The sequence below is a fragment of the Pinus tabuliformis genome, chromosome 9, assembly GCF_031772625.1.
Source record: "Pinus tabuliformis cultivar Carrire ecotype Pingquan chromosome 9, CPIR1, whole genome shotgun sequence".
Taxonomy (NCBI): Eukaryota; Viridiplantae; Streptophyta; class Pinopsida; order Pinales; family Pinaceae; genus Pinus; species Pinus tabuliformis.
The window spans coordinates 947044496-947116584 of record NC_142307.1 but is presented as its reverse complement, the minus strand read 5'-3'; the positions used below and the strand labels follow the sequence as shown (position 1 = coordinate 947116584).

General features: G+C 38.5%; 1 protein-coding gene and 1 pseudogene across 1 annotated transcript; both read right to left on the bottom strand.

Annotated features, from left to right (window-relative positions):
- Positions 1 to 17020: 17020 nt before the first annotated feature.
- Positions 17021 to 42645, bottom strand: LOC149151873 (acid phosphatase 1-like; annotated as a pseudogene).
- A 17692-nt stretch (positions 42646 to 60337) lies between these two features.
- On the bottom strand, positions 60338 to 63016 carry LOC149151872 (acid phosphatase 1-like). Its single transcript, XM_089440148.1, has 3 exons — positions 62392 to 63016; positions 61840 to 62049; positions 60338 to 60688 (listed from the first exon to the last, which is right to left on the bottom strand). Exons 1-3 carry the CDS (start codon positions 62877 to 62879, stop codon positions 60511 to 60513), a joined length of 876 nt encoding a protein of 291 aa, XP_089296274.1. The 5' UTR covers positions 62880 to 63016; the 3' UTR covers positions 60338 to 60510.
- Between the last annotated feature and the right edge of the window lie 9073 nt (positions 63017 to 72089).

The following is a 72089-nucleotide window of genomic DNA, read 5'->3' as shown; positions in this document are numbered from 1 at the left end:
TTCTTCTTTACATCATCAACATACAAGGATACTTATGCAACTTATATCTTGTTATCTCTTCTTTCTAAATAATCTACAATTATATTCTCTATATACATGTTGTGTTTTAATTTTTAAGGGTTAAGAAACACTACAATACTTGAGACTTCTATAATGGTATTTAGCCCTCTTAAAATGAAGGGGAAAAGGGAAAGTTTCTTTTCGTAGATCCCATGATTTGGAACCTTAAATACAAATCATCATGCCTAAAATTAATAATATTTTAAAAGGGATGTGAGGTCCAATGAGCCTTATGATTTAGGTCTTGCTTAGGTGAACTTAACAACTCATTTTTTAATTATGTAAGTCATTTTAAAAATTTTAATTTTAATGAAATAACTCAAAACATAAATATACTGGGGGGCAAGAATTATTTCTCAAATTTGATTTAAGAAAAATGGAGTGGGGAGAAAATAATCCATAGAAATTTAATACCTAGATTTTATTGGGTTTTATTTTATATTATTTTTCCCTACATGTTTGCACTCATTCAAGTTCCAATACCTTGCTCATGTGAATGTGCTAATTCAAAGTCCAATATTCTCAAATGTTTCTTGTTATCGTAGGAAACTTACTTGCCCCATTAAACTTTAAGAGGATTAAATGTCCTTTGTTTAAGAAGACATAATTAGTTTTACAATTATATGCTAACTCTAATTACAATTTTGCTTTGCTAATTTCTTCATAAAAGTAATTCCAAATTGATTCTCTCAAATTTGAGATTTGCTGAATTCTATGTGAAAAGATTATTTTTTTCATCTATAATTTTAAAAACATCCTAAAGTGAATCATTGTCATCTTTTACTATTGATTTTCAGATTTTGTCCTAATTCTTAGGATATAATGATTTTCAGATTTTGTCCTAATTCTTAAGATACAATGAATGTGAGAACTTCAAAATGTCCTTAGAAATTTGATTTTTTTTTAATATTTTACTATTTTATTTATAATATTATTATTTTATTCTATTTATAACATTAAAAAAATTATTGATCGTTTTTTTTATCATTATTTTATATGATATATATATATATATATATATATATAGATATATAATTATATTAATTTATTTATTCACTAACAAAAATAAATAATTTTTTAATATAATTTTTATTTATTTTTATTTTTAAAATTAAAAATTAAATTAAATTAAATTTTAAAAAACGATATTTTTAATAAAAACTTTTGAGGTTACTATTTAAAAATATATATAAATTTACCAAAATATTAATTTTTCTTAAAAAATATAATAACATTTATAACTTTTTTATAATAATATTTAAAATATATGTATTATTTTAAAACATTTAACCCACACTATAAACATCATTTTATGTTAAAAATGATTATTTATATTTTCTTTAAATATTATATATTATTTTCTATAAAATTATTATAACTTTGTTGTATAATTTTAAATTTTTTATAATTTAACAAATTTTAAGAAAAAAAATATTTAAAATGATAACTTATACTTTCTATAGTAATATATACTTTGTCTACCAAAAATGGAATGGTGAACAAGTTGGAAATAAAATGAAAACTAGAAATAAAACAAAAAAGTTAAAAGGAAAGAAAATCGCATGATTAATGAGAAAAACATAAATATTATATGTAACATACCCACATAAAAAAATTTCTATTTACGATATCCCATTAATCAGCTAAATTTGTACTACGCTGACAAATTTCAATAGCAACATGGACATATATATATATATAATCATATGGTTTTTGGATTACCTCGAATCCCCGTGTGCGATAAATGTATTATATGGTTTGGGTGTTAATCATACATGCCATTTATCAAAGTTGCATTTTAATATTTATTCCAGGTTTATCGTCGTAGCTCCATTGTTAGCGGTTAAGTTAACTAAAGGATATGCTTTACCTAATTTACTCACAGGTTGATGTAATCTAGGTTTGTCGAACAATTTAGAATGTTTTGCATTGGCCATCTCGCTTGTCTTTATTTGGACGACATCAGGTGATCTCGAGATTCTCGTTCATTTTATTGCAAGGATGGTTTTGCCCTTCATCGACAGCTGCGGATGGTTGTGATTTAGTTGAGGGTAACAACCCTTGGCGCTAGAGCAGCTCAAACCCTCATTCTGTCATTCCGCCGACTATTGTAGCCCGCTCTACAACTCCGACGAATTTCAGGTATTTTGTTCTTGAGAAGGGGGTAATGTTCGCCATTGAATCGTCTCAGTGCTTGCAGCATGAAGACCCATGCCTCGTTTTACAACATTTCTCCAACGTCGCTAGGTATTACCCTCATTTTCAGTACTCGGTCATTGTTTTTTCTTCCCGCTTCCTGAAACCTGTTTTTACATTCTTTGTTGTTTATGCTGACTTCGAATGTATGCATGCAAGGTCGCATCAGGGAGCGAAGCTTTGTTCAGGGCCACTCATCGGGCTTCTATGGTTTCACACCCATCTCTCGAACACCGTTTCACATAGTGGCTCAAGTGCCTTCTTGCTTCATTCTCAGGCGATCGGCATAGCGTTGGTTGTCATTTGGAGTTTGTTACCACTTTATGCGATTCTGAGTATTTACTTACACTCGGCTGCAGGGAATCCTGCCTACTCGACTCTTTGCAAGAGTTGTTCCCTTGTGGCCCCGTTTGCGGTATCCGTTCCGATGTACAAGTGTGGGTTATGTTGCCATTATTCCAGGAAAGTATGAAGAGTTTCTTCCTAGCATGTAATGAGAGTTAAGGGTTTTCTTCTAATCAATATTCCTGGGAGTTTTATACATTTGTAACCAAAGTATTGCCTGTCTTGCTATGGCAAGGGTTTCATGGAACTTATGGCTTGAGGCTTGTTACCTTTCAATATTGTGTCTTGTTAATTTAAAGTCGAGAGGGTTTTCCTTTTTACCTCGCTCATTTTTTTTTTGTTGTTAATGTGCTAAGAGATGTATAAACATTTTTTCCTTCAGTAATATGAGAATGTTATCCCATGCATTTCACTTAACTCACTTGCTCAATAATTTCATTTAAGAATTATGTTTATATTTTCTCACATTCAAATTGATAGCTATGTAAAATTTCTCCTTTAGATTTTGTATGTGGTTTTGTATTGAGTGTTTCAGCTAGTTTTCTCTATCATGTTTTTAATGCAACACTTTAATCAGAGAGATTTACGAGTCCTTTATAGCTTGTCTTTCCTTCTTTCTCTTTATAAGTTTCACAAAGGAGCTCGAGACTGTACCGAGGGTGCTACTTGGCTAGCTAGCCCAGCGAATTAACTCGATTTTCCCTTTAAGTATTAATATAAAATTTCCCAAGTCTGTGTGTTATTTTAATTGAATTGAAATGTTGTTTAACTCATTCTACAGGGAAGATATTTTCATAATCCAAATTTAAACAGGAATGCAACAAATTACAAATATAACCATACATATAGAGATGCAACATAAATAATACTTCATTTCATTACTGTAAAATACTAAAATATGCTTACAAACAAAAATGGAAAATAAACTAATTAGGGTGATGGTGGCTTATCTCTGAGAAGAGATGTGGCGGTTACACGCCTCTGAACAGTGTTACAATGAGGCTCGAAGGCCTATTTATTGTTGAGAAACAATGGAAAACCCTAAACATCCAAAAACCTATCCCTAGAAGATGAAACGCCAAACTATGGGTCATGTTTGAGTAAATTGGTACATCAACTTCCCGGGGTCATAATTTTGGCATACGATCTTCGTTTCACGTGCACAATATCTCGTTAGAAATATCTATCCGAGAACTACAACTTTGGGAAGAAAAAAATAGGACCATGGGCCCATGTTGCTCCCAGTTTTCCCAAAAAACGTCATTTAGGGCCTCAAAACAGCTTTGGAAGTTCAAGACCCAAAAAACTGCTAAAAATAGTAAATTGTGCTACAATTAAGGAAACTGAAAAGTTGAAAGAAACATTGGTGGGGATCCAAGTGGACTTGGCGGGTGACCACCAATATCCACCTGGATCATTGCAAGATCTGTTCTTATGTAATTCATCCTTATTACGCGTCATTATGAACATAGTAATTTCTTGAATAAAATAAATATATTGTAAATAAAATTCCCTTTCCTAATTATAGTAAATAAATTGCAAATGATATTTCCTATAATTATACAAGATCATTTTTACTTGTATATTCATATTAAGTTCACAGAGACAAATCTATATAATAACCTTTTTCCTTTCCACATATAGACAAGGAACCCAGTATCTATTGGAATGCAATTTTGAATTTTAATGAAAATAACCTGACCTTCCTACTTAACATGAAACAATTCATGGTATATACGTATTTGTTCCCGAATGAATTTTCCACCACAAGTCCATAGGGGAATCAAATCTTCCTAGCCTACGAGAACCAGAACATTCCTGGTACTCCCCCCAAGCCGATTTCATACACTGGAGCAGTTTTGTATGCTTCTTTGGTTCCTTATACTACTTGGTCCCAACCAACTTCAATCTAGGCTCTTTTGCTTTTGTTGAATCCCACTGGCTCACTAGCTCAAGGATTTTTGGAATTCTGACACCAACCAACAATTCCCAAACTTTTTCTTTTTCCTTGGTCTTCTGTTTTCTTTCCCTTGCCTCAGGTACCCTTACCCTATCGACCCCCTCCCTTTTTCCCTAGAGTATTTCATTCTTGGGAGGGCAGTTGGGCAGGTAATTGTCAGTCCAACTGTTTCTTTATTCCTAATTGTCTCTAGGTATGAAATATTTTCTCTTCATTTTATCCCTGTGACTTGTGGCTGACTTTTCTTCACAAAACTTCATATTTTTAATTTCATATCAGCAATACATTATTAAATTAAATCAAGTCTTTATATTAGTTAACTGTATATGGTAAAATAAAGTAATTTTAAAAAGTATCTCATGACCAACGGGGTGTTACATCCTCCCCTCTCAAGAGAAACATCGTCCCTGGTGTTTTCTTGCCTCTGGAACATGCTCGGGTATGCTTCTTGCATGAATTGTTCATCCTCCCAAGTAGCCTCTTCTGGAACAAAGTGCTTCCATTGCACTTTAACCTGGGGGATAACTCGTTTCCACAATGTTGCTTCTCTCCGATCGAGAATACACATGGTCTCGACTTAGAATTCCCTATCCAGTTCATCCTACCATTAAACATTATTATGGTCATTCCTCAGCAATATGCTTGAAACATAATAATTTTTTTTAAAGAAGGATCTATCTCACTACCTGAACATCCTTCCAATGAATGATGTTTTTAGGGTCATGTATATATTTCTTTAAAAAAGAGACATGAAACACATTTTGCACACGGGTGTTACTAGGTAGAGCTAACTCGTCGGCCACTGGGCCAATTATGCCAATGATTTAGAATGAGCCACAAAATCGAGGGGCTACTTTGGAGCATCCACTCCACCTTAGATTACTTTTCTTGGGTTTAATCTTCACATACACATGTTCTCCAATTTGATATTCTCAGTAAGTTCTTTGCTGATCAGCATAAACGTTTTGTGAATCATGAGCTGCCTTTAGGTTGTGTCAAACCCCTTTTACCATAGATTCCATTTCTTTGAGCATCTCAGGTCCTAAGATTAATTTATCCTCTGGGCTATTCCAATTTCCTGGTATTCTGCATCTCCTTCCATATAATACCTCGAATGGGCTCATTTTTAACGATGCATGATAACTGTTGTTATATGCAAATTCCACCAGGTATAAGTATTCTTCCCACCTCGTGGGTTGTTACATTACATACATTCTAAGCATATCCTCCAATACTTAATTCACTCACACTGTCTACCCATCCATTCGTGGATGATAGGGCGTGTTGAATTGTATTTGAGTGCCAAGACCAGTAAATAAGGTCTTCCGGAAAGTGGAAGTAAATTTGACATCTCTGTCTGAGATTACCATTTTGGGTATCCCGTGCAATCTAAAAATTTCTTTCATAAAGATATCAACAATTTATATAGCCTTATAGGTAGACTAGATAGGTATAAAATGAGAAACTTTACTCAGTTTATCTACTACCACCATTATAGAATCATTCTGCCTTTTTTACCTTAGAAGCCCAGTGATAAAATCTAAGGTGATAATCTCCCACTTCCATTCAGGAATGGGCAGAGGGTGAAGTAGGCCGACAGGGTGCTGATGTTCGACCTTCACCTGTTGACAATCCAAACACTGAGCCAAATATTAGGCGGTCTCCACCTTCATGCCAAGCCAAAAATAATCTTTTCTTAATGTTGTAATTAATTTTTGATATCCTGGGTGTGCAGTATATGGATTTCGGTGGTATTCATCTAGAATAAATATTCTAACAACTTGCTGGTTGGGTACATAAATGTGATTTATAGACCTCAACATACCTTTATTTTCAACATCATATCCCAAATTTCTTTCAGAGATGTCTTCGTTTTCCGCCTGCTGCCATAGGAAATGATATTCAGGATCTTTTAGAGATACATCTTTAATTTGATTTGTAAAATCAAAATTTATTTTACTAACAAAAATTTCATAAATATAATTCAATCTTCGACTTAAAGCATCAGCCACCATATTTTCCTTTCCCTTCAGATGCTTGATGTCAAAGTTAAATTCATTTAAAAACACAGTCCGTCTTGCATGTCGAGCATTCAAACTTGGTTGATGGAAGAAATTAGTTAGGCTATTGTGATCTATCATGAGGACAAATTTCTTCCCTAAAAGATAATGCCTCCAAATCTTTAAAGCATGAATTATTGTTGTGAGCTCTAAGTCATATGCTAAATAACATTTTTCATGCTACTTTAGCTTCCGCGATTCATACACCACCACTCGACCTTCCTGCATTAATACGCCCCCAATTCTCGTTTGGCACGCATCCGTACAAACCATAAATTCTTTATTCGGGTCTACTACCCTTACAACGAGTGTAGTAGTCAACAAATGTTTCAATTGATCAAAACTTTGATGACACTCTATAGTCCACTTGAATTCCTTCCCCTTTTTATGCAAGGAATTCAAGCAATGAGCAACTTTAGAAAATCCCTCAATAAAGCGACGATAGTATCCGCCAAACACAAACAAAAATGAATGCTGGTCACATTCTTAAGGACAAACCACTCCATGATTGATTTTATTTTCTATGGAGCTACTACTACACCTTCCTGTGTTATAATATGCCCAAGATACTAGATTTGTTCATTTTAGAATTCAAACTTGCTGTATTTTGCATATAGTTGGTGTTCCCTTAAGGTTTGCAACACAATTTGTAAATGCTTATGATGCTCCTCGAGGCTTTTAAAATAAATCAAAATGTCATTGCTAAAGATTAATACAAATTTATCAAGGTATGGGTGAAAGACCCTGTTCATAAGGCTCATGAATGTGGCCATGGCATTCGTTAATCCAAAGGGTAGGACTACAAACTCGTAATGTCCATAACGAGTGTTGAATGCAATCTTACATATATCGTCTTTTTTTATTCTAATATGGTGGTATCCTGATTGTAAATCAATTTTCGAGAATAGCTTTGCACCCTTGACTTGATCGAACAAATCATCAATTCTAGGCAGCAGATACTTGTTTTTTACCATTATTTTGTTTAGTTGTCGATAATCGATGCTCAATCTCAAGGTGCCATCCTTCTTTTTAACGAACAACACTGAGGCTCCCTAGGGTGATACACTGGGATGAATATAATTTGTATCCAACAATTCTTGTAATTGAATTTTCAATTCAGTGAGCTTTGGTACACTCATCTGGTAGGGGTTTTTGATATCGGGGTAGCCCCCGTAATTAATTCAATAGTGAAATCTATATCTCTTTTGGTTGGCAACCATGGTATTTCCTCAGGAAACACATCTACAAATTCTTGAATTACAGGTAGATCCCCTAAATCAAGCATCTTCTCTTTAGATGTACCATAATTTACTTAGACTACATTTATCTAACAACCCTTTCGTAAACATTTTCCTAGATGGGAGGCAGTGATTGGTCTTAACTGTACGGGTTGTTTCACCCCCTGAATCTTACATTGGACACCTGCTTCGTTAAGGTAACTAATAGTCTTTTCCTTGCAATCAACCAAAGACCAATGGGCTTCTAACCAGTCCATTCCAATTCAAACATCATAGAACCCTAGGGGTAAAACATTTAAATTTTTTCTTATGGGTTGGTCTGCTAACTCAACTAAACAGTTCTCTACTTTAGCCGTCACGTGCCTTTTTTCCCCTGTGGTTAGCTATTCTAGCCATGGACTTTTAAATTTCCAAGTTTGTAACTGACATAACTCTACTATCTTAGGGCTCACATAACTTAAACTAGCACCAAGATCTACTAAAATATAAACAATATGATTGAACAACTTACCTTCAACCTCAATCATGTTGGGTTGGTATTCCATTTGACGCTCTTCTAGTGCTGCATTTATTTTTGGTATGGCCTTGCCCACCTCTCCCACTATAGAAGCTTCTTGTATACAATTAACTGGTTCAATTTTCCCATGGTAAGGATAATTTTTAACATAATGTGGTCCCCCACAGCCCCAACATTGTAACAGGGGCTTCTTTCCTTGATTACCTTCAGATTTAATAAATGATTCCACTAGTTTAGTCTCATTTGGAGATCGAAACTTCCATTGACTTTTCTCCATATTTTTTCCTTGTTGTCCCTTAAAAGTATTTCTAGGGTTACCCATTCTATTGTTTCTACTACTCCGTGCAGTCCTTTGTCCCTTCTTACTGGTCCAACCTTTACCGTTATCCTTTTTCTGCATTTGTTGATAACATATTTGTGCCTTCCTGACAGCATCATCCATAGTTTTAGGATAGTCGAACTCAAGCCGTTCTTTCATATGCATTGGTAAGCTACTAAAAAATGTTTTCACCTTAGCTTTCTCCTCTCATAAATATGGTACATATCATAATAAAGAGGTAAATTTGGCCACATATTAATCCATAGCCAGTTGTCTCAATCTTAATTCATTAAACTCTTTAGCTTTATTGTTGTAAAATTGTTCTGTCAAATATTTGTTCCTGAAATATTTTTGGAATGCTTCCCAAGTGATTAACTACTCATCAATGACATATACTGATTTTACTTCCTCCCACCACAAGGTAGCCTTTCCTCATAACTGGTAAATAACTAATCGGGCTTTTCAGTTTTCATCATAATCATAGATTTCAAAATATTTGGCTATATTTATTAACTAAGACTCCGTTGCTTCCTCAGTTTCACCATCATAGCTTGGAGGTTGAATCTTCTTAAATTCAACTTGCAATACAACTTTTTGTTTCTTTGCTTTATTGTGCCCATCACTGTCTGATGTGTCTCCAGAATCTTTTCCTTCCATTTTCTGATTACCTTTTGACTCTTGTGTTTGGATTTCTTCTAGGGTAGAGTCCTCTTTCCTTCGGTGATATTCTACTTGATTACTATTATCAAAACTCGGTTTCAAATTCCGATGGTTCTTCCTAGATGTTAAGCTCTTCATAATGTGTTCTTTCTCATGTACCAAACGTTCATTTTCAGTCCAAAGGGCTACCATTCCCGATTGGAGTTGTTGAATGGTTTCCATCATTGCAGTAGTCTTGTTATGAGATTCATTATCCAATTGAATCATAGCTCAAGATTTAGTTCTTGCTACCAGTATTGACTCAAGCTTAGTGTTGGGTCTTGCTGGTGGCATGGAAGCGGTTCCACCTCTTCTCCTCATAATGATCATTCTCTCTCTATACATACACAACACAATTTGATTTGCATACAATCAGGTCCTCAATGTAGAACCTTAAGCTCTGATACCACCTGTAACATACCCATATATATATATATATATATATATATACACACACACACACACCATACCCCATTAATCCATAAGCTAAATTTTTACTACGATGACAAATTTCACATTAGAGGAAATTTTAGCCTAAAAGGCCCATGAAATTTTCACGTAATTTCTGTGTCATAATATGTAAATCAATCAAAGTCCTTTAAATTTAAAAATAGGTACATGTAAATATTTTGGAGGGAAAAGAAGAAAAACTAATTTTTTTAATTGTATTTTTGGCTTATCTTCTTATAGGTTTACTCAAATTTCAAGTGTAGACATTCATTGGATGTAGAATTAAATTCCGCATCCAATGAGTACCCATTATGCCTAGTTTTGGGAAGATCTATATTGATAAAAAAATTGCAGATACATTAAAAACACGTGTCCAACACATTTTTTAATGTATCTTCATTTTTTTTTATCAATATGGGTCTTCTCAAAAGTATGCGTAATAGGTACTCATTGGATGCGGAATCAAATTCTGCATCCAACGAATATCTACAATTGAAATTTGAGTAAACCTATAAGGGAATAAGCCAAAAATACAATTAAAAATGTAGTTTTCTTCTTTTCCCTCCAAAATTCATAACTCTTATTTTATTATTTTATTATTTTTCCTTAGGAGACCACTTTTAGGCTGAAATTTCCTCTAATGATAGTAACATGAACATATATTCAACATATATATATAATCATATGATTTTTGGATTACTTCGAATCCCCATGTGCGATTAATGTATTATATGGTTTGGGTGTTAACCATACAGGCCCTTTATCAAAGTTGCATTTAATATTTATTCCACATTCATTGTCGTAGCTCCATTGTTAGCAGCTAAGTTACCTAAAGGATATGCTTTACCCGACCTACCCACGGGTTTCTGTAACCCAGGTTTGTCAAACAATCCAGAATGTTTTATGCATTGGCCATCTGGCTTGCCTTCATCCATCAGATCACAGGTAAATGGACGACATCTAGTGATCTTTGGATTCTAGTTCATTCAATGATAGGAATGGTCCCACCCTTCATCGATGGCTAAGGATGCTTGTGATTTAGTTAAGGGTAACCGTCCTTGGTGCTAGAGTGGCCCAAACCCTCATTCTATCATTTCGCCCACTGTTGTAGCCCGCTCTGAAACTTCGATGAATTTCAGGTCTTCTATGCTTGAGAAGGGAGTAATGGTCACCATTGATTCGTCTTAGTGCCTGCAGCATGAAGAACCATACCTTGTTTTACAACGTTTCTCCAACACCATTGGGTATTACCCTCATTCTTAGTACCCAATCATTGTTTTTTTGTTTGGTTTTTTTATTTGATTTGTTTTGTTTTTGTTTTTTTTCCTGTATCTTGCTTTTACATTCTTTGTTGTCTATGCTGACTTCAAATGTATTCATGCAGGGTCGTGCTAGGGAGTGAATCTCTGTTCAGGGCCACTCCTTGAGCTTCTGGGGTTTCACACCCATCTCTCAAACATCATTTCACGGAGTGGCTTACATGCCTTCTTGCTTCGTTCTCACATAATTGGCATAGTGTTGGTTGCCATTTGGAGTTTGTTACCACTTTATGTGATGTCCTTTCTGCATCGAGATAGCTCGAATCCCCTCATCGAAGGCATCACTCTCAATTTACATATACCAAACATAACATCACATCTTATTTATATATATATGTATATATACACACTAAAAAATGTTATACAACAAACGTGTCACTTCTAAATATAAGATACTCATCCACATCCCAGAGGCGAGTAGTGTCAGTACACATGGATAAAAAAAAAGAGAAAAAAGAGTATGAGTACTCAGGAATCTAAAGTACCCTCCTTTGCTTGCTTCTAAGGCCTTGCAATACCTAAGTCTCGAGAAGGTGACTTTTCTCCATTTCTTCCTCGATATGGATCACACAGAGGTACTTATCCCTTGTTTAAAGCATTGGAGAGAGAGTTAGTTTCATCACAGCTTTGGGATAACTCTTCATAATAGGGAGGGATGGGATTACAAGGAAGAGCTCGTAACAGCTTTAAAGCCTTCATTCGATAAGAAAATAAGGCAACTCAGGTCCTCTTCTCTATCACTTTTTTTTTATCTCTAGAGATTAAGAATCGATTTCGATCTTTTCCGGTGGAATGGTACCGGTTATATAATTAAGAGTCATATGGAAATACATAGACCTGTAGTAATCCCAAAGCATACGGGTTGACCATCTATCTAGTATTCAAGATTGGGACGACCAGGTATGATTAACCAAAGGAAGACATTTTCCCAACTCTGCTCATTGCAAAGTAACTAAGGCTTACTGATGAGCCAGTACAGGGACTTTGTGAAAGAAAGCTTTACTGTGGTGATTACGGAAAGGCAACCTTTACTGTACAAAAGTATTTCCATAAAAGCGGGAAGACGATCTTTCGAAGCACCTTTAATAAAAAAGGCCATTCCAGCCTGTCATAGGCTTTAGCCATATCCAGTTTACTAAGCAACATGAGCACGAGTACCTCCTGTAGAAGTAAGCACTCATAACAAAGGGAGAGGTAGCATCTAAGGGATTACCAGTAGCTGTAGTAGAAGACCTAGGAGTGGGTATATACGAATAGGGAGTAAAGATACGAATCGAGATTGCTCATATTCTGAATACTAATAGAGCTAACACTAATATTTTCTATAAATCAAGATTGATTAGAGAGTAGAAGTTCGATCATTCTGAGTATTTATTTACACTCATATGCAGCGAATCCCACCTACTCGACTCTTCGCAAGAGATGTTCCCTTGCGCCCTCGTCTGCAGTGTTCGTTCTAGTGTACAGGTGTGGGTTATGTTGCTATTATTCCCAAGAAAGTATGAAGAGTTTCTTCCTCGCATTTACTAAAGAGTTAAGGGTTTTCTTCTTGTCAATATTCCTGGATGTTTTATACATATGTAACCAAAGTATTGCTCGTCTTTCTATGGTGAGCATTTCATGGAACTTATGGCTTGAGGCTTGTTACCTTTCAATATTGTGTCTTGTTAATTTAAAGCCAAGAGTGTTTTCCTTTTTACCTCACTCATTTTTTTTGTTAATGTGCTAAGAGATGTATTGACCCAGTCAATAGTAGTGTAATTATTTTAAACAGGTTTTTTCTTTGGTAATATGAGAATGTTATCCCATGCGTTTCACTTAACTCGTTCGCTCAATAATTTCGTTTAAGCATTCTGTTTATATTTGCTGACATTCTGGTTGATAGATATGTAAAATACTTCCTTTAGATTTTGTATCTGGTTTTGTATCCAGTGTTTTGGCTAGTTTTCTCTATCGTGTTTTTAATGAAGCACTTTAATCACATAGATTTGTAAGTCCTTTATAGCTTGTCTTTCCTTCTTTCTTTTTATAATCTTCACAAAGGAGCTCGAGACTGTTCCAATGGTGCTACCTGGCTACCTGGCCCAGGGAACTAAATCGACTTTCCCTTTAAGTATTAATATAAATTTTCCCAAGTTTGTATATTATTTTAATCGAGTTGAAATGTTGTTTAACTCAAGATATTCAAGATCTGTTCCTATGTAATTCATCCTTATTACATTTCATTATGAGCACAATAATTCTTGAATACAATAAATAGACTGTAAATAACATTCCCTTTCCTAATTATAGTAAATAAATACAAGCTCATTTTTACTTGTGCACGCATATTAAGTTCACATAGACAGATCTGTATAATAATCTTTTTCCTTTCCACATATAGACAAGGAACCCAGTATCTATTGGAATGTAGTTTTGAATTTTAATGAAAAGATCCAGACCTTTTTACTTAATAGGAAACAATTCACAATATATACTTATTTGTTCCCGACTGAATTGTCCACCACAAGTCCACAAGGGAATAAAATCTTCCCAACGAGAACCACAACATTCCTGGTACTCCCTTCAAGCTAATTTCATACACTGGAGTAGTTTCATCTGCTTCTTGGGTTAAGGAAAATTTTAAGGATGGATACGTATTTGAAAGTTTAGAAACCTTGGCGAATCTCAGTAATTTATAATAGAAAAATTGTAAAATTTTTGATGATATTTTTGTAAAAATATCTAAAATTCAGATTATATTATATTAGTCTATATAAGTTTTTGGCGATTTTTAAGGTAAAATAATTTCATACTATAAAATTTGAATGAATTATTTTTAGAAAAAATGGAAATTGGTGAATATTTTTTTTCGAAAAAATATAGAAAATTAGCCCAACCAGCTTCAGCCTAGGCTCTTTTGATTTTGCCGAATCCCACTTGCTCGCCAGCTCAATGATCCTCTAAATTCTGGCACGAACCAACCATTCCAAAGCTTTTTCTTTTTCCTTGGTCTTCCATTTTCTTTCTCTTGCCTCACTTATTTTGCTTTTGTTGAATCCCACTTGCTCACCAGCTCAAGGATTTTCTGAATTCTAGAATGAACCAACAATTCCAAAACTTTTTCTTTTTCCTTGGTCTTCCATTTTCTTTCTCTTGCTGTGAGTACCCTTACCCTATCGCCACCCTCCCATTTTCCCAGTCTTTCCTTCATGAGAGGGCAGTTGGCAGTCCAATTGTTTCTTTATTCGTAATTGTCTCCTGGTATGAAATACTTTCTCTTCATTTTATCCCCGGGACTTGTGGCTGACTTTTCTTCACAAAACTTTATATTTTTAATTTCATATCAGCAATACATTATTAAATCAAATCAAATTTTATATCAATTAACAACAATAAAACAAGATAAAATAAAATAATTTTAAAAAATATCTCATGACCATCGAATATTACATTATATCACATAATTAATAATTAATATTTATATATTTACTATATAAAATATTAGATAAATATCCTTACCTTTTTAATTTTTTTAAAAGCATATTGAAATTTAAGTTTTATATCACTTTATTGATTGTAAGAGTTAAAATATCATTATGGAGTGGCTATTTAGAGATGACAACAATTTTTTGAAAATATTACCCCAATAAAGTCACAAGTTAATTATTCAATCACAATTTTTATTTATAAAATTAAGTAGAAATTTGATTTAAAATCAATTGCAAATTAATAATATAATTTATAAAAAAAACTAATTTCATTACTAAATATACCATAAAGATGACAATTCTCATAATTTTTTTAATTATAATAAAAAATACATTTTATCTTTTAAATTTATAATAAAAAATATTTATATCAAATGTTTTAATTTACTTAAATAGATAGTGAGATCATCTATATGACTTAATTAGAAGTAAGTTTACGAATTCCCTATGAGTAAGACCTTACCTAAGTACCAAGCAAACCTTGTGCAAACTGAACATAAAGTCACAGCAGCTGAAGTGAAAAAATTACATTCTTTAATAGGAAGATTTCATGGCAAATGAAGGAGAGAATTTTTTTTAATCGAACATGCTGAAAAGAGAATACAACATTTGGAAGAGTGTGAAAGGAAACTTTCACAAGAAAGTATGGGAGATGAATGAAACTGTGACAAGAAAGTATGGGAAATGAATCAAAATCACTACTACAAAAGATTTTCATTAGAACATGCTGAAAAGTGACTACAACATTTGGAAGTGTGAAAGGAAACTGTGATAAGCAAGTATGGGTGTTTCAGTGTGAAAGGAAACCGTGACAAGCAAGTATGGGTGATGAATCAGAATCACTACCAGAAAACACTCTCGTCTTCTATTTCCAGTTGTAGGTTTATACAACATGCAAAACTCAGTGGGTCAATGTGAAGTTCATAGGATCAGGAATTTATACTTCTAGTTGTAAGTTAATTAAACCTACAAAAATTAGTTGGTTAATGTGAAATTCGTACAGTTTAGGAAAATTGTTTTCCCGACCTTAAAAGCAAGGTTACATCATTTACTTTATGCCAAACGGAAACATAGGTTAGAAGTAATGAATACAAGAGGTGGAATTTCAAATCTACTTGAAAATAATGGCAGTCACTGAAATGTCAATGCATCTACTTCCCTAAAAAAAATTATAAAGAGCAGACTCTATTAAAAAGAACAATGTTCGAAATTAAGAATAATGGCAATCACTGAAATGTCAATGCATCTACTTCCTTAAATTTTTTTTATAAAGAGCAGACTCTATTAAAAGAACAATGTTGGAAATTAAGAATAATGGCAATCACTGAAATGTCAATGCATCTACTTCCTTAAAAAAAAATTATAAAGAGCAGACTCTATTAAAAGAACAATGTTGGAAATTAAGAATTAAATAATTGTTTCCAGACAATAGCCAGGTGGTAAAGGCAACAGTTTGTCATGTTGGAGCTTGGGATGTATAGTGTACATAGGTCACACATAGACTCTGCACTGTGTTTCAAAGTGCCACCACCAAGCAACAGGAATGACATCGATCTATATGACTTAATTAGAAGTAAGTTTACGAATTCCCTACGAGTAAGACCTTACCTAAGTACCAGGCAACCCTTGTGCAAACTGAACATAAAGTCAGAGTAGATGAAGTGAAAAAATTACATTCTTTAATAGGAAGATTTCATGGCAAATGAAGGAGAGAATTTTTTTTAATAGAACATGCTGAAAAGAGAATACAACATTTGGAAGAGTGTGAAAGGAAACTGTCACAAGAAAGTATGGGAGATGAATGAAACTGTGACAAGAAAGTATGGGAAATGAATCAAAATCACTACTACAAAAGATTTTTATTAGAACATGCTGAAAAGTGACTACAACATTTGGAAGTGTGAAAGGAAACTGTGATAAGCAAGTATGGGTGTTTCAGTGTGAAAGGAAACCGTGACAAGCAAGTATGGGTGATGAATCAGAATCACTACCAGAAAACCCTCTCGTCTTCTATTTCCAGTTGTAGATTCATACAACATGCAAAAATCGGTCAATGTGAAGTTCATAGGATCAGGAATTTCTACTTCTAGTTGTAAGTTAATTAAACCTACAAAAATCAGTTGGTTAATGTGAAATTCATACAGTTTAGAAAAATTGTTTTCCCGACCTTAAAAGCAAGGTTACATCATTTACTTTATGCCAAACAGAAACATAGATCAGAAGTAATGTATACAAGAGGTGGAATTTCAAATCTACTTGAAAATAATGGCAGTCACTGAAATGTCAATGCATCTACTTCCTTTAAAAAAAAAAAATTATAAAGAGCAGACTCTATTAAAAGAACAATGTTGCAAATTAAGAATTAAAATTAAATAATTGTTTCCAGACAATAGCTAGGTGGTAAAGGCAACAGTTTGTCATGTTGGAGCTTGGGATGTATAGTGTACATAGGTCACACACAGACTCTGTGCTGTGTTTCAAAGTGCCACCACTAAGCAACAGGAATGACATCGATCAGACATAAAGAACAGGGCTCTCTGAACATAGCAGATAAGATAGATTACATTATTTATTTGTCAACTGCAAAGCAAGGGACAATAGTAAGTTTCACAACATTGAGATCTTCAAGACCAAAATATGATGATAGCCTTTAAATTGTCAACTGTAAATTTACAGAGTAGGTGTAACCTTTTACATAACCGAATGAAATCATTAAGATCAGGCAATGAAATACATGGGGTTGGGCAGCTTGAAGGTCCTGTCTCCAAAAGAATATCCAGACAAATCACTCCACTGATCACCTGAGTTCCCTCGGATCCTAAACCCGTTTTTCTCAATCTTCAATCTTCTCTCAGATTTATAAAGAACAGCTGGCATCTCATATTCATCAGGACCCCTGCAACACAAATTCCCAATAAATTCAACCTCCAAGACATCGAATAGACCACACTAGTGATCTCATAACTTTTTTCCATGCATTAGCCTTAATAATAATCTACACTACCATCAAACAAGACGATGAATATTTCGATCACCTCAACGATGGTCAGTGAAATAAGGTCCTAGTGGATGCAAGGTTGGTCCTGCCTGGAATTTCTTAAGATTTTTCCTTGGTATTACTCATCAAAATGCACCAATCAGAGTATCAAACAAAACGAACAAAACAAATGGGTTGTCTGATTGGTATTTATTACCCCGACAAAAAAAGTCAAAATGATTTTTTTTTAATTAGGCTGAGTACAACTCTCTAAAGCAAGGCAACATGACAGAGGAAGAATACGAGTACAAATTGTTGGAACTGGACAAGTATGCTCTTGGACTTAATGAAGAATCTCAGGTCAGGAGATTCATTGGAGGGCTCGGGAACAATATCAGAGAAAGGGTTAGGACATTTATGCCAAATAATTTGACAGAAGTGATGCAGAGGACTAGATTACGTGTAACCGTGAAAATCCGTCATGACCCTGATTAGATTCCTCGAGGGACCTTGATTTAGTGGAATGAGTTAGGTCATGAGCACCGTTTCCTAGTTTAGAGGGTCCGAGCAAGCACAAAGTCTAAACGAGGAAAAACCTAAAGAGCAAAACGAAAGTCTTGAAATCCTGTTGAAAACGGCTTCAAGCTTGTTTGGCATCCAAGAAAAATCGCAGGAAATAGGGAGATTAGGGGGCTAGCCAAGTGCTGTGTCACGGACTTCTTCCCTCAGTCGATAAACCTAAGCAGGGGCTAGTCTCAATATTGGATGGAATACCCACAGTGGCATGTTATTACTAGGCTGAGCCTAAACATCTGCTTACTAATGAGATGTTATTATCAGGATTCAGCAAAGCTCCCCAAAAATCATTCTTATGCTCAACACTTGCCCATTAAATTTAAACTTAGGACCTAATAAAATTAAACACCACACAAATTAATTAATCTGCATTTTATAAATACCTTAATGTAAATTATTCTAATCAAATTATAACAAACTAATTTATCAAAAATTCATATACAAACATTACAAAAATCAAAGATAGTGACCCAATGATCACCTCAACAAAAGTGCCTCCCATGAATGATAACCGGCTCGGAACCGGTGGCACTCCTCTCGTAGTCGTATCTTCCTGTCAAAATAAAGATCTTGAAGCCCAGTTGAAGCAGATGGGTGTACAATCTATGAATGGCAGGCAATGCCGAGGCCTCTGCCAGATCCGCCCAGTTTATAAAAGCACCATCATCCATCAACGCTCCCCTGTCAAATGGGTGTACAATCTATAAATGGCAGGCAATGCCGAGGCCTCTGCCAGATCCGCCCACTTTATAAAAGCACCATCATCCATCAACGCTCCCCTGTCAACCAGAAGCCAGAGAAAAATTAAGAAGAATAAGGTGAATGTCTAATTTTTTAGAGTAGTATGGGCCAGGTTCAAGATTAAAGTATTTAAGCCAAACTCAAAATTAAATCTAGTGATGGTTATTAGTGACTGTGATTATAACATCAAAAGTAGGTCTAATAGTTTATAAACCAAATATATCTAAAATTTATGAGTTAGCCAGAGATTGCAAGAGGGTAGAAGAGCCAGAGTATTTCTTGTGCCTTATCATAACCAGTCAAAAATGTCCTCCGTGACATTTAAAACAAGATAAAAGAAATAACATCCCATTATATATATATCAATCACACTAGTTAATTAAATTATTCTTGCCCGTAATTATAAACTGCATAAAGGGGCAAATTTGAAAGGAGGGTTTCATCGACGTCGAATACCCAAACGTCCTTCCCATCGCCTGAGAGGTTGAGAGAGTTGGCGTAGGCTATGGATTCATTGGCTACCATGTTTGAGTCTCACAGATATTGGCTTCCAACCATGTAGTCTTTCACGTATTCCACGCATTCCGGAGGTACAACATTCCAAAAGCGCAGAGTGTTTGTTTCTACGCCGAACCTTCAGGCATCGCAGTTAAGTTGGGGATCCTGCGGGGGCTGTCTGAGCGTCCACTTCTCCCGCGCTGTGGATTCCTTTGAAATCCAGTAAGAGTGATCTAATAATTTTGGGCTGTTGGCCGTTGTTGTTGAGTGGAGGTCGCAAGAGAAGAGGAGGATCAAAAGCAGGAGGAGGTTTTGATGGTTGAGAGAAAGCGAAGCCATGAGAGAGAATGATAAGCGGCCTGGCAGAAGTGAGGGAGGAGATATGCAAAAAAAAATGGTGTAATAATGGTAACAGAATGTGCTTTTGCAGGTTGTATATTATATGTACACAATGTGAAACACAATCATGCGCCCAACCCAATCATAGTGATAGTCTCGCCATGTTTCTTGGAATTGGTGTTTTAATGTAGGAGTTAACAGTGTTGCAGTGAGAATCACGGCAAAACTTGTAGTGTTTCATCAAAAACTTCATTTGAATTTAATTAATAAACACGTGTTTTTGAGTCGATTTGGCTAAGAAACCGCGTTAACGGTGTTGCAGTGAGAATCACGGCATTTTACGATATATATTGTTACACATGATACTTTATTTGAGTTGATAAAGAAACATGAGTGTTTTAGAATTGAATTGCTTTGAGTTGATAAAGAAACCTGAGTGTTTTAGAATTGAATTGCTTTGGATAAGGAAGTTTGATTTTTTTTTTTATAGGTAGGAAAATCTATTATAATTTAATTGTGAAATCAGGGGTGAGGATAGCTATCTTCAGCTGTCATTAAGGAATGAAGGTTGACTCATTATATAGTTTGGGTGTTAACCATACATGCCATTTATCAAAGTTGCATTTTAATATTTATTCCACGTTTATTGTCATAGCTCCACTGTTAGTGGTTAAGTTAACTAAAGGATATGCTTTACCTAATTTACTCATAGGGTGATGTAATATAGGTTTGTCGAACAATCTAGAATGTTTTATGCATTGGCCATCTCGCTTGTCTTTATTTGTCAGATCACAGGTAAATGGGCGACATTGTGTGATCTCGAGATTCTCGTTCATTTTATTGCAGGGATGGTTTCTCCGTTCATCGACAGCTAAGGATGGTTGTGATTTAGTTGAGGGTAACAACCCTTGGCGCCAGAGCGGCCCAAACCCTCTTTCTGTCATTTCGCCGACTGTTGTAGCCTACTCTGCAACTCCGACGAATTTCAGGTCTTTTATTCTTGAGACGGGAGTAATGTTCACCATTGAATTGTCTCAGTGCCTGCAGCATGAAGAGCCATGCCTCATTTTGCAACATTTCTCCAACGTCGCTAGGTATTACCCTCATCCTTAGTACTCGGTCATTTTTTTTTATCCGCTTCCGGGACCCTGCTTTTACATTCTTTGTTGTTTATGCTGACTTCGAATGTATGCATGCAAGGTTGCGTCGGGGAGGGAAGCTTTATTCAGGGCCACTCGTCGGGCTTCTGGGGTTTCACACCCATCTCTCGAACACCATTTCACATAGTGGCTTAAGTTCCTTCTTGCTTCATTCTCAAGCAATTGGCATAGCATTGGTTGTCATTTGGAGTTTGTTACCACTTTATGTGATTCTGAGAATTTATTTACACTCGGCTGTAGGGAATCCCGCCTACTCGACTCTTTGCAAGAGTTGTTCCCTTGTGGCCCCATCTGCGGTATCCGTTATGGCGTACAATTGTGGGTTATGTTGCCTTTATCCTAGGAAAGTATGAAGAGTTTCTTCCCAGCATTACTGAGAGTTGAGGGTTTTATTCTAATCAATATTCCCGGAAGTTTTATCCATTTGTAACCAAAGTATTGTCCATCTTGCTATGGCGAGGGTTTCATGGAACTTATGGCTTGAGGCTGGTTACCTTTCAATACTGTGTCTTGTTAATTGAAAGCCGAGAGGGTTTTCCTTTTTACCTCGCTCATTTTCTTTTTGTGGTTAATGTGCTAAGAGATGTATCGACCCAGTCAATAGTAGTGTAAGTATTGTAAACATTTTTTTTCCTTCAGTAATGTGAGAATGTTATCGCATGCATTTCACTTAACTCACTCGCTCAATAATTTCATTTAAGAATTATGTTTATATTTTCTGACATTCAAGTTAATAGATATGTAATATTTCTCCTTTAGATTTTGTATCTGGTTTTGTATCGAGTGTTTAGGCTAGTTTTCTCTATCATGTTTTTAATACAACACTTTAATCACAGAGATTTACGAGTCCTTTATAGCTTGTCTTTCCTTCTTTCTCCTTATAATTTTCACAAAGGATCTCAAGACTGTTCCTAGGGTGCTACTTGGCTAGTTGGCCCAGGGAAATAAATTGTCTTTCCCTTTAAGTATTAATATAAAATTTCCCAAGTCTCTATGTTATTTTAATCGAGGTGAAATGTTGTTTAACTCATTTTACAGGGAAGATATTTGCAAGATTTGTTCCTATGTAATTCATCCTTATTACACTTCATTATGAACATAGTAATTTCTTGAATACAATAAATATATTGTAAATAATCTGTATAATAACCTTTTTCATTTCCACATATAGACAAGGAACCTTGTATCTATTGGAATGCAATTTTGAATTTTAATGAAAATAACCTTACCTTCCTACTTAACATGAAAGAATTCACGGTATATACATATTTGTTCCCGAATGAATTTTCCACCACAAGTCCACATGGGAATCAAATCCGCCCAGCCTACGGGAACCAGAACATTCCTGGTACTCCCCCTAGTCGATTTCATACACTGGAGTAGTTTTGTATGCTTCTCTGGTTCCTTATACTACTTGGTCCCAGCCAGGTTCAGTCTAGGCTCTTTTTCTTTTGCTGAATCCCACTCGCCCACCAACTCAGGGATTTTCTGAATTTTGACACCAACCAACAATTCCCAAACTTTTTATTTTTCCTTGGTCTTTTGTTTTCTTTCCCTTACCTCAGGTACCCTTACCCTATCGCCCCCCTCCTTTTTTCCCATTCCTGGGAGGGCAGTTGGGCAAGTAATTGTCAGTCCAACTATTTCTTTATTCCTAATTGTCCCCATGTATGAAATATTTTCTCTTAATTTTATCCCTGTGACTTGTGGCTGACTTTTCTTCACAAAACTTCATATTTTTAATTTCATATCAGCGATACATTATTAAATTAAATCAAGTATTTATATCAGTGAACTGCAGATGGTAAAATAAAGTAATTTTAACAAGTATCTCATGACCAACAGGGTGTTACATCCTCCCCTCTCAAGAGAAACACTATCTCATGACCAACGAGGTGTTACATCCTCCCCTCTCAAGAGAAACACTATTGTTGTGGGGAAAAATGCCTATGCAGAACGATCCTATCCACCTAAGGTGTGACAATGCCTTAGCAACAAACAAAGACAGCTATTCTGGTTTCTTCCTTTATGAAATGTGAAAGAACAGAGATCAATAGACTTACCAGTGTCTTCCGTTTGTCCCTCGATCCGGTCTCTCTTCTCTTTGGGAGTTCACAACTACTTTCCTTCTCACTCGCCCAGCTTCAACAGGTTCATGCAAGATCACAAGAGAACAGCTACTTGCCTTCTTGCTTGTCCAGCTTCAACGGGTTCCTGTAAGATCACAAGAGAACAACTACTTGCGACAAGAAAAGAACACTACACAAAGACATATATTCACATTCATAACTAGTTTAGGATTAGAAATAAACTAAACATACTAATGCATTCATACATCAAAAATACATCAGCATATAGGAGAAACCGAGATAGATTTATTGATGAATAACAAGGTTCAGGAAGAGATACAACCCAGAGGGCTCCAATCCAGCATCTCCTTCCTAGCAAATGGAATTCCTATCTTCACCCCCTTCAAAGCATTAAGCACCCAATGATTCCAGTCTCAAACCAACAACAATTCTTTGCAATAACAAAATTCCAGCCTCTAGATCTCATGGAGGAGAGATCCATATATAGATGTTTGGAGAGAGGATGAGTCAGCTTGAGATCTGACTAGTGTCCTCTCCCTCTGTCAGTTCTTGAGTCCACTTGGAGGTTCTTGCTTCCACTTGGAGATTTGGAACCTCTTACTCATCACCAGTCGAATTCCCTGAGGCAAGTGTCATTTTGGAAGCTTCCTGGGTTTTGACACCTTGAGAAATGAGCCTGCCACATGTCCATTCTCGTTCAGCGCAGGTAGCCAGTGTTCCCTTTGACATTCAACGCAGGTAGCCAGTGTTGGCTTTGACATTCAGCGCAAACAGCTAGTGTAGCCACTGAAATGATTCTGAATTGACTTGTTTTTGAGCAGTTTCTGGTGGAGAACTTTTGTGAATTGCTGTGGTTTGTTAGCCTTGTTCCTCTAGGGGTAGGAACAACATGCTTAGGGACTTTGGATCCCTTAGATTATGGACATTTCATGCTCAATGTTGTAAGGCACAAAAATGTCTATAACAGTTTCCCCCTAAAGTATGAGGTTGTTTATCGGGTGAAATGCTTTATCAGGGGGATTCGAAGTTCATCCAATGCTGAGAGGAGACCTGTAATAAGATACAATACAATACATTATTTTTCATACTGCTTTCATGATCTAGCTGAGGCGGGCATTCCCATGCTCAGCTTTATAAATTCATTTTTCTGTACATAGAACAGACAATCGTCTAGTGGTAGACTGATAATTTTGATGAAATTATCATCCTTTGAGTAGGATGATTATCTGCTGCAATGATGTACATGTCAATGTCTTTATCTTTCCTGAATATATATCACAGCCCGGATGGATGAAACTAGATCCGGGGTCTTCAAACTCGTTCGATCTTCACTCTAAGTACAAGTCGATCCATGTGAGAAATGTTTTGAAGTCGAACATGGAAAGACATCGCTTGATTACCGGTCAATGATGTAAACCGTTAACAAGCGTGAGAGGAATCACCGATAATGATAATGACCCTCAAGGTACTGCAGTACAATTCACGTGGTGTGAATAAATGACTTGGCGTCGAACACCACGCAAAATCTTTCGGTCGAAGGTCATTGATGTATACCTGTCGCCGGAAGTGAGAAACTTGCCATTGAGGCATGCAAGCTTCAAAGTACTGAAGGGGTTGTTCCTAGATCAACTTCTTGGATAATGAGCTGATGTCGACAAGAAGCGATCCGTCAAAGGAGGGCCTTAATGAATCCCACATCAGTGACACAGAACAGAGCTAATGATTTTAATGGAGATGAAAATGATCTGTGACATATGATTCAGGGTGGCGGTCATGAAAGGATGAAGGATAATGTATGGCAGTGGATGGGACACGGTTGACTTTTCTGAACGACTTCTCTTGAACATATGGCGACACTGATACGATGGATCGGTAGCATTACCCCAAATATGGATGGTATGGCGAGACCATGGATGTGACCGGTGAATGAAACAACCCAACCCGATTGTGGTACGGAGGAAAAGTGTCATGTTCAAGAGCGACTTGCTACCATCAAAGTTTTCTTTAGTTTCTCCCAATTTTTCCCCAGTCATTGCTGACCAGTACCTCTTTATTTTTGTCAAGCTTGAGGAGGATAACATATGCTTGTTCTATAACCTGCCCTTCGGGCAAGCCCATCGCTATGTTTTAACGAGCCTAGCGATAGTGAAACTCGTTCTTGTCTAAAGACAAGTTTGTCGCTATTTAATGATTTTAACGAGTCTAACGACAAGGATAACTCGGTCCTTTTCATTTTTAGAGAGTCTGAAAAGGTACATAAAGTTAACTCCAAAAGTCCTTTTTTGTCATCTAATCCCTTAAGTCCGAAAAAGTATAAAACAATACAGAAGGGATGAGTTTTCGATAGTTTTAACGAGCCGAATAAACAAGCGCTCGATCTCTTTGTGCAATAATCCCTCAGGTCCAAAAAGATTAAAATCTAGAGGAGGGATAGCACTTCCTGTCCCTTTAACGAGCTGGAAGGCCAAGGACTCGGCAATCTTTTCATATTTTACGAGTCAGTTGAAAAGAGCTTAAAGAAGACTCGTCTTTTGAGGAACGAGTGATAAACAGGGTTAGCAGCTGATTCCAGGTTCAAGTTGGAATTTTCCAATCACGGCAGTGTCACAAGGATGGCTAGGTGAAATCACTCTTCGCAGATGTTCCTCAAAATGGGTAAACAATCATATGGAGGTGAACGATCGGCCAAATGAAAAGTGGAGGTGATGGTGCAAACACGACCAAGGCTTTAATGGCTGATAAGGTTACATTCACAGTGGTTATTTACCGGGTTAGTTCATTTTTTAACGAGCTTAAACGCGGGTGGAAACATTTGCTCGGTCTTATGTTTATTTTTTAACGAGCCTGAACTATGTGCTAAAACTGCTCGGATCTTGCGTTTCTTTTTTACCGAGCATGAACTGTGTGCTAAAACTGCTCGAAATTATATGGTCAAATTTTTTATTTTTACCATGACTAGCTTTTTCCTTTTTTAAAGATAGTACTGTATCCTCAATTGCTGCATCAAACTAGTTAGAAATGAATAATATTTGCTTGAAAATGAGATTAGAAACCTAATATTTCGCTTTGAACTACGTAAAAGCAATTAAAAGGTGTTTTTACCTCTCATTTTACCATTTCATTTGAACTTGGTTTGTTGGAGCTTTGGAGGTGCCTCTTCCCCTTGATTTTCATCAGCTGATTCCGGGAGATTCTGCGAACGATTTTCGGCGCCGTCTGGACCAGGTAGGAGCTAAACCGTAGCTCTTTCTTTTCATGGTTTCCTTTTTCCATTCTGTGCCTATTTTCATGTTCCCCTGAGCCCCTGGGGTTTTGCTAGGGCGCTCTGCCATCAGCGCAGGCAGTCCACTCGAAACCTGCGTTGAATGTCAAGCTGCATGAAGGCAGTTTGACCTTCAACGCAGGTGGAACACTAGCCAGTTGCGTTGAGCATAGAAAAACAGTTCTGTTGCACAGTTTTTGATGAAAATTTTGCCAGTTTCTCATCAAATTCGGGATCTTACTCTTTCTCTTGTTTGTTTTGCAGGGACTTTTGAGCAAAATGACCCTTACATGGCGAGAACGAGAACATGAAGAAGAGGACATGATTGCCCTCCATGACCCTGTCACAGTGAACGCGTTGCGGAACTATGGCCTGCTGAAGTTCTTCCGTATCTCTAGCATGAGAGCACAGATCTCCTTACTGCAGTATATGCTTGATGCTTGGGATCCTATCAACCAAGTATTTCAGATCATGAGCAAATCCATCCCTTTGACCGTGGTAGACATTTACTTCTTGACTGGTTTGTCGAGGCGGGGTGCTCCCATTTCTTTGTCAGGTTCGGCCCAAGGGAATGACTCCATGAGAGATTATGTCCGTCAGTATTGCAGGGAAGGATCCCAGCCGAGTAGAGACGACAAGGTTGTTATCCGTGAGATTACTAACAGGTCTCTCAGGTCCATTCTGTATACTATCGGTAGGATGGTCGGTAGCGCATCTCTTCATGTTGCCAACAGATCCTATGTGCAGCACGCCTTGGAGTGCCTCCAACCGAAAATATTCAACTGGTGTGATGCAGTACTTCTTCAGATGAAAAGTCAGTTGAACAAGGTAAAGGACGGGAAGCTGAAGAACTTTGGATTTGGTTCTATTCTGACTGCCTTTGCCTTGGAGAAAATACCACTGATGCAGCCTCAGTATATCGCACTCGACTTGCCTTCTCCTACCGAGCCACGCATGCAGAGATGGGTTGATCACATGTCTAGGCATGCTGGTCAATCTCAGATTTCTTTCACTGATACCTTCTTCAGGTGGTTCGAGCGTCAGGAGATGGTCTATTCCGAGTATCCATATGTTGGTATGGATTTCCGAGGTGATCCGGACTTGGTACTGTCGGATGGCGAACAGTGAGGCGCTATTGGTAAAACCTTCGACCATATTACTGTTTACTGTTCTTATTTATAATGTCCTTGTGCTTTGTTCTATCAAGACTTTAATCAAACTCATGTGTGCATGCAGATTTTGGTCCTGTTCGTCCAGCAGTTCGCTCGAGAGCGCCAGTCGCTGCCCCAGCAGGGGAGAATGCTGGGAGGGTTATCCTCCGCGACCTTGACGTGGCCGAGACCCTTACAGCTGTGCAGGAGCAGGTTGAGAGCCTTACTCTCGGCATTCCCGATGTGAGGATTGATGAGTTACCTTTACAGTTGCAGCGGCATACTACTGGTGTGCCTAGACGATGGACTCATCTCTTGCGCATGATTGCACAGGCCGTGACGTGCTATCATGAGCATCACTAGGCTAGGGTGCCCCCTAGCATTTTTGAGTTTTTGGGTCATATGACCGATTTTTGTCTTGGTTACAAAACATTATGTATAAACGATAAACAGCTTATATATATATATATATATATATATATTTTGATTTTCGGGGTTTATTTTGGTTGAGTTATATGATCCATATGTACAACATTGATGATGTGTCTCTTTTTATAAATGTCGCAAATGTCTATCTAACACATAGTTTGCTAATGAGTCGGTTAATGTGTTTAAGTTTCTGGAAATATGTTGGTATTGAATTGAATCAAATTGTCTTTCCGAAATCTTAACCCTTAGGAACATGCGATAAATAGCTGGATTGCGAACGGAATATATACCATTGAGTTGTAGTATTACGAGTTGTGAGTCTAGCCTGACAATTAGTCGGCGTATACCATGGGTGATGGCATCAGAGAGTAGTTCTATCAACGCGCTATACTCAACGATGTTATTCGTTGATTGCCCAATACATACACCTCTGAAACTTACTAACTCGCCGCTTGGATCAAAAATGGCCCAGGCTGCGGAGGATAGGTTCCGCGAACTACGACTCACTCCGTCGGCATATCCAACACATGTCTTCAGAGGGTTTGACATCTGCAATAAATGTAAAAAGGTGGATTACTTGACCAAAACAAATACTTTAGCGAAAACAAAATACAACAAAAGCATACAGGTTACTATTTAAGCATAGTAACGCTTGAGGTACAACCCATTACGGGGTTGCGCCAGTGGAATTCCGTCATAATCCATTAACTCGTAGGCTCCTTTTGCTAACACTTGTTTAACAATATAGGGGCCCATCCATAAAGAATTAAATTTACCTGCTCCCAATTTATCGGATTCTTGGTCATAAAGCAAGACCAAGTCACCTTCTGAGAAGACACGGGGTTTGACATTTTTTTCGAACTGCGCCTTGACTCGTTTCTTATGGGCTTCGTTAGCCAAAGCGGCGTCACGACGGGTTTCATCCAATTGGATTAATTCCAAGAAACGGGCCTCTTCTTCCGAAGTTCCGGGGAGGAGATCAATTGCGAGTTTAAGCGACAAAATTTCACACTGGATTGGCAAGACTGCTTCTAGGCCATACACCAGTTGGAAAGGTGTGAACCCGGTCGCATTCCTTACCGATGTTCGGTAAGCCCACAAGGCTAAGTACAGGATTAGGTGCCACCTTATTTTGTGAACCCCGATCATCCTTTGCAACATACGCTTCAGGACCTTGTTGATTGCTTCAACTTGTCCGTTGGCTTGCAGATAATACGGGGTAGAGATGTCGTGAGATAGCCCTAGCTTGGCAGCTAATTCAACCATCATGTGATTGCGAAAATGCGATCCATGATCTGTAACTATAGCCTGTGGTACGCCGAACCTAGCGACTACATGATTGAAAAAGAAAAGGGCAGCTGTTTCACCAGTGTTATCTAATGTAGGCATCGCCTTGGCCCATTTGGTAAAATAGTCAATAGGGACTATAATATACCCATGCCCCCCGGTCGAGGTGGGGTTACATGTCATGAAATCGATGCCCCATTTGGTGAAAGGCCCAACAGCAACTATTGGTTGTAAAGGTGCGGGTGGTCTTCTGGTTTTGCTATCGAAAATTTGACAAGCATGGCAACTTCTGACTGCGGTTATGCAATCTTTGAACATGGTTGGCCAGAAGTATCCTGCTCGTAAGATTTTCTGTGCTGTAGCATATCCAGATTGATGCCCCCCACACGCGCCTGAATGACACTCATTCAGGACTTTTTCGACCTCTTCATGGGTGAGGCACCTCCTCAGAACTGTATCGATACCACGACGGTAAAGCGTATCACTGACGATCATGTAGTCTTTCGCTTGGTATCGTATACGTTTCTGTTCTGAGTGTGAGGTGTCAGGCCTTAATTTTTGGGTTTGGAGATAAATTATTATATCTCCATACCACTCATTGTTTGCAGATATCAGAAACAAACTTTCGTCCACGATTGACTCTTCTGATGTTTCATCGTTGGACGACGATGGGAGATCGCACAATAATTCTGCGAAAACTAAAGCTTTATTTGATTTGGATTTGACAAATTCCAGATCAAACTCTTGAAGGATCGCTATCCATTTTGAATACTTTCCCCCCAGCAACTGTCGCGACAATATATAAGTCATGGGGTTGCAATCTGATAGAACGGTAGTTTTCCGAAAGAGGACATAATGTTGAAATCTTTGTATCGCTTGAACAGCAGCGAGTGCTAGATTTTCAACATAAGAATATTTTCTTTCTGTATCATTCAAGTTTTTACTTAAATAATATATAGGATGTTCAATTCCATCGACTTCTTGAACTAAAACCATCGCAATGGTCGTATCTGCTGCAGCCAGATACAGGTTAAAATCTCTTTGATAGTCCGGGGCATACATTAATGATGCTTTTACTAGAGAATCTTTCAGAGCATCCAAGGAAGCTTGCGCCACCTGATCCCAGACAAAAGGTACATCCTTTTTCAAAAGACGAGTATAACCTTTAGCAAGTTCTGCGTAATTTGGAATGAACCTCCTCAGAAAGTTTGCTTTCCCTTGGAGTTTCTGAATCTGAAGCAAATTTGAAGGTGGAGGCAAATTAATGATTGCCTGAACCTTACAAGGGTCAAGACGAATCCCATCCTTAGAGACTACAAAGCCAAGTAAACGACCAGAACCGACGCAAAAAAAACACATTTGTGCGGATTGAGTCTTATCTTGTAGTGTCGGCAACGTAGAAATATCGCTCTTAAATGCTGCGGATGATCAGTCTTCTTTCGCGAATGAGCCGGAAGGTCGTCGAGATAAGGTTGAACGATGTTCTTGATGTCATGGAAGGCATAATTCATTGCCCTCTGAAACGTCGCCCCTGCGTTCTTTAAACCAAAGGGTAATTTTCGATAAGCGAATGTGCCCCACAGACAGATGAATGCAGTCTTTGACTAGTCCTGTGGGCGGATATTTATTTGATTATACCCGGAAAATCCATCCATAAATGAAAATATTTCACGTCCGGCGCATTCATCAATTATCTGGTCGATGAAGGGTGTAGGGTAGTTGTCCTTCGGACAAGCTTGGTTTACATCCCTATAATCGACACACACTCTAATTGTCCCTTGTTTCTTCATAACGGGGACGATATTCGATACCCAATCGGTTAGAGGAACCAGGTAGATGAAACCAGCGTGGAGGAGCTTTTCAACTTCTGCTGCAATGGCAACGGCTTTCTTGGGGTGCACCTGTCGAAGCCGTTGTCTTATTGGTTTGACATCAGATTACATTTTAATTTCATGTTCAACGATACTCGAGTCAATGCCTGGCATTTCATCATATGACCAAGCAAAGGCAACTCTGAACTCGCGAAAAAGAGCGTTATATATTTCCAGTTCTGAAGGAGAACATCCTTTGCCGACATAAATATTCTCTACAACATTTGTTTTAGTCGAGATATTTATGGCTATAGTCTCTTCAATATTGGATAAGTTTCGCTCAGAATCCACCGTATTTACAGTATTTGATAGGAATTCAAAAACTGAAGGGTGGTAAAGGTCATGCTGAGTATCTTCTTCATATTCCGGAAGAAGGGAACGATGATGGCAATCATTCCATGGTGCCCCCTCAATCAACATTGATTCCTTCGTCGGTCCCATGTACTTTCGACCAAGGATCTAACAGGGTACCATATTCTCTAGACCTATCTACCCAAACGCTTGATGAGCATTGATTTGGGTTCGCCTCCCATGCTCGAAACATTGATTGCTACAATATTTCTATAGGGCTTGGGGGCAAAACCATTGCATGATCCATGTCGATATCATCTTATGAGATCTTCGTGGAAGATATCATGTTGCAGGCTCTTACCAATGCTACTTCTCCTATATAGATTGGAGGTGGAAGTGCGAAAGTTCCCATTAATGTGAGGTCTTTCAGCAGGCCTACTCCGATGTCTTGAAGCGAGTGGTTGCTTCCATGGATCATGGGAATGCTTCCTGTAACTTGTGAACCATTAGGGAGGAAGTCTTGTTGGTCGACGATCGTAATCCCTCCTTGAAAAGGGAATGCGATCTTCCTAAAATAAGTCGACACTACAGCTGCTAAAATAAGTCGACACTACAGCTGCCATGGCATATATCCACGGTCTTCCCAGTAGGATGTTGTAGTCCAGATTCCCATCGATGACTTCAACATCTATTTCTACTGTTTTTCCTCCCAGTTCAACTTTCAAGTTATTAAGGATACCGCACGGGGTATATGTCCTTCCGTCGAATGCTTTTAATGTCGTCGAAGATCGCGACAAGGTTGGAGATCCTAAAGTTTTCCAGCAACTCATCGACATAATACATGTAGATGCCCCCTCATCAATAATTGTTCGGTGAACAGTTTTGTTGAGGGCTTTCACTTGAATAAGGAAAGCTAGTTGAGCTAGTAACTGAGGATCGTATCCTTTGTGATCGAAGGATACAAGATTGGAATCCTTAGGATCAACCCCACCAATAGCCGATAACAAAGCTTGCCTTTGGGATGGGCAATTTTGTAGTACTTCAAGAGTCGACATAGCGGATGGCGATTGGGCCAAATCTTCCACTATGTTATAATGCTGCGCCGCTCTGGCGCGAGGATTAAATGTCGACTTGTGTACTACTCCCTTTGGCGGTTTTATTGTTAATTCAGGAATGATGTGCGGTACAACTTCTGTCGAAGTTGTTGTCGAACTACTTGGTTGATCTTTACCTTTGCCGTTCGACAGCTGCGGATTCCCGTAATCTTTGTTCCTTGTCGAAATCAAAGCATCATTCTGCTGTTTTGAAACCGACAACATGAGCACTTGCGACGGGGAAGCATTTCCACTATCAACCAGATTTTGACCTGGATTTGGAAACGGATCAGTTAACAGAACTGAGGTTTGCGAACTTTTGAATAACCTTTTAAGCTCAGCTTTGTATGGACAATTGCCTGTCCAATGATCCTCGTCACATATCATGCATGGAATTTTTGGTTTCCCTTTCCCAGGAGGGTTTGAAGAAGTTTTTCCAGGGGATGACTCACCATGTTTCTTCTTCTTCCCTTTGTTTTGCTTCTTCTTGCTTCCTGGTTGTTTGGTTTCTTTGCCCTTATCTGCTGATACGGCATTTACTTCCGAAGCAAGAATTTCATCTTTTGCATTTTGATCCGAATTCTTACGGGCTTTCTTAGAAGAAGCCTTTATCGATTTCGCGTTTGCCGTGCCAATCACACCATCGCCGGCATGAGAGTCACTATTTGATTTAGGAGGAGGAGGAATTGAGAATTCTGGTCTAGGGGCGTCAGGTATTTTGTCGTAGAGCGTGCCAGACTGAGTATAGACTAAGTCTAGATATTGTGCACGAGCAATAACTTGCTCCTCTGTTATGACTCCCCCCTTTGCCACATCTTCTGTTATAGCCGGAAGTAACGACTTTATAAACCATTCAGCTAACAGCTGATCGGGAACGTATGTTTTCACCATCCTACGACGACGACGCCATTCATGTATATGATCGGATATATGAGTGGCAGTTGTCTACTTGAAGTTGGTTAATATTTCTGTTCCCGTTTCATACCTTATCGGTAATTGAAAATGGGTTAAGAAAGTCGTGGCTAGGGAGCTGAAATTGTCGAACGAGGCTCTAGGTAATTCAATATACCATTTTGCCGCTAGACCCGTTAACGTCCTCTGGAAAAGGCGAAGCCTTATCGAATCATCGTTTAGGGTGTTTGATGAACACAACAGATGAAAAGTCATCACGTGATTCGATGGGTCTTCACTTGGATTTCCATTGAATTTAGGAATGTCAGATGGAAGTTTGTGAGGAATCACTGGCCACCAAGGGGCATAAGCAATCGGATCGTTGGTTAACCGGTGTAAATCAGGTAACTATAGAGTTGCCACGAATGGTAACTGTTGATTCAGGTTAGGTGAAGCATACCCAGGGTACGATGGAATTGCCTGAGCAGTGGGCCTTTGCATACCAGCATAATGTAATTGATGTTGGTATGACTGATATGGTTGGTGGACTTGACCACTGTAAAGTGGTTGGTTTTGACCGTTTTGAATATACGGTTGTCCACTGTTCGCAAAGATCTGCTGCTCAGAACTTTGGTACACTTGCTGGAATTGTGGTTGTTGGTATTGCACCAGCCATGGTTGTGAAGCCATGTTCTGTTGTGCTATACTAACTGTTGGACCAAGGTGTGGGGTAACTGTACCCGTTTGGACCTGTGTCGCCCCACCAGTAGGCGATTATGGTTGAGTCACAGGGTCAAGGGGCTGTTGCATTACGACCTGAGAAATCTGAGGTTGGCATACAACAGGCAACGTTTGAACTTGCGACACTGTCACAATAGCCGGTGTGGTCGGGATGTTCGACATAGGTACACACTTTTGCATAGAATATACAACCCTTGGTTGTTGAGGTAGCATAGGTACCCAACCACTTGATGTAATTCCAGTATAACCTGAATACTGTTGTGAACTCCCGTATGGATACCCTCCCGGAGGGGGTAATGAAAGGGCATACTGCCCCCCATACGGTAGCAATCCGGAACTCAAGGGGATTGTTTGTCCTTGGGGACTGGATTGCCCAAATTGACCTCCAAATGGATCAATCTGGCGAGTCTCAACATAAGAGTTGCCAGATATTATTCCGGATGAACAAACTGGAACGGACCACACTGTCGAAATAGTCCCTTAGTGGACTCCTTCTAGTGGTTGTGAGCTAGTCGGGACAGATGGTATGCTGGAAAACATTGTTGGAGTGACGGCAGGGGTTTCTGCTGTCGTTGTGTTGTTCGACACAGTCCTAGATGTTGACGTTGTTCAGACATTTTGAGTCTATCCAATAGATTGCCTAGCGATTCTACAGGAACTTCCACTTGTGGTAGACCAACTTCTGATGTCGAAGGAAATAGAGTGACCCCGAATCCAAAATGAGTTGGAGTACTTGCTTGCGGATCCTCTACAATTTCCTCTATTGCAATCAAACCAGGTGGAAGGGGAAGACCGTCAGGTCCGTAAAATATTTCTGGTGCCGAAGAAGGGGTTGAATCGACAGCGACAGTTGTTTGAGGAGCAAGACTCTCTGAACCGGTTACAGATGGAACTGGTTCAGTAACGCAAGTATTTTATCCCAGACTAGGATCAGTGTTACTGTCCCTCTGTGGCTGTTGAACTTCTTTTATAGAGGCAGGGTTTCCAGAAATGTTTGGAGTAACCGGAATCTCAGATGTTGTTGGAACACTTGTTCTAACTTTGATAGGAGATTTCGAACCGGTTAAACGAGTCTGCTTTGTCCGTACTGTTTTCGATTCTGGAGACAAAGACGGTTGACTCGTAAGCCTCCGCGAACGACGGGGTTTCAATTGACTTTCTTCCACGATTGCGGATTACTCGATCAACCAAAATACAGAAGGGGAAAGTGTGTTTCCGAATTAAATGAATTTTTTAGACGCTTTTAGACACAACTTGCTTTTTCAGTTTTAAAGAGTCGAGAAAAAGCTAAAGATGACTCTAGTCTCCTTCGATGTTTTAACGAGCCCGAAGTGACAAATGCTTGGATGGACTTTTTCCGTTATAGAGTCTGAAAAAGGCCAAAAGGAACTGCTCTGGAGTTCTAGGCAGAGGGTGTGCCAAACTTTTCGCAAAATCGCAGAATACTTTTTAGGGTACAGGCGGTCGATCTTCCTGAATGCTGTGTTCAGTGCATTGCGATCAGTAGGGCGGCCAACACGGCTTCCTAAGGATAAAGGTTTTATGCCTATAGGGGTCTCCCAATATATACGCGACGGTACGTGGGAGCACAATCCGTACTGGCGCTATCGTCCCTCAGGAGGAATCACCCACCTTCCACGAGATCGACAGTCACCAGGCTTTACGACGCCGGAACACATCTCTAGCCTAGACCTCTATGTTGTGCGTTATGTTGCAAAGCGTTGTTAAGTTCATTCAATTTATTTTAGGTTGATCTTTTTAGAAGTTTGCCTTTCAAGGTTCACCACGAGATGTATGATACAATTCCTAAATGCAGTCTAAAGATGATAAGAAAGCTTTATATCTTTTCAACTTTGAAAATCCTAGCTACTAAGGGAAAAGAAAGACACCATCTTTTCTCAAAGAGCAATCAGCACACTCTAATGCACTTTTCCTAAATCAGACATGCAAACTATCAAGATGCAAATGCACAATGCAGGTGTTTGTTTTCCTCTTTCTTAGTATTGATGCCTACAAAGAAAGCTTTTTGTACAACTTTGAATTTGCTTTTAAATGACAAATACAAACAAGTTTACTTTTTCGAAATCAGAGAGGGTAGAAGAGATTACAACACTTAACGATTTTCGAAATGAAGACTTGTTTCGACACTTAAAAGAGACAAACTCAAACCAATAAGCAAGAGTAAATGTATAATCAATCTGCAAACAGCCAATGAACTCTCTTCTAAGATCACAATCAACAGATCTGAATCAAGGGCTACAGGATGACTATTTCACTCATGCAAAGGAAAACTGTAAATGACGCCACAAACACATAAAAACACTCACAGTTTTTTTGTACAAAAGGAGGCGGAATCTAAACAGAGAAAAGGAGTTATCAGACTGGTACCTATGCTGGTTACAGGCTGCAAAAATCAGAGATCAAAACAAGGCAAAACAGAGCAGAGAACCCCAGCTGCACAAGGGCAAACTGGTTCAGCGCAACCTCAACACAGGGGTTTTGACATTCAGCGCAGGTAACCTTCATGGGACCTGCGTTGAAATGCAGAATCCCTTCACTGGGTCTGTGCAGAAGGAGAAACTCTCGTTTCTCACAGGTTCTGGGTCACAGATTGCTATTTAATTCACTGTTTCAGGCCAAATAAAAGCAACAAGCAAGGTGCAATCAAAGGGATGCTTTGAGGGAGTACTAAGATCTATCACAAAGGATCATCAAATCATTTGTGAGTCCATTGTTCAGATCGTAGACAAGTCCAGTGATTGGATCAAAGCAGCAACTGTCTACTTTGCATCCGGGAAAAGCAGATGCAGTTCGATTGTTGCTGTCGAGTCTATGAAACAAACAATTATAGAAACACAAATAAAATGACTAAACAGATCTCCCCAGCGGAGTCGCCAATTTGTTGTGGGGAAAAATGCCTATGTAGGACGATCCTATCCACCTAAGCTGTGACAGTGCCTTAGCAACAAACAGAGACAGCTATTCTGGTTTCTTCCTTTATGAAATGTGAAAGAAGAGAGATCAATAGACTTACCGGTGTCTTCCGTTTGTCCCTCGATCCGGTCTCTCTTCTCTTTGGGAGTTCACAGCTACTTGCCTTCTCACTCGCCCAGCTTCAATAGATTCATGCAAGATCACAAGAGAACAACTACTTGCCTTCTTGCTTGTCCAGCTTCAACGGGTTCCTGTAAGATCACAAGAGAACAGCTACTTGCGACAAGAGAAGAGCACTACACAAAGACAGATATTCACATTCATAACTAGTTTAGGATTAGAAATAAACTAAACATACTAATGCATTCATACATCAAAAATACATCAGCATATAGGAGAAACCAAGATAGCTTTATTGATGAATAACAAGGTTCAGGAAGAGATACAACCCAGAGGGCTCCAATCCAGCATCTCCTTCCCAGCAAATGGAATTCCTATCTTCACCCCCTTCAAAGCATTAAGCACCTAATGATTCCAATCTCAAACCAACAGCAATTCTTTGCAATAACAAAATTCCAGCCTCTAGATCTCATGGAGGAGAGATCCATATATAGATGTTTGGCGAGAGGATGAGTCAGCTTGATATCTGACTAGTGTCCTCTCCCTCTGTCAGTTCTTGAGTCCGCTTGGAGGTTCTTGCTTCCACTTGGAGATTTGGAACCTCTTACTCATCACCAGTCGAATTCCCTGAGGCAAGTGTCATTTTGGAAGCTTCCTGGGTTTTGACACCTTGAGAAATGAGCCTGCCACATGTCCATTCTCGTTCAACGCAGGTAGCCAGTGTTCCCTTTGACATTCAACGTAGGTAGCCAGTGTTGGCTTTGACATTCAGCGCAAACAGCTAGTGTAGCCACTGAAATGATTCTGAATTGACTTGTTTTTGAGCAGTTTCTGGTGGAGAACTTCTGTGAATTGTTGTGGTTTGTTAGCCTTGTTCCTCTAGGGGTAGGAACAACATGCTTAGGGACTTTGGATCCCTTATATTATGGACATTTCATGCTCAATGCTGTAAGGCACAAAAATGTCTATAACAACTATCCCTGGTGTTTTCTTGCCTATGGAACAGGCTTGGGTATGCTTCCTACATGAATTGTTCATCCTCCCAAGTAGCCTCTTCTGGAACAAAATGCTTCCATTGCACTTTAACCTGGGGGATAAGTCGTTTCCGCAATGTTGCTTCTCTCTGATCGAGAATACGCATGGGCTTGACCTAGAATTCATTGTCTGGTTCGACCTGCCATTAAACATTATTATGGCCATTCTTCAGCAATATGCTTGAAACATAGTAATTTTTTTAAAAGAAGGATATATCTCACTACCTGAACATCCTGCCAATGAATGATGTTTTTAGGGTCGTGTATATATTTATTTAACAAAGAAACATGAAACACATTTTGCACATGGGTGTTACTAGGTAAAGCTAACTCGTCGGCCACTAGACCAATTATGGCAATGATTTAGAATGGGCCACAAAATCGAGGAGCTAATTTGGATCATCCACTCAACCTTAGATTATGTTTTTTAGGTTTAATCCTCACACACACATGTTCTCCAATTTGATATTCTTCGTAAGTTCTTTGCTAATCAGCATAAACGTTTTGTCGATCATGAGCTGCCTTTAGGTTGTGTCGAACACTTTTTACCGTAGATTCCATTTCTTTGAGCAGCTTAGGTCCTAAGATTAATTTATCCTCTAGGCTATTCCAATTCCCTGGTATTTTGCATCTCCTTCCATATAATACCTCGAATGGGCTCATTTTTAACGATGCATGATAACTATTGTTATATGAAAAATCCACCAGGTGTAATTATTCTTCCCACTTCATGGGTTGTTGCATTACGTACATTCTAAGCACATCCTCCAATACTTAATTCACTCACACTATTTGCCCATCCGTTTGTGGATGATAGGCGGTGTTGAATTGTATTTGAGTGCCTAGACCAGTAAATAAGGTCTTCTAGAAAGTGGAAGTAAATTTGACATCTCTGTCTAAGATTACCATTTTGGGTATCCCGTGCAATCTAAAAATTTCTTTCATAAAGATATCCGCAATTTATATATCCTTATAGGTATAATGGATAGGTATAAAATGAGCAACTTTACTCAGTTTATCTACCACCACCATTATAGAATCATTTTGCATTTTTTACGTGAGAAGCCCAGTGATAAAATCTAAGGTGATAATCTCCCACTTCCATTTAGGAATGGGCAAAGGGTGAAGTAGGCCGATAGGGTGTTGATGTTTGATCTTCACCTATTGACACTCCAAATACTGAGCCAAATATCGGGTGGTCTCCACCTTCATGCCAGCCCAAAAATAATCTTTTCTTAATGTTGTAATTAATTTTTGATATCCTCGGTGTGCAGTATATGGATTTCGATGGTATTCATCTAGAATAAATCTTCTATCAACATCTTGTTTGGGTACATAAATGTGATTTATAGACCTCAATATACCTTTATTTTCAACACCATGTAGCCCAAATTCTTTCATAGATGTCTTCGTTTTCCGCCTGCTGCCATAGGAATGATATTCAGGATCTTTTAGAGCAGCATCTTTAATTTGATTTGTAAAATCAAAATTTATTTTATTAACAAAATTTTCATAGATTAATTCAATCTTCGACTTAAAGCATCAACCACTATATTTTCCTTGCCCTTTAGATGCTTGATGTCAAAGTTAAATTCACTTAAAAACACAGTCCATCTTGCATGTCGAGCATTCAAACTTGGTTGATGGAAGAAATTAGTTAGGCTATTGTGATCTATCATGAGGACAAATTTCTTCCCCGAAAGATAATGCCGCCAAATATTTAAAGCATGAATTATTGTTGTGAGCTCTAAGTCATAGGCTAAATAACATTTTTCATGCTCCTTCAGCTTCCACGATTCATACACCACCACTTGACCTTCCTTCATTAATACACCCCCAATTCTTGTTTGGCACGCATCTGTACAAACCATAAATTCTTTATTTAGGTCTATTATCCTTAAAACGGTTGTAGTAGTCAACAAATGTTTACGTTGATCAAAACTTCACTGACACTATGTAGTCCACTCGAATGCCTTCCCCTTTTTATGCAAGGAATTCAAGCGATGAGAAACTTTAGAAAATCCCTCAATAAAGCGACGATAGTATCCAGCGAAACCCAAACAAGAACGAATGTTGATCACATTCTTAGGGACAGACCACTCCATGATTTATTTTATTTTCTATGGAGCTACTACTACACCTACCTGTGTTATAATATGCCCGAGATACTAGATTTGTTCCTTGTAGAATTCACACTTTTTGTATTTTGCATATAGTTGGTGTTCCTTTAAGGTTTGAAACACAATTTGTAAATGCTTATGATGCTCCTCTAGGCTTTTAGAATAAATCAAAATGTCATTGATAAAAATTAATACAAATTTATCAAGGTATGGGTGAAAGATCCTGTTCATAAGGCTCATGAATGTGGCCGGGGCATTCGTTAATCCAAAGGGTAGGACTACAAACTCGTAATGTCCATAACGAGTGTTGAATTCAGTCTTACATATATCATCTTTTTTTATTTTAATTTGGTGGTGTCTTGATTGTAAATCAATTTTCGAGAAGACCTTTGCGCCCTTGACTTGATCGAACAAATGGTCAATTCTAGGCAGCGAATACTTGTTTTTTACTGTTAATTTGTTTAGTTGTCGATAATCGATGCTCAATCTCAAGGTGCCATCCTTCTTTTTAACGAACAACACCAACACTCCCCAGGTTGATACACTAGGACGAATATAATTTGTATCCAACAATTCTTGTAATTGAATTTTCAATTCAGTGAGCTTCTGTACACTCATTTGGTAGGGGGGTTTTGATACCAGGGTAGCCCCCATAATTAATTCAATAGTGAAATCTATATCTCTTTTGGTTGGAAACCATGGTATTTCCTCTGGAAACACATCTACAAATTCTTGAATTACAGGTAGATCCCATAAATCGAGCATCTTCTCTTTAGATGTACCATAATTTACTTGGACTACATTTATCTTGCAACCCTTTCATAAACATTTTCCTAACTGGGAGGCAGTGATTGGTCTTAACTGTACAGGTCGTTTCACCCCCTAAATCTTACACTGGACACCTGCTTCGCTAAGGTAACTAATAGTATTTTCCTTGCAATCAACCAGAGACCAATGGGCTTCTAACCAGTCCATTCCAATTCAAACATCATAGAACCCCAAGGGTAAAACATTTAAATTTTTTCTTATGGGTTGGTCTGCAAACTCAACTAAACAGTTCTCTACTTTAGCCGTCACACGCCTTTTTTCCCCTATGGTTAGCTATTCTAGCCATGGACTTTTAAATTTCTTAGTCTATAACTGACATAACTCAACTATCTTAGGGCTCACATAACTTAAACTGGCACCAAGATCTACTAAAATATAAACAATATGATTGAACAACTTACCTCCAACCTCAATCATGTTGGGTTGGTATTCCACTTGACGATCTTCTAGTGCTGCATTGATTCTTGGTATGGCCTTGCCCACCTCTCCCACTATAGAAGCTTCTTGTATAATGTTAACTGGTTCAAGTTTCCTATGGTAAGAACAATTTTTAACATAATGTGGTCCCCCACAGCCCCAACATTGTAACGGGGGCTTCTTTCCTTGATTACCTTCAGATTTAATAGATGATTCCACTAGTTTAGTCTCATTTGGAGATCAAAACTTTTGTTTACTTTTCTCCATATTTTTTCCTTATTGTCCCTAAAAAGTATTTTTGGGGTTACCCATTCTATTGTTTCTGCTACTCTGTGTAGTCCTTTGTCCCTTCTTACTGGTGCAGCCTTTACCGTTATCCTTTTTATGCATTTGTTGATAATAGATTTGTGCCTTCCTAACATCATCATCCATAGTTTTAGGATAGTCGAACTCAAGTCGTTCTTTCATATGTATTGGTAAGCTACTAACAAATCTTTGCACCTTACCTTTCTCCTCTCGTAAATATGGTACATATTATAATAAAGAGGTAAATTTGGCCACATATTCATCCATAGCCAGTTGTCCCAATCTTAATTCATTAAAATCTTTAGATTTATCATCTTAAAACTGTTCTGTCAAATATTTGTTCCTGAAATATTTTTGGAATGCTTCGCAAGTGATTAACTACTCATTAATGACATGCACTGATTTTACTTCCTCCCACCACAAGGTAGCCTTTCCTCGTAACTGGTAAATAACTAATCAAGCTTTTTAGTTTTCATCATAATCATAGATTTCAAAATACTTGGTTATATTTATTAACCAAGACTTCATTGCTTCCTCAGTTTCACCATCATAGCTTGGAGGCTGAATCTTCTTAAATTCAACTTGCAATACAACTTTTTGTTTCTTTGCTTTATTGTGCCCATCACTGTCTAATGTGTCTCCAAAATATTTTCCTTGCATTTTCTTGTTACCTTCTGACTCCTATGTTCAGATTTCTTCAAGCATAGAGTCCTCTTTCCTTCGGTGATATTTTGCTCGATTACTGTTATTAGAATTCGGTTTCAAATTCCGATGGTTCTTCCTATCTGTTAATATCTTCATAATGTGTTCTTTCTCATGTACCAAACGTTCATTTTCAGTCCGAAGGCCTACCATTTCCGATTGGAGTTGTTGAATGGTTTCCATCATTGTGGTAGTCCTGTTACAAGATTCATTATCCAATTGAATCCATATCTCAGGATTAGTTCTTGCTACTGGTATTAACTCAACCTTAGTGTTGGGTCTTGCTAGTGGCATGGAAGCGGCTCCACCTCTTCTCCTCATAATGATCTTTCTCTCTCTGTACACACACAACACAATTTGATTTGCATACAATCATGTCCTCAGTGTAGAACCTTGAGCTCTGATACCACTTGTAATATACCCCCCACCACACACACACACACACACATATATACCATACCCCATTAATCCATAAGCTAAATTTCTACTACGATGACAAATTTCACATTAGAGGAAATTTTAGCCTAAAAGGCCCATGAAATTTTCACGTAATTTTCGTGTCATAATATGTAAACCAATCAAAGTCATTTAAATTTAAAAAGAGGTACATGTAAATATTTTGGATGGAAAAGAAGAAAAACTAATTTTTTTAGTTGTATTTTTGGCTTATCTTCTTATAGGTTTACTCAAATTTTAAGTGTAGACACTCATTGGATGTAGAATTAAATTTTGCATCCAATGAGTACCCATTATGCATACTTTTGAGAAGATTTATATTGATAAAAAAATATTACAAATACATTAAAAACACGTGTCCAACACATTTTTAAATGTATCTTTTTTTTTTTTTTACCAATGTGGGTCTTCTCAAAAGTATACATAATGGGTACTCATTGGATGCAGAATCAAATTTCACATCCAAAGAATATATACACTTGAAGTTTGAGTAAACCTATAAGGCGATATGCCAAAAATACAACTAAAAATGTAGTTTTCTTCTTTTCCCTCTAATATTCATAACTCTTATTTTATTATTTTATTATTTTTCCTTAGGAGACCACTTTTAGGCTGAAATTTCCTCTAATGATAGTAACATGGACATATGATTATATATATATATATATATATATATATATATATATATATATATATATATAAAATCATATGATTTTTGGGATGGTGAGAAACAGAAGCGGTGGAAAAACACGGGAGACGGAATAGCGTGCAAAACTCAGAATCACGCAGTCTGTGACCCTAATGGCGGCCCGCAGAGGAGGGAGATCCACTCCCTCCTACAAAGAAGTTGTAGCTGGCAGAGACAAGACCCATCTGAGTAATGTCAGAGGTTCAGGGGAAGAAGAAAACAGAAATAAGGAGAAGGAGACAGATGAGGCAGAGGCAAGGGAAAAGGGCAACACTAAGGACAAGGAGGAAGAAGACAAAAACCAGGGAGGCAAAAAAGATGACGTCAATCAAAAGGGACCATGTAGACCCAGAGCGAACATCACTCCATGAGTAGTTTTAAATAATCTGGCACTGCAGGAGCACAGGGAACATATGGAAACGTACGCCATCATATGCAAATTCATGGGTGTATGGCCCACTGAGAAAGCTTTGCAAACCTGGATCAAATACCAATGGAAACCTAAGGGCAGCATCGATCTTCACCTTGGGTCTAAGGGTTTCTTCACAATGGTGTTTACAAACATCGAAGACAAGGATAGAATATTCGAAGGAGGGCCCTACTTTTTTGCAGCAGCAGGCCTCTATATGCGGCCTTGGGTGATGAACTTTGTTCCAGAGAGGGAAACCTTCACCTCAGTTCCTGTTTGGGTAAGGCTTTTTTCACTTCCCCTGGATTATTGGCAAAATGAATCACTTGTGGCTATAGGAAACAAACTAGGTCGTTTTATCAAAGCCTTGGAAGCCACCAGAAGGGGTAAATATACTTCCTATGCAAGGATTTGTGTGGAGATGGACCTTTTAGGAGCTCTTCTGGATAAAGTCATCTTGGAAGTCTTTGATGAGGAATGGGTGCAAATGGTGGACTACGAGCATATTTCGTTCAGATGCTGTAAATGCCACGAACATGGACACTTGATCAGAGACTACCCTCTCAGTAAAGAAGAAGACAAAAGTAAACTAAAAGCAAAGAAGGACACTGAAAACTTTCAGAAAGTTTCAAGCAGAGGAAAAGGAAGCAAAAAAGAACCAAAGCAACAACATAAAGAGGGACAAAAGGCCAGTCAAAACAAATTCCAAGCGCTGGTTGAGATGGAAGACATGCCATTCGAAAACCAGTCTTTGGAGAAAGACCCTAAGGAGAAGGAGAAAGAGGAAAACAACACTCCAGAACAGAATATCAATGAAGAGGAAGAGTCCAGGATGAGTGAAGCAGAGATAGAAATGGACCAAGAAATGATCCAGAGCGAAACAAATCTAGAGGAGCATGAACTACAGGAAATACTAGATAAGGAAAATCTAGATCTGGAAGGATTTCTACAACAAGGAACCAAGACGGGGATAGATTCTTTACCTCCAGATGAATGCAATAGAATACAACAGCTGTTTCTGTGGAAAACCCAGGAAAAGGGGGCAGTTAGAGGAAGAAGCAACAAAGGGCAGGAATACAGAGGTGTGAAAACGATGAAGGCCAATCCAGGTTTAGCAACCAAAAGTACAGGTAAGAAACGAGGAAGAAAGAAGCAGAAGGAGCTTTTAATGGAGTGTGGGAAGCTGATGATAGATTCAGGTAAGATGAAAGACCTGACTAGTTACTCCTTCACAAATCTTTAATTATGAAGTTTACATCTTGGAATATAAGAGGGTTGGGTAGTAAAAGAAAGCAAAGAATGCTAAGTTTGAGAATGAAACAAGATACGCTGGACATAATCTTCATTCAGGAAACGAAGTGTTCCATTCAGAAAATAAAAGCAATCCATAGAAAATGGCTTCAAAGATTTGAGTTTTTAGAAGTCAAAGCAGATAACGCAGCGGGGGGCATTCTCACTCTGTGGAACCCTCAAAAAGTTAGAGTTTTAGATGCAGAGGCATCCAGAAACTACTTGTCAGTAGTCATTCAACCAGAAGGGGTGGCTGAAACCTTCCTAGTCACTAATGTTTATGGTCCTCAAAGAGTATAGGATAAACTCAGACTGCTAGAATCCCTCACTGATCTCAAGAACAGACAAAATGGCATCCCTTGGATCTTGGGTGGGGACTTTAATATGACAAAATCTCTTTCGGAAAAGAAAGGAGGAACCAGAGGGCTAAACAAAGATGCATCAAAATTTCAAGCGTTCACGGAGAACTTGAAATTGGTTGACTCAGACTCAAAGAATGGCCTATTTACTTGGAACAACAAGAGAGGAGGGGAAGCCCAGGTGGCCTCCAAGTTAGATAGGTTCTTGGTATCAGAAGAGCTTATGCTTATAAATAATGAAATAACAGCAAGAATTCTTCCCTTTGGTGGCTCGGATCACTGGCCGATACAGTTGGAAATTAAGGGTTTGGATTCTCCAAGGAACAGACCCTTCAGATTCGAAAACATTTGGCTTACCCACCCGGACTTCTTGAGTAATATCAAAGAGTGGTGGAGCGAGGACTTACAGATCCAAGGATCTAAGATGTTTCTCCTTCACAAAAGACTAAAGCATATTAAGAGAAAACTCAAAGACTGGAATAGGAAGGATTTCGGAAACATTTTTGTGAATAAGAAATCGGTGGAAAGAAAAATGCAGGAACTCAACCAGAAGCTGATCCAAGAAGGCTTTAACTATGACATAAATGAACAGTCTGACAAACTGCACCAGGAGTGGGAAAACCTATGTAAAAAAGAGGAAATATTCTGGAGACAAAAATCCAGAGTGCAATGGCTCAAAGAAGGGGAGCGCAATACGAGCTTTTTTCATAGATCCACCATGGCCAATAGGGCATTCAACAGAATCTCGGCAATAAAGGATAAAAAGGGAGAGACTCAGAACACTCATAAGGAAATTGAAAAAGTGCTTGTTCAGCATTTTCAAGACATTGCACGAGAAAACAATCCAGATAGGGAAGATTCCATAAAGGAAATTACAAGATATATCCCTAAGCTGGTGTCTAGAGAGGACAATTTCAACCTAAACAGACCAGTTTCTGAAGAGGAGGTTAGCGAAGTTCTCAAAGATATGCAAAATGGCAAAGCACCAGGCCCAGATGGTTTTAATGCGGATTTTTTCAAAGCTTGTTGGGATATAGTTAAACTGGATGTTTTAAATGTGGAGAATTCCAAAGTCAATAAATCTATCCTAAAAACCCTCAATACCTCCTTCATCTCCCTGATTCCCAAACAGGACTCGGCTCAGATAGCAGATAAGTATAGACCCATAGCTTTATGCAATGTTGTTTACAAGATTATATCTAAAGTAGTGGCTAACAGACTCAAACCCCTCCTTCCTAAACTAGTGTCTGAGGAGCAATCTGGTTATGTGGAGGGCAGGCAAATTTTGGATAACATTATTCAAGCTCATGAGGTGGTTCACTCTCTTAAAAGCAAAAAGCAGGCGGGGATGATCATGCAACTGGATATTGCTAAAGCGTATGATAAGGTCAATTGGGGGTATATCAAGAAGATACTCACAGCCTTCGGGTTTGATCACAACTGGATAAGATGGGTTATGGCTCTGGTAACTACTTCCAGCTTTTCTATCTTGGTTAATGGCTCTCCCTCAGTTATCTTCTTTCCCTCTAGAGGCCTGAGACAGGGAGACTCGCTCTCTCCCTTTCTCTTCATCCTCATGATGGAAGGACTGGGCAGGGCTATCAAGCAGGCTAAAAATATGGGCAAAATCAAGGGTCTTCAAGTTTCGGAGAATGGACAGACCCTTACTCACCAACAATTTGTAGATGATACCATGTTACAAGGTATTCCCACAGTCAGAGAAGCGGCTGCCTACAAGCAAATCCTCAATGCTTTTGCAAAGGCTTCAGGTATGGAAGTTAATCTCACAAAATCAAAAATATTCTTCTTTAATACTAACATTGCTATTCAAAGGAATATCTCAAGAATCCTTGGCTTCCAAAGGGACTCCCTCCCCTCAAAATATTTGGGAGTACCTCTCACAGACAAACCAATGCTTAAAAATATATGGGAACCTATGCTAATTAAGTTGCAGGACAAAGTTAAAAAATGGACCTTCAGAGCCTTGAACTTGGTGGGCAGATTGGTTCTGACAAAGGCAGTTCTTCAATCCATCCCGGTTTTCATGTTATCAGCCCTTCCAGCCCCCAAAGGAGTCTTAGAAAAAATTAGAAATATTCAAAGAGATTTTTTGTGGGGCAAGGAGGAAACAAGGAAGAAATGGGCCCTGGTTTCCTGGGAAAAAATCTGCAAACCCAAAAGCCATGGGGGTCTAGGCTTAGATGATCAGGAGATTCTAAATAAAGTTCTAGGAGCCAAGATTTGGTGGCGATGGGTGCAAGAGCCAAAAGCCCTTTGGGCAAGGGTCTGGAAAGAAAAATGCGCCATCTCTTGGCACACTAATAATCTTATCAGAATGTTAGGAGATATAAGGAGCTCTCTCATCTGGAACAGGGCTTGGGAGAATAGAAATTTAGTGCAACAACACAGTTTCTGGGACATTAGAGATGGTGAACAAGCACTCTTTTGGGAGGACAAATGGCAACAAGAACCGGTGCTGTTAAAGGAGGACTTCATAAGTCTCAAACAGGAAACAGATTCCCAAGGATTGTACAAAGTTAAATATTTCTGGAACATCCCCCAGGGACAGGACAAGTGGAGAAACTGGAGTAACATTGATTGTAGAAATAACAGTCTCATAACAACAAAAGAAAAAGCACTGAGAAGCATTTTAAAACAGAGGATGATCATGGTCACAGAGGGGCAGGATCAATTAAGATGGGGTAACAACAACAAAGGCACCTTCAATCTCAAAGAGGCAAAGTATATTCTCCTGGGGCTGGAGTCTTGTGTTCCAGAAAAATCTTGGAGGCATCTCTGGTCTCATCAAGGATGGATGAAAATCAAGCTCTTTATGTGGCTGGTGCACCATAAGAAAATTTTGACTTGGGACAATATTAGAAAAAGGGGCATCTTGGGGCCTTCAAAATGTCAACTTTGTGAAGAGCAAGAGGAGACTATGGAGCACATCCTCAACTGCTGCTCTTACACCACCTGGTTGTGGAATTCCTTCTATAACATTTTCCAACAATCAGACAGGGATAGAGAGAGTATCACAAACACCCTAAATAATTGGAGGAGGAGCTTTTCAGAGAATGAGGCAATTAATTGGCCATGGGATTTTACACCAGGATTCATTATTTGGAATGTGTGGAAAGAAAGAAATAAGAGAATCTTTAAGGATGAAAAAGCCAACCCTCAGAAGCTATATGATTTGATTCTAAAGCAGATAAGGGAAACAGTCAGCACCACAGTGTGCAATATCCCAGAGACTCCTCCCTCAACAATGGAGTTGAGAACTCTCAGACTGTTGGGATTGCAAAAGATCATCCCGCAAGGGCTTGGAAAAAAGAAAACGACAATGAATATAGAGAAAGATTGCTGGCAGCCTCCTCCGAATAACTACCTGAAATTCAATATTGATGGAGCCTCCAAAGGTAATCCTAGAGTCGCTGGGTTTGGAGGAGTTTTAAGGAATGAAGAGGGAAGAATCCTATTAATCTTCCACAACCATTTAGGTAAAGCAACCAATAACATGGCGGAACTAATGGCGATGGAGCAGGGCCTAGAGATTCTGATTAAAAATCATAGCTCAAATGTCATTATTGAGGCAGACTCCGAAATCACCATCAACTCTGTTAAAAGAATCAGTTGTGGATCCAAACCGGAGAAAGTCTCAAATCATTGGAGACTAATCTAGGTTTATCAAAGGATTCAAGCTCACCTTCAAAGTTTGGGATCGGTCAGTTTCAATCACGTGCGCAGAACTGCTAACAAGCTTGCGGACATTCTAGCCAACCAAGGGGTGAGCAATGAAGATTGCAGGATGGAGAAGAAGTGGCAGGATTTGCCCCAAAATCGTTTAAAGTTTCTTTGCTATAACCAAGTGGCAGAAGACATTCAGGAGGTCCGTAGTAGTGGGAGGGTTTCTAGCAGAGGCGAAGTGTCCCCAGCCAATGATTCCTCGGCCTCTTGATTTTCCCTTTGGGTGCCATTGGTTCGCGGAGGGTTTTGAGACAATTCCTTTCGCCTCTTCTGATCATCCTATGGTTTTGGGGCCGGCGTTAGAGTGGAAGAGGCGGGAGAGTTGTTCCTTCAGCTTTCGGATCAGTTTTCCCTGTCGATTTTGTGTGGAGAGCCTGGCTGGTTTCGTTCTTTTGGGACAAACAGGCAAAAGCATGGCCCTGGTGGATATTGGCGGTCGGTTTTTCTCTTCCTCTAAAATCCTCATGGTTTGGCACAAGTTTTCCCCTTTCCTGGAAAATGCTTTGGTTCATCGGCAGTGGAGCTAGGGGCTTCCACTTCCTAATTCCTATTGCCGGGCGAACATGCAACAGATGAAGCAGTATTCAGGAGTTCGCACCGCTTTCCATCAGGAAGTGGTTTCGGAGTATGGGCAGCGATTCCATAACAAGAGTGACACATGGTGGCAGGACGGATTTGAAAACCACCCCCATCACGCCTTAAAGTTCGGTGTCTTAGGGCTGTGTGATATCAAGCACAACCATCCTTTTTTTCCTAAGCCATCCGACAGTCTGGAGGGGTCGAGCAGATTTGTGGCGCGGAAGTGGTTTTCGTGGCCCCAACAAGCGGGAAGTGGTTTTCCCCGTTCGAAAGCGATCACAATAGTTGAGCTCCACGTGGCGGTGGGGTCGGGTGGAAAACCGCCCTCATCGCGAGTTATCTTCCGTGCTTGTTGGCAGGTCCGATTTTATTATTCTCCGTCGGCTGGCTCTTGGGGTTTCAACGGTCCAGATCACCCATGCAGGTTTGTGGTCCCCGGGGTACGGGCAAGCAGCGCTTCATTAAGTTCTTGGACCGTTTTGCCTAACTCGGGTGGGCTTTCCTTGGTTTGACATCTCGGGCATTGGAGCCACCTCTTCTTGTCGACCGCTTTGGGTTTTTATGAAACCTTGTCGAATCTCATCTTTTTCTCTTCTTTAGAATGGTTTAGTTTGATGGTTAGAAGCAAGGAAAAGTTTTGCTTCAATCCTTTTCCTTTGTCAATGACCTTGAGGGTTGTGTTGTAACTCTATGTAATATATTTCTTGATTAATGAATGGGAAGGTCCGACTCTTGCATTAGCAAAAAAAAAATCATATCATTTTTGGATTATTTCGAATCCCCATGTGCGATTAATGTATTATATGGTTTGGGTGTTAACCATACAGGCCCTTTATCAAAGTCACATTTAATATTTATTCCACGTTTATTGTTGTAGCTCCATTGTTTGCAGCTAAGTTACTTAAAGGATATGCTTTACCCGACCTACCCATGGGTTTATGTGACCCAGGTTTGTCGAACAATCCAGAATATTTTATGCATTGGCCATCTGTCTTGTCTTCATCCATTAGATCACAGGTAAATGGACGACATTGGGTGATCTTGGGATTCTAGTTCATTCAACGACAGGGATGGTCCCGCCCTTCATCGATGGCTAAGGATGCTTGTGATTTAGTTAAGGGTAACCATCCTTGGCACTAGAGTGGCCCAAACCCTCATTCTATCATTTCGCCGACTGTTGTAGCCCGCTCTGCAACTTCGACGAATTTCAAGTTTTCTATTCTTGAGAAGGGGGTAATGATCACCATTGATTCGTCTTAGTGCCTGCAGCATATTGAAATAAGAGCAGAGAAAGAAAGAATAGCAAGAACAAAATGAGAGAAGACCAAGAAAATAGAAACTGAATGTGTATCTGATTTTATTGAATAATGAGTTTTCATTACATGGCATTCGATATATTATGTGAATAGCTACCGTTACACACAACTAAACTACCCGTTACATAACTAAAAACTAAATTGGTTACAAAAAACTGTTTGACTTTGTTAGTTTAACCAAGTTCGTTGTCAAACCAACAAACTCCACCTTGACAACAACTTTCCCATTCATCATCTTTCCTGCAAGCCAAGAGAAGCTAAACACCACCGCAACTTCTCTACTGTAACTGGCTTTGTGAATATGTCTGCACAATTTTCTCGTGTGTGGACCTTTTTAAGAGCTACTTTTCCACCATTGATCACATGTCTCAGAAAATGATATCTCACATCAATGTGCTTGGTTCTGCTGTGATAGGCAGGGTTTGTGGCCAAGTGAATAACACTTTGACTGTCACAAAGTACACTCACTTTCTCCTGCGTTCTTCCGATTTCATCGAGCAAACCCTTTAACCAGATTGCTTCTTTACTGGCATCTGAAGCAGCTATATATTCAGCTTCGGTAGTGGACAATGCAACCGTGTCTTGAAGCTTTGACATCCAACTAATTGCTCCACCTGCAAGAGTAAAGACATAACCTGTAGTAGATCTTCTTTTGTCCAAATCACCTGCATAGTCAGCATCTACATATCCGCAGACTGATCCTTCACTACCATTAAAGACGATGCAATGATCTCTTGTGCCTCTTAGATATCGAAGCACCCATTTCACTGCTTGCCAATGTTCTTTACCTTGATTTGCCATGAATCTGCTGACAACTCCAACTGCATGTGAAATGTCAGGTCTTGTAGATACCATCGCATACATTAAGTTGCCTACCGCATTTGCATATGGTACATGAGACATATACTGCTTTTCTTCATCAGCTCTAGGACTCAAAACCGAAGAAAGCTTAAAATGGGAAGCTAGGGGAACATTAACAGGTTTCACATTATTCATAGAAAACTTTTCAAGTACCTTCTCCACATACTTCTGCTGTGATAACCAAAGCTTACCATTTTTCCTGTCTCTGTGTATCTCCATGCCCAAGATATGTTTTGCTGCTCCAAGATCCTTCATATCAAACGCCCTAGAGAGTTGAGCCTTTAACCTGTTGATCTCTTCCATGCTTTTGCTTGCAATAAGCATATCGTCAACATACAAAGCTAAGATAATGAATATGCCATTGAAACTTTTGAAGTACACACAATGATCATACTCACTTCTTATAAAGTTCTGGCTCACCATGAAGGAATCAAACTTCTTGTACCATTGTCTGGGAGACTGCCTCAGACCATACAATGATTTCCTGAGCTTGCAAACTAATCTTCTGCTGCGACCTCGTACAAAACCTTCTGGTTGTTCCATATATATCTCTTCGTTCAAATCACCATGTAGAAAAGCTGTTTTAACATCTAACTTCAACCTGAGAATACCCTTTTGCTACCAGTCTCGCCTTATATCTCTCGATACTACCATCAACTTTCCGTTTCAGCTTGAAGACCCATTTACATCCAACAACACTTCTCCCTTCAGGAAGCTCTACAAGATCCCAGGTATTGTTCTTGGCTAAGGAGTCCATTTCTTCTTCCATAGCCTTTTTCCATTTTTCGCTATCTGTATCATCTATCGCTTCCTGATAACAAGACGGTTCCCCATCTTCAGTAACCAAAGCAAAAGATGAAGCAGAATCTTCATACCTTTTGGGAGTTTTCCTTTCCCTTGTTGATCTTCTCAGAGTGACTGGTTGCTGAACTGGTTCAGAAACTTGTACTGGTTCAGAAGCTTCAACGGCTTCCTTTGTGTCTTCAACACCTTTGTCTCCAGAAGTCTCTCCTTCCTTTCGACTGTCACCGAAAGATCTAGCCTCCAACTGAACTCGTTGACACGGCGATACCTGTTCCTGTTCAATTCTTTCAACATTTGATTTTAACAAAGAGGATTCATCAAATGTTACATCTCTACTAATGACTATCTTCCGCAATGTAGGATCCCACAACCTATATCCTTTCACTGCATAGTCATACCCAACAAAGACATAACATTTCGACTTCGGATCTAACTTTGAACGCTGATTTTTCGGAATCAGAGAATAAGCATCACAGCCAAATATCCTCAAATGAGAATAGTCACAAGACTGACCTGTCCAGACTTCTTCAGGAAGTTTACAATCAATTGCTACTGAAGGTGATCTGTTAACTAAATAACAAGCAGTATATACTGCTTCCGCCCACAACTCCTTTTGCAAGTTAGCATTGCTGATCATGCTTCTGGCTCTTTCCATAAGAGTCCGATTCATACGCTCAGCAACACCATTTTGCTGAGGAGTATAAACAGCAGTTTTGTGTCTAACAATGCCCTCATCCTTACAGTGTTGTTCAAACTCAACAGAAGTGAACTCACCACCATTGTCAGTTCTTAGACATTTAATAGATTTGCCTGTTCTTTTCTCTACCATTACTTTAAATTGTTTAAAGACATTGAATACATCAGCTTTCCTTTTTAGCATATAGACCCAAACTCTACGAGAGTAATCATCAATGAACGTTAAAAAATACAATGCACCTCCATATGACATAACAGGGGAAGGCCCCCACAGATCAGAATGAATGTAGTCTAAAACATCTTTACTATTATGATTGCCAACTTTAAATCTCTGTTTACACTATTTCCCATACACACAATGTTTACAGAAATCTAAATTCAAGGATTTCAGACCGGGAAGAGATTTACGTTTCATCAGTATGTGAAGACCTTTCTCGCTCATATGACCCAAACACTGATGCCACAGACGAGTACCTGCTTCTTCCTTTTCTGACGCAACCGCTGCTTCACCGACCTGAGTACTTCCTTTTAACCTGTAAAGATTCCCGACCTTCTCTGCCTTCATAACCACAAGGGCACCTTTGAAGACTTTCAAAACGCCATCCTGACCTGTAAACTTATAACCATCTGAATCCAACACTCCCAAAGAGATTAAATTTTTCTTCAAATCAGGCACATGTCTAACACTAGTTAATGTCCTAACTGTGTTATCATACATCTTAATCCTGATATCTCCCATCCCAACAGTCTGACATGACATATTGTTACCCATAAACACAGAACTACCGTTTACATTTTCATACGAAGTAAACCAGTTTCTATGTGGGCACATATGATGCGAAGCACCAGAGTCTAACAGCCAGCTATCAAAACTATGAGAGACATTACATTCAGGTGAAGTTTCATCTATCATACACAATTCTTTAGCAGATAAAACTTCGTCTACAATACCTGAATCAGCCTGATTCGCTTCGTTCTTCAGGTTTTCGGATTCCTTCCGTTTCCAACAGTCCTTCTTCAAGTGTCCAACTTTACCGCAGTTCCAACATTTTGCCTTACACTTTTTGCCCTTCGATTTCGACCTGGAAGACCCCCTTGGTTTGTCTCCTCTTTCCTTTGAGCGTCCTCTAGCGACCATGGCTTCTGATGCAGTTGTATCGGTGCTGGATTTCCTTCGTACTTCTTCAGACAGAAGAGCTCCCACGACTGATTCAAACTTCAAAGAATCAGCAGAGCTGAAGCTGATTGAGGTTACGAAGTGATCCCATGATTCAGGTAGAGAACACAGCAAGTTTATGGCTTTATCTTCTTCCTGTATTTTGACTTCCATATCTGTTAATTGACAAATTAGTGTATTAAAAACATTCAAATGTTCTGCAACGCTTGAACCTTCTTTCATTCGAAGACTGTATAATTGTCGTTTCAGATAAATTCTATTGGTTAATGATTTTGTCATATAAAGGTTTTCAAGTTTTTCCCACAAACCTGACGCCGTGGTCTCTTCAACGATGTTGAAGAGAACTTCATCCGCTAGACATAGCCGGATGGTACTGAGAGCTCGGGCATCCAAGTCCTCCCAGTCTGAAGTAGTCATGGTTGTAGGTTTCTTAGTAACCCCATCCAATGCCTTGTGCAACCCTTGTTGCACAAGCAGATCCTTAACCTTCAGTTTCCAAAGAGCAAAATTGCTCTTTCCGGTGAATTTCTCCACCTCGAATCTTGCATTCGACATCTTGGCCATTTTCCCCAATTCAAACAGAAAGACAAGTTACAAATCCTTTGATTTCTTGCAAACCCTTTTGTTTTTCTAGTTTCACAACATTCGTGCAAAACCCAACAACAACACCCTTTTCAATCTCAGCTGCTATCTTGAAAATCTGAACAACCTTTGTTGCTATCTTTAAAATTTTATAAAAATCACAACAACAACCTTTGCTGCTATCTTTAAAAAATCTGAACAACCTCTGCTGCTATTTTTTTTTTTTTTAAATTCTGCTCTGCTGCTATCTTTTCTAAAAAATTCTGCTCTGCTGCTATCTTTAAAAAATTCTGCAAACCCGTCTCTTTTTTTTTTTTTTTTTTAAATTCTGCTAAAAAAAAACAATAACCGTCCACAGGGCCGTCCTCAGGGATAAAATTCTGCAAACCCTTTTTTTTTTTTTAAATTCTGCCAAAAAAAAAACAGTACCCGGATTACAACGCAGTCCACAGGGCCGTCCATAGGGAGTCAGCTCCACAGGGATTCTTCAAACCTCACAACGCTGTCCAGCCGTCCTCAGGAATTCTATCTTCAGCGTAAACCTCACAACGCTGTCCAGCCGTCCTCAGGAATTCTGGCCGTCCTCAGGGATTCAGCAGCCTCACAACGATGCACAGCAGACACAGCAGCGATCTCTCACGCACAGCAGACAGCAGCAATCTACAGCTTCAATGCACAGCCGCAATCTCAGCAATAATCAACAGCTTCACTGCAGCAGAATTCTTCACGCCGTCCACAGCAGCATTCTTCACGCACAGGAGTTCGTCCAGGCTCTGATACCACTTATTGAAATAAGAGCAGAGAAAGAAAGAATAGCAAGAACAAAATGAGAGAAGACCAAAAAAATAGAAACTGAATGTGTATCTGATTTTATTGAATAATGAGTTTTCATTACATGGCATTCGATATATTATGTGAATAGCTACCGTTACACACAACTAAACTACCCGTTACATAACTAAAAACTAAATTGGTTACAAAAAACTGTTTGACTTTGTTAGTTTAACCAAGTTCGTTGTCAAACCAACACAGCATGAAGAACCACGCTTTGTTTTACAACGTTTCTCCAACACCATTGGGTATTACCCTCATTCTTAGTATCCGATCATTGTTTTTTTTGTTTGTTTTGTTTTTGTTTTTTTTTTTTTTTTGTCCTGTAGCCTACTTTTACATTCTTTGTTGTCTACGTTGACTTCGAATGTATGCATGCAGGGTCGTGTTGGGGAGTGAATCTCTATTAAGGGCCACTCATTGGGCTTATGGGGTTTCACACCCATCTCTCAAACACCATTTCACGAAGTGGCTTATGCGCCTTCTTGCTTCGTTCTCATGTAATTGGCATAGTGTTGGTTGTAATTTGGAGTTTGTTACCACTTTATGTGATTCTGATTATTTATTTACACTCATTTGCAGGGAATCCCACCTACTCGATTCTTCACAAGAGATGTTCCCTTGTGGCCTCGTCTACAGTATCCGTTCCGGTGTACAGGTGTGGGTTATGTTGCTATTATTCCCAGGAAAGTATGAAGAGTTTCTTCCTAGCATTTACTGAGAGTTAAGGGTTTTCTTCTTGTCAATATTCCTGGAAGTTTTATACATTTGTAACCAAAGTATTGCCCGTCTTGCTATGGTGAGTGTTTCATGGAACTTATGGCTTGAGGCTTGTTACCTTTCAATATTGTGTCGTGTTAATTTAAAGCCGAGAGTGTTTTCCTTTTTACCTCACTCAATTTTTTTTTGTTAATGTGCTAAGAGATGTATCGACCTAGTCGATAGTTGTGTAATTATTTTAAACAGGTTTTTTCTTCGGTAATATGAGAATGTTATCCCATGCATTTCACTTAACTGGTTCGCTCAATAATTCCATTTAAGCATTCTGTTTATTTTTGTTGCCATTCTGTTTATTTTTGTTGACATTCTGGTTTATAGATATGTAAAATATCACCTTTAGATTTTGTATCTGGTTTTGTATCTAGTGTTTTGGCTAGTTTTCTCTATCATGTTTTTAATGGAGCACTTTAATCACAGAGATTTCTAAATCCTTTATAGCTCATATTTCCTTCTTTCTTTTTATAAGCTTCACAAAGGAGCTCGAGACTGTTCCCATGGTGCTACCTGGCCCAGGGAACTAACTCGACTTTCCCTTTAAGTATTAATATAAATTTTCCCAAGTCTATATGTTATTTTAATTGAGTTGAAACGTTGTTTATCTCATTCTACAGGGAAGATATTTGCAAGATCTGTTCCTATGTAATTCATCCTTATTACACTTCATTATGAACACAATAATTTCTTGAATACAATAAATAGACTGTAAATAACATTCCCTTCCCTAATTACAGTGAATAAATTGCAAATGATATTTCCTGTAATTATACACGCTCATTTTTACTTGTGCACGCATATTAAGTTCACACAGACAAATCTGTATAATAACCTTTTTCCTTTCCACATATAGACCAGGAACCCAATATCTATTGGAATGTAGTTTTGAATTTTAATGAAAAGAACCAGACCTTCCTACTTAATAAGCAATTCACAATATATACTTATCTGTTCCCGACTGAATTGTCCACCACAAGTCCACCACCACAAGTCCACAAGGGAATCAAATCCTCAATTTTAAGGATGGATATGTATTTGAAAGTTTAGAAACTTTGGCGAATCTCAGTAATCTATAATAGAAAAATTGTAAAATGTTTGATGATATTTTTGTAAAAATATCTAAAATTCAGATTATATTATATTAGTCTATATAAGATCTTGGCGATTTTTAAGGTAAAATAATTTCATACTATAAAACTTAGTGATTTCTTTTTAGAAAAAATGGAAATTGGTGAATATTTCATTCGAAAAAGTATAGAAAATTAGCCCTCCTGTGAATATTAACCCCTAAAATTTTAACTGTCTCTAGTTCCTTAGACTACATGGTACCAACCAGCTTCAGCCTAGGCTCTTTTGCTTTCACTGAATCCCACTTGCTCACCAGCTCAATGATTTTCTGAATCTGGCATGAACCAACAGTTCCAAAACTTTTTCTTTTTCCTTCATCTCCATTTTCTTTCTCTTGCCTTTTTCTTTTTCCTTGATCTCCATTTTCTTTCTCTTGCCTCGAGTATTTTGCTTTTGCTGAATCCCACTGGCTCACTAGCTCAAGGATTTTCTGAATTCTGCCACAAACCAACAATTCCAAAACTTTTTCTTTTTCCTTGGTCTTCCATTTTCTTTCTCTTGCGTCAGGTACCCTTACCCTATTGCCACCATCCCATTTTCCCAGAGTCTTTCTTTCCTGAGAGGGCAGTTGGGCAGTCCAATTGTTTCTTTATTCCTAATTGTCTCAAGTGTGTGAAACATTTTCTCTTCATTTTATCCCCTTGGCTTGTGGCTGACTTTTCTTCACAAAACTTTATATTTTTAATTTCATATTAGCCATACATTATAAAACAAGATAAAATACAGTAATTTTAAAAAATATCTCATGATGATGGGATATTACATTATATCACATAATTAATATTTATATATTTATAATATAAAATATTAGATATATATTCTTACCTTTTATTTTTTTAAAGCATATTGAAATTTAAGTTTTATATCAATTTATTGATCGTGAGAGTTAAAATATCATTATGGAGTGGCTATTTAGAGATGACAACAATTTTTTGAAAATATTACTCCAATAAAATCACAAGTTAATTATTCAATCACAATCTTTATTTATAAAATTAAGTAAATATTTAATTTAAAATCAATTGCAAATTAATAATATAATTTATAAAAAAACTAATTTCATTACTAAATATACAATAAAGATGACCTTTCTCATAATTTTTTATAATTTAAAAAATACATCGCATTTTTTAAATTTATAATAAAAAATATTTATATCAAATGTTTTAATTTACTTAAATAGATAGTGAGATCATCTACATTATTTAATTAGAAATAAGTTTACGAATTCCCTACGAGTAAGCCCTTACCTAAGTACGAGTAAGACCTTACCTAAGTACCAGGCAAACCTTGTGCAAACGAAACATAAAGTCAGAGCAGATGAAGTGAAAAATTTACATTCTTTAATAGGAAGATTTCATGGCAAATGAATGAGAGAATTTTTTATAATAGAACATGCTGAAAAGAGAATACAACATTTGGAAGAGTGTGAAAGGAAACTTTGACAAGAAAGTATGGGAAATGAATCAAAATCACTACTACAAAAGATTTTTATTAGAACATGCTGAAAAATGACTACAACATTGAAAGGAAACTGTGACAAGCAAGTATGGGTGTTTCAGTGTGAAAGGAAACCGTGGCAAGCAAGTATGGGTGATGAATCAGAATCACTACCAGAAAACACACTCATCTTCTATTTCCAGTTGTAGGTTCATACAACATGCAAAACTCAGTTGGTCAATGTGAAGTTCATAGGATCAGGAATTTCTACTTCTAGTTGTAAGTTAAACCTACAAAAATCAATTGGTTAATGTGAAATTCATACAGTTTAGGATTCCCGTCCTTAAAAGCAAGGTTACATCATTTACTTTATGCCAAACAGAAACATAGATCAGAAGTAATGTATACAAGAGGTGGAATTTCAAATCTACTTGAAAATAATGGCAGTCACTGAAATGCCAATGCATCTACTTCCTTTAATTTTTTTTTTATAAAGAGCAGACTCTATTAAAAGAACAATGTTGCAAATTAAAAATTAAATAATTGTTTCCAGACAATAGCCAGGTGGTAAAGGCAACAGTTTGTCATGTTGGAGCTTGGGATGTATAGTGTACGTAGGTCACACACAGACTCTGCACTATGTTTCAAAGTGCCACCACCAAGCAACAGGAATGACATCGATCAGACATAAAGAATAGGGCTCTCTGAAAATAGGAGACAAGATAGATTACATGATTTATTTTTCAACTGCAAAGCAAGGGACAATAGTAAGTTTCACAACATTGAGATCTTCAAGACCAAAATATGATGATAGCCTTTAAATTTTCAACTGTAAATTTCCAGAGCAGGTGTAACCTTTACAAAACCGAATGAATCAATTAAGATCAAGCAATGAAATACATGGGGTTGGGCAGCTTGAAGGTCCTGTCTCCAAAAGAATATCCAGACAAATCACTCCACTGATCACCAGAGTTCCCTCGGATCCTAAACCCATTTTTCTCGATCTTCAATCTTCTCTCAGATTTATAAAGAACAGCAGACATCTCATATTCATCAGGACCCCTGCAACACAAATGCCCAATAAATTCAACCTCCAAGACATCAAACAGACCACCAATGATCTCATGACTTTTTTCTATGCATTAACCTTAATAACAACCTATACTACCATCAAACAAGACGATGGATATTCCGATCACCTCAACGATCGTCAATGAAATAAGGTTCTAGTGGATTGCAAGGTTGGTCCTGCATGGAATTTCTTAAGGTTTTTGCTTGGCATTACTCATCAAAGATGCACCAACCAGAGTATCAAACAAAACGAACAAAACAAATGGGTTGTCTGATTGGTATTTATTACCCGCAACAAAAAAAGTCAAAATGATTTTTTTTTAATTTTTTTTCAATTAGGCTGAGTACAACTCTCTAAAGCAAGGCAACATGACAGGAAGAATACGGGTACAAATTGTTGGAACTGGGCAAGTATGCTCTTGGACTTAATGAAGAATCTCAGGTAAGGAGATTCATTGGAGGGCTCGGGAACAATATCAGAGAAAGGGTCAGGACATTTATGCCAAATAATTTGACAGAAGTGATGCAGAGGACTAGATTACGTGTAACCGTGAAAACCGTCATGACCATGATTAGATTCCTTGAAGGACCTTGATTTAGTGGAATGAGTTAGGTCTTGAGCACCGTTTCCTAGTTTAGCGGGTCCAAGCAAGCACAAAGTCTAATCGAGGAGCAACCTAAAGAGCAAAACGAAAGTCTTGAAATCCGGTTGAAAACAGCTTCAAGCTTGTTTGGCATCCAAGAAAAGTCGCAGGAAATAGGGGGTTTAGGGGGCTAGCCAAGTGCTGTGTCACGGACTTCTTCCCTCAGTCGATAAGCCTAAGCAGGGGCTAGTCTCAATATTGGATGGAATACCAGTAGCATGGTATTACTAGGCTGAGCCTAAACATCTGCTTACTAATGTGTTATGACCAGGATTCAGCAAAGCTCCCCAAAATACTCTTATCCTCAATTCTTCCCTATTAAATTTAAACTTATGACCAAGTGAAACTAAACGCCACACAAATTAATTAATCTACCTTTTATAAATACCTTAATGTAAATTATTCCAATCAAATTATAACAAACTAATTTATCAAAATTTATCAAAAAAAACCATATACAAACATTACAAAAACCAAAGATAGTGACCCAATGATCACCTCAACAAAAGTGCCTCCCATGAATGATAACCGGCTCGGAACAGATTCTTTTCGGTGGCACTCCTCTCGTAGTCGTATCTTCCTGTCAAAAGAAAGATCTTGAAGCCCAGTTGAAGCAGATGGGTGTACAATCTATGACTGGCAGGCAATGCCGGGGCCTCTGCCAGATCCGCCCACTTTATAAAAGCACCATCATCCATCCACGCTCCCCTGTCAACCAGAGGCCAGAGAAAAATTAAGAATAAGGTGAATGTCTAATTTTTTAGAGTAGTCTGGCCAGGTTCAAGATTAAAGTATTTAAGCCAGAATTAGTTGACTATTATTATAACATCAAAAATATATCTAAGAGTTTATAAGCCAAATATATCTAAAATTTATGAGTTAGCAAGAGATTGCAAGAGGGTAGGAGAGCCAGAGTATTTCTTGTGCCTTGTCAAGAGCCAGAGTATTTATAACCAGTCAAAAATATCCTCCGTGACATTTAAAACAAGATAAAAGAAATAACATCCCATTATATATATCAATCACACTAGTTAATTAAATTATTCTTACCCGTAATTATAAACTGCATAAAGGGGCAAATTTGAAAGGAGGGTTTCATCGACGTCGAATACCCAAACGTCCTTCCCATCGCCTGAGAGGTTGAGAGAGTTGGCGTACGCTATGGATTCATTGGCTACCATATTTGAGTCCCACAGATATTGGCTTCCAACCATGTAGTCTTTCACGTATTCCACGCATTCCGGAGGTACGACATTCCAAAAGCGCAGAGTGTTTGTTTCTACGCCGAACCTCCAGGCATCGCAGTTAAGTTGGGGATCCTGCGGGGGCTGTCTGAGCGTCCACTTCTCCCGCGCTGTGGATTCCTTTGAAATCCAGTCAGAGTGATCTAATAATTTTGGGCTGTTGGCCGTTGTTGTTGAGTGGAGGTCGCAAGAGAAGAGGAGGATCAAAAGCAGGAGGAGGTTTTGATGGTTGAGAGAAAGCGAAGCCATGAGAGAGAATGATAAGCGGCCTGGCAGAAGGGAGGGAGGAGACATGCAAAAAATGGTGTAATAATGGTAACAGAATGTGCTTTTGCAGGTTGTATATTATATGTACACAATGTGAAACACAATCATGCGCCCAACCCAATCATAGTGATAGTCTCGCCATGTTTCTTGGAATTGGTGTTTCAATGTAGGAGTTAACAGTGCTGCAGTGAGAATCACGGCAAGACTTGTAGTGTTTCATCAAAAAACTCCATTTGAATTTAATTAATAAACACGTGTTTTTGAGTCGATTTGGCTAAGAAACCGCGTTAACGGTGTTGCAGTGAGAATCACGGCATTTTACGATATATATTGTTACATTTAATACTTTATTTGAGTTGATAAAGAAACATGAGTGTTTTCGAATTGAATTGCTATGGATAAGGAAGTTTGATTTTTTTATATTTGGGAAAATGTATTATAATTTAATTGTGAAATCAGTGGTGAGGATAGCTATTTTTAGAATGCAGGCTGACTTATTATTATTATTCAAGGAAAACCAAACTCCCTGGAATAACTATGTTAACATGTTTGAAGTTAATCTGTTTCTTTAGTTTAGAAAAAAAGGAACTTTTAACCAAGCATAAATATTTTAAAATATACTTAATATTTCTGTAATTTTTAAATTAATACTCTGATTGGAAGTGAATAATAAATAAAATCTTAAATCTTCCATTTTTGTTTTTTTATTAAATTTTTTAATAAATTAATTTGGTCTTCAATTCAATAAGATTAATTCAAAATCACAAATTTAACTTATAAAATCTACATAGGTTAAAAATCACAAATATAAAAATGTAAATAATACATAAACATTTATAAAGTGAGTTTAGGTTGGGGATTGTTTCAATGCCGATCTGTTTATTAATGAGATGATGTTATTTGGATTGTGAAAAGTTAAGTTCATGACATAATTGCAAAATTAAATTTTTGAGATTATTTAATTTTTCAAAAATAGAATTTCCATACACAACTCTTCTCCATAAAGTCTGAATCTGAAATTTAACAATAAATTACACATCCTACTTCTCCATAAAGTCTGAATCTGAAATTTAACAATAAATTACACATCCTAACTAATAAAGAATTTCTTGCATATGCAGGTTTTACTTTCTGCTGCTCAGTTGTTCATGTGGACAGCGTAACTATTGCACTCTTGAATTTAGCTCTGACCCAAGCTTGAGGACAGAGAATTAGCTCGTTGGTTTATCGAAGGGTTAAGAGTCGTTCCAGCCCATTATGATATAAAACTTATAAAATATAGGAGTGATGTATGGAGCTGAGGAATTGTCGGGATAAAGTGCTTGGATTTAGATAAGTTTTATTTTTTATAAATAGTATTTGAATCATGTATTTGAAGGTGGAAATAGATTCAACACTAATAAAAAAATTTTAAAATTATAAATTTTAACAATTTTTACTTAAATTTACAAAAATCTCTATAAATTTTTTTCAAAATATAACCAAATTTCCCAAAATTTCAAATAAAAAAACATAATTATTAAACTGCGGTTAAAATATAAGCGATCCTCTTCTGTTTTCGTGCTATGAAGTCAGACAACGCACTCACGCTCCCGCGACCAATATTTCCCCTCACGCAGCCCTCAATGTTCGCCGTCACCTTCCCATTTACGTCATCCATGTTGTTTGTGCGGTTTCCGAGGTCTCACACTGCAGTCCTGCCGTGCACGGGAAATATATATATATATATCAACATTGTGTCAAATTTAATAATTTTAATTGTATATAGTTAGATTTTATGTTAATACAAATCTGGATGTGGTTTAAAATGGTTATTGTTTTGTTAATAGTTGGAATAAGCCATGTGGTCCAGGTTGCTTGACACATGATGGAGTGACATTACATGCCAAAAAATGACAGCGAACCGTCTGTCTTCAAGATACCGTTTTCCTGTATTGTTGGTGAGGTGAGTGTTTCGTCCCGTAAATCTCGATAGAAGCTTCGTCGTTTAGTGTTCTTTCTCTTGAAGTTTAAGTTTTCCACTGGCCAGACAAGTGAAGAGATATCGATCACTTGGAGACAATAGTGTAAGTAATTTTATCGTGCAAACTATGTATATATTATTATTGGGAATTTTTTACATTCTACCTTATTTATTCATTTATCCAAGAATTGTATATAAGCAATTAATGAGACAAATTCACATTAATACATACACAATATAATAAAATATAATAGAGTTGTGGTTTTTATTTTGAATTGATGAATGAATTTATTTAAGGATATATGATCAAATAGACCTGAAGTCGGAACCTGGTACAGCACACATATGGCGTGGCACGGGGAAGGCTGTGAGGATAGGGAAGGCCACTGGAGAGAGATCTGACCACGAATTATTGTCTCGGGATCAATGCGAAACAGGGCTTTAGGGCAACTGGATGATGGACAACGGGGTTAATTATTTTACGTTGCATTTCCGCTGTGCTGCCAACTTTAACAACTCGCATGTGCCCGCTAGAGAAGATTAGGTTTCCGGTAAAACTACTAATAGTTGGAAGGGAAATGGTCAAACAACAGGATGTCATCAATCTGGACCCCGAGCCTGAGGACATACTGTTGGTTTGGGGGCTAGAGGTCACAGAACAAAATATTGAGTGGTATATTCGTCGAGCTCGACTGCTAGGAGGGAAGAGAGGTGCTTCGGGAGTGGGATGGAAACAGGGGAAATCGTTAGGGTTTCTAGAGGAGAGTTTAGGTCTAACTAATCTGGAAAATTGGGCAGGGCAAGAATTGGAAGGGATGCAGTGGAATTTACTGCTTGTGCTGGACAATGCGGCTGGAAATGCAGATGTTTTCCAAGTAAGTAATCGTATTCCTAGCCCACTTAAAGATTTCTATTTGGGGGGTTTAGAAGATATTGTCATTAGTTGTGGCTTCAAGGGCTAAGAAGGCCTGAAATCCTTCCTTGTGGAAGATTTGGGAGTGGCAGAGACTGGGAAAGGGTTGCGGTTGGATAGTACTTTTGCATGCAAGAGTCCTTTGCATGTCAAAAGAAGAGAAACCCTCAATCTCGATTTGAGCTTAGGTGTGGTATTACCTGGCTTAATTGGATAGGGGAAGAATTTGAATGATGGCTGGAAGGCGCAGGAAGCAGGGAGGGGAGAAAATTGTGATTTAGGGGCATATGGAGATTCTCTCTTTATTGAAGATCGGGAGGGCGTTACTAAAGCAGAGGGGTTTTCGGGAGGAAGAAAGCCTCTATATTTGATAGGGGAGTCAGCACAAGCCGAAGGAGGAGGTTTAGACAATCCCAGAAACTGTGGGAAGGAGGGGCGTTCTGAGACGCTCCATGAAGCTGCCATAAATGTGGAAGAGACCACATCGACGAATGGCAAAGGGGGGCGGCACCGACGGACAGGGGAAAAACAGAAGAAAAATAAGTTAATTAGGAAGATTGAGGAAGTTGCAAATCTGGTTTTAGGAGTTGATCTCCAGATTGACGAAGCCATGGAGGCATCGGAGCTAACGTTGGTTGGCAGGGAAAAAGGGAAGAAGTATACTGCAAACTACATCCAGGAATGGATAGCTAATAACTGGCAGGACGTGCTAGACAATTTTTTTGTGGTTTCAACCCTTGCCAAGGGCTGGTTCATGATCAAATTTACTAAGAAAGAAGCTCTGGATTGGGTGTTGGGAAGGAACTGGAGTTTTGGGAGACACCCGATTTTATTCAAAAAATGGAACCCACTTTTTGACACTCAGAGAGAGAAGGTGGATGAAATTTTGGTGTGGGTAAGACTGCATGGGCTTCCTCCCCATCTGTGGGTTGACTCTGCTTTTAGGACAATCAGGAACCATTTGGGACACTTTCTGGAAGCTGATATGTCCTTTGTGCACACTGGAGAAAGAGGGATGGTTAGAATCCTGGTAAGCCTAAATCCCCAGGAAGGACTAGCAGAGGAAATCAACCTTAAATATAGGGAACTCTCTTACACACAAATGATCGACTATGAACAACTCCCTTTTCATTGCCATAGATGTCACAAGTATGGACATCTGGCAAGGGAATGTCCTCTGGGGTTCAGACAAAGAAGGAGGCAGAGGAAGGAAGGGGGAGTGGAAGAAACTCAAGGGGAGGAGAATGTGAACAAGGAAGTCCCGACCATATGGGGGGAACAAATGGAAGTAGATGAGAAATAGGAGGATGCAGTGCAAAGAATGGAAGTTCAAGAGGAGGAGAATACAATCAGATTATTCTCCAACTTTAGTTTAACTCCAGTCTCCATCTTCAATATTTCCTTATCTTCTCTATCCTATTTTTCTTTTGCATCTACTTGTACCTCAACTACTCTAATTGAACTTTTCTGTCAACCGATATAAGATTGTAAATAATAACTTTGATTTATTTCATCTCCTCTTCTATTGTCACAAAGTCTTCAACCTTTCTGATGGTGTTTTCGATACTCACTTTCCTCTCTATCATATTTGGGCTTCGCAAGCAACTCTTTAAGAAATGTTAACTAAGTATCATAATCAAATTCAACATTCACTACTAGGTTCTTAGTTGTTGCTACTCCTGTAAATATGGTTTCAATTTCATCATCTTCCACACATGTATTTGCACAAAGGGATTCACTTTTTGCACCACCTTCACCCTCTAGATCTCATACGTATTCACTTTTTTCTTATGTAAATTTTTCAACTATATTGTTTAGGACAATTGTAGTCTCCATGTGTTGTGTACCTTATTATTCTTCAACAGGTTCTTCCACAACAGCTCCAGTTACCTCCACTATATTAAAACCTTCTACTTCTCCTCATTAATAATTAAAACACTCTATTGAATGGTGTTGCTCCTCTTTTCACTGCATCTCATTTCCATAATATTCCAAGCTTATTTAGATGTGGTTTTCGTACAATCCTGGAAAGAATATTGTCATCCAAACTTTGTTGAATAAGAAACAATGTTGTTGAAGGATTCATATTCACAAAGAGCTAATTCTCTTGGTCTTGTGTCATAGCCTCATAGGCTACTTGACTTGAGGTTTCCTCAAACCCATTCAAAAAGATGTACCATAAATCATCTATTCATAATCTGATTCTCATTTTAATGGTCTAAATATCATAAATTTTATCAAAGAAAATAGGTAAAGAAATCCATAATATCATCACCCATCAAAATAATTTTACCTCTCTCCCTCATGCAATAGCCAAAATCACATAATAAAAAAATATCTCCAAAACTAAATTCACATAACAACATTGTATAAATAATTATGTCCATAGCATGTCTACTTTGGAATTGGGTTTTCATAATTTAATTTAATTATCAATAATTATCTATTTTGGAATTGGGCTTTCATAATTTAATATAATTATTAATAATTATTAGGTGGATGGTAACTATGTAACCTCCATGGAATATTCTAGAATATTCGTAGTAGTATACACAAATCAAAGGTTGATATTTATCGCCAAATTAGTTATGCCCATTTTTTATCTCTAAATTAAATTAATCATTTTAAAAAATATCACATAAACAAGTGCCATATGAAATGAGTTATGGTTTTTTGGGCATGTGGTATTAATAAGCCATGGTATTTGTTAGGGTCCCACCCTAACCCCCTTATTCATGTAGTAGGATCAAGTCATAGTTATAGTTAAGTAAGGAGTCAATAAAGCCCATATTAATAATTGTAAGTGGTTAACCTGCAATTAATGACGGGACCACAGTTAGTTGCAAATGGGCCATGGTATTAGATAGATGGTATTAATAATAACCATGGTATTGCATGTATGAGTCATATATAAAGGATAGAGACTCCCTGCGAGGGGCATCGTGTCTTATTTTGTAATCGAGCTCTGCTCAATTGGAGGTTGCCCCCTCGAAGAGGCAAGTGAACATTTCTTTTTGAATAATAAAATACTTGCTGTTGTTTCTCACTATTCTATGTTCTGGGTATATTTCTTCGCATATTCTGTATTCCGGTATTGTCTTGCAGGTTAAGAGTATAACAAGTGGTATCAGAGCTCTTTCCAGGGCCGGTGGGATTTCCATTTCTTAGCAATTTTTTTTTTGGCTAGAGATGTGTTCCGGCGTCTTTAAACCACGGGATCTGTCGTTGAGCGCATAAACCTGCGGATTTGGGGAGGCATGCACGCAGATAATACAAGAGGTGGTCACGCTTGTTAGACTCCCTTGTAACCCCTGTGGGTACCCCTTCAAGTAGTAGCGCATTAGACAGAACCGCACACGGACTGTCTTCCAAGTACCCTCTAGGTATATCGGAAGCCCCCTAGCTCCTTTGAAACCTCGCCATAGATAAACCGTCGGCCGTCTTACTGCTACAGTACACCGAGAATAGCACTCGGAGAGATTACTTGCCCGTACGATAGGGTAGTCGGGTTGTACGGCTAAGGGTACGGTTGATCCTCCTTAGTTAGAGCCCTGAAACATTGGGCCGAGTACTACTGTCAGACCCTTATGTATATTGTGATCTGTAGCACCTGACACTCCTCGAGACCATAGTTCCCTTTTCTATCTCGGGATCATGCATAATCTCTGCCAGATCAGATCTCGCAAGTGGGGTTGCAGTAGCAGCAGACATCAATCCCGCAGTTCCAAGTTAGCAGACTAGCCTTTCTGATCCATCAGATCCGCAGCAGCAATTGGTGCCGCCACTCAGAGCTATCCGATCAGCCATTCAGATCTCTCAGATCCACCATATCTGAGTAGTTGTGTGGGGTTCCTATACTGGGGCGTGATTTTCGCAGGACTTTTGGTAGCATTGACATTTTGGGGATTCAGCTACTGCAGTTTTCCTAAGCAAGGAGTAAAACTCTGTGAGTTTTCAGAGAAAAAAAAAAGTCTAAGACCCCCTTGGGCGCTTATTGGTGATCTAGCCCATAAGAATCAAGACAACGAGCTGAGCAAGGTGGTACCATTCAATTGTTAGTAAAAAATATTCGGGCGGTCCCAAATTTCAAGTACATCGGATCAGTGCATGGTAGAAACTAGAGCTCAAACTATGGCCAATGAGAAGATTGACAAACTTGAACAATCCTTGCAAGCCATCCAAGCTCAGCTTGACAGACTAACTGAAACACTCTCTAAGGGCAAGGAGGAAGCCCGCGAGGAGGCGTATATTGGCAATGGACACAGTGAGGGTGAGTCTAGCCGCTCTCTTCACCTCTGGGGCACCCACCAACAATCCCGTCCGCGACCTCCCAAGCTGGATATGCATAAATTTGATGGTTCTCACCCGGTCGCATGGATAGCACAAATGGAGCAGTATTTCAATCTGAATAATAGTTTAGATAATGAGACTCAGCTTATGGTGGGGAGCATGTACTTGGACAATGAAAGATGGCAATGGTGGGAATGGCATCAACATTGCAATGGAAGTTTTATGACTTGGGCCACCTTCAAAAAAGCTCTTACAGAGCGCTTTGACTAGGAATCTTCTTTTTTGGGTCATCTCACTAAGCTCTGACAGACTGGCACAGTGGATGAATATGTTACAGCCTTTGAAGCCTTAGCTTTCCGCACTAGGGATCTCTCAGATGCGTTCTACACGGAATGTTTTATCAACAGTCTTAAAGAGGCCATACAAGCCCACATCTGACTATACCACCCTCCCACATGGTCGGAGGCGTGCAAGGTAGCTCGTAACGTGGAACGTGTGTTAGCAGCCCAGTCCATTCCCCCAAATTTCACCACCAAGGGTTGCCCCCCACAGGCAAACAACACGACTCAAACACTTAAGGTTCAAAAGGTGTCACCTGCAGAAATGGCCGAAAGAAGAAAACAAGGATTATGTTACTACTGTGATGAAAAATACTCCCCAGGTCATAAATGCAAGGAGCCTAAATTTTTTCAAATTGATGCCACTGATTACAGCTCATCGGAGGAAGCCCCACCACTTGAGGAACCAGAGGAGGTAGAAGAGGACAACTAGAAGGACAATGTCCCTGACGAACCAGTTATTTTGCTGCATGCTTTGGCAGGGATTTCTTCACCTCAAACTCTCAAAATCAGAGGTTTTATTAAACATCGCCCAGTAGTAGTCTTGATTGATAGTGGAAGCACACATAATTTCATCCATCAAAAAGTCGCGGAAGCAGTGCATCGTTTTGTATGAGCAGTTTCTAACTTCCAAGTCCAAATTGCGGATGGGGGAACAATGAAATGTGAAGGCCGATGTGAAAATGTCAAACTTCAAATGGGGGATTATCAGTTGAAGACCCACATGTTTTCCATACACATGGGAGGGTGCGACATTGTCCTCAGTGCTGAATGGCTTTGCACTCTTGGGCCAATCACAATGGATTTTTAGGAGTTATATATGAGCTTTAAGCAGAACAACTCCACACATACCCTCTGTGGACTCCAGGCGGGAGCTCCCTCTATCATCAGCTCACATAGGATGGAAAAATTGCTAAAAAAGGGCCATCATGGAGTTATAGCTCAATTTAATGCCATCCAGGCCATTGAACCCAATTCTCTGCCGATTCATCCTAAGATGCAACAGATTTTAAATAACCATCTGCCAGTCTTTGACAAGCCTCATGAGCTTCCACCCTCGTGAGGGGAACATGATCATAGCATCACCTTGGTTCCAGGGGCCCAACCACCAAATGTGTGCCCATACAGATATCCGTTCACCCAAAAGAATGAAATAGAAAAAATAATCAAGGAACTTTTGGAAGCAGGTGTCATTCGTCCCAGCATTAGTCCTTATTCATCACCAGTGGTCATGGTGCTCAAGAAAGATGGGGAATGGCAGATGTGTCCAGACTTCAAGGCCCTCAATAAGTTGACAGTCAAAGATAAATTTCCCATCCTGGTTGTTGATGATTTGCTGGATGAACTCAATGGGGCTCAATTCTTCACTAAGTTGGATCTTCGCTCAGGCTACCGCCAAATTCGCATGAAGGAAGTTGACATTCCAAACACTGCTTTCAAAACTCATGAAGGCCATTATGAGTTCCTGGTCATGCCATTCGGTCTTTGTAATGCCCCGTCTACTTTTCAGAGCCTTATGAACCACCTTCTCAAACCATATCTCAAGAAATTTGTCCTTGTCTTCTTTGATGACATCCTCATCTATAGTTGCACTTGGGCTGCACATCTTCAGCATGTAGATCTGCTCTTGCAACTGCTCCGCAAGCATAAATTATTTGTTAAGATGTCCAAATGTTCTTTTGGCATGGAAGAAGTTGAGTATTTGGGCCACATTGTGGGGCGTGAAGGTGTCA

Coding starts and splice junctions, on each gene's coding strand:
- LOC149151872 (XM_089440148.1), bottom strand. CDS start 62,879: ATGTCTCCTCCCTCCCTTCTGCCAGGCCGCTTATCATTCTCTCTCATG. Junction 62,050..62,391: donor TATGCAGTTTATAATTACGG/GTAAGAATAATT, acceptor TCTGGTTGACAG/GGGAGCGTGGATGGATGATG. Junction 60,689..61,839: donor TGGGAGGCACTTTTGTTGAG/GTGATCATTGGG, acceptor TTTGTGTTGCAG/GGGTCCTGATGAATATGAGA.